Source organism: Vulpes lagopus, chromosome 12 (genome assembly GCF_018345385.1).
Source record: "Vulpes lagopus strain Blue_001 chromosome 12, ASM1834538v1, whole genome shotgun sequence".
Classification (NCBI taxonomy): domain Eukaryota; kingdom Metazoa; phylum Chordata; class Mammalia; order Carnivora; family Canidae; genus Vulpes; species Vulpes lagopus.
This window is the reverse complement of record NC_054835.1, coordinates 36108084-36179429: the sequence shown is the minus strand read 5'-3', so window position 1 is coordinate 36179429 and position 71346 is coordinate 36108084. Positions and strand designations below refer to the sequence as shown.

Here is a 71346-nt window from a genome sequence, read left to right as displayed (position 1 = left end):
CTGTGTCTCTGCCTCTCTCTCCCTCTGTGTCTCTCATGAATAAATAAATAAAATCTTAAAAAAAAAAAAAAGAAAGAAAAGAAAAGAAAACGGGTGAGGTCAAAATTCAAGCCTTGCCTTGGATGAAAAGTAGGCATCTCCCACTGAGGGAATGGGTGTAGGCTCCTCCTCTTAGGTGTTAGGTGCACCCCATGTCCAAGTGGCAACATCTTTTCTGGGTGTGGCAGGGATGGCTGAATGTCTTCCAACATTTATTCTTTCTTGCTTTTTTCATGATGGCCTCTCAATATCCTCAGGGTGTCAATAAGTTCAGTCAAAAGACCATGTTTCCCAGCCTACCTTCAAGGTTGGGGTGGTCATGGGACATAGTTCTGGTCAACGAGACGTCTATGGAAGTCACTTGTTAAGGAGGGGCAGATGCAACTGGAAGTCTCTGATTTTTATACTTGGTCCTTCCCCATCACCCCATAACCACCACCACCAATGTGGAGCTGATGGCTCCAACTTTAGCAGTCATTCTGTAAGAATGAGGATGAAGCCTCATCTGAGGAAGACCAGGAGCAAAGAGCTGGAGGAACCAGAGTCCTTGGTATTGTAAAGCTGCCAGCCTAGCTGGATTACCTTCCTCTCCATGTCTTGTTATACAAGCTAAACAGGATTGTTGAATTGCTCATGCCACACTTTTGAGAATTCCTGGTTCTTGAAGATTTCAATTCCTAACAATACTCAGTGTATCCCCTTCTTGTTATTGGGTATGTGAACAGTTTGGCTGGGGCTCCAGCACCTTTTTTGTAAGTGCTTGCATGCTGGAAGGGGCTTAGCCCTCCTTTGCTTAATTGATCATAGATAAAGGAGTGTGGTCAGAAGCTTCCAGGGCTTTACCTCTGTTTAAATCTGAGACCAAGACAGAGCTCTACTTAGGCTCACTTTCCCGGGTTGGTCCTTCTGCTGCTCCCAGGCCTGGGACCTTACAACACAGCCACTAAAAAGCCAACTAAACCCTATGGTATTAGGTACCCTGAGCTTTGCACAGTGCCACCTGGTTGAACGAAAGACCTTTATAAAGTGTTACAGTCTGAAGTACGCTTGCAGTGGACTGCAAATAAGCTCTACACACTGATCACCTGGCTACCTGGGTCTTTAGGGAGCCTCTGAATTAGCTACTGGACCAATGCAACTGGGTAGTATTCTCAGGGGAGTCAGATTACTGGCTGACAATGCCATTAGGGTGTCCTTTGTAGTGGGAGGTCACTCTGTTCCTTGTCATGGCAGCTCTAGAGAAGCTGGGAGCTGGTGGGGGTGCACTGGGTAATGGATGAATAGCTCTAAGTGAAGACAGAAGCCTCTTAGGTAGCTTTGGTGATTCTTGCACTGGTTCACAGAATACCACATTCCCTGTATTTGCTCTGGAAGGAGAATGTCTGGTCCAGGTGATAAAAGTCTACATCTAAACCATTCCTGTGGGGTGCACCTGGGCGGCTCAGTCGATTAGGCATCTGCCTTCAGCTCAGGTCATGATCTCAGGGTCCTGGGATTGTGTCCTGTGTTGTGCTCTCTGCTCAGCAGGGAGTCTGCTTGTCCTTCTCCTTCTGCCTCCTCTCCCTGCTTGTATTCTCTCCCTCTCCCTCTCTCTCTCTCTCTCTCTCTCTATCATAAATAGATAAAATCTTAAAAAAAAAAATCCCTGCCCTTGGTTTCTGTCTGGGCCTATGTCACTGGGCAGAAAAGAGTTACTTAAGTCAGTCTTGGCTCTGAGAAACCAGGAGATTTTTTTTAACTTGTTTGAGGGATATGAGTAGAACCTAGAGTAGGTGGTATATGGAAAGCTGAGGACATAAGAATTGATTGGGTAGTTTATAAATATTCCCCCAATCCAGACCATGGACCTGAAATTCATTGGCATGATGGCATAAAGACTGTGGTCCCATAATCCAAAACTGGAGGTGGGTGAGGGAGATGCAGGCACTGGTTGGGGTGTTAGGGTCCATTTCCATGGGTGATGATTAGAGCCATACGGTAGAGAGAACAAGGATAATCCCATTGAAAAATGTGTGTGGCATCTTACTGAAGAGAGGCTGGTGGGGCATAGTATTGAGCTGTGTGTCAGGAAGAAAACACTAGTGGTCTCTGACGCTGGAAGAATAACCCCAAGTGACATTTCGCCTCCTAATCCAGCCATGGCGGTCCCCTTTACTTTTTAATTTTTTAAAAAATATTTTATTTATTTATCTGACAGAGTGAGTGTACAAGCAGGGGTAGTGGCAGGCAGAGGGAGAGGGAGAGGCAGACTTCCCACTGAGCAGGGAACTTGATATGGGGCTCCATCCCAGTGCTCTGGGATCATGACCTGAGCTGAAGGCAGACACAACCGACTGAGCCACTCAGGCGCCCATCACTTACACGTTTTCGTGGATGGACCATACTGATTAGAGAAAGATTGCTAAGAAACTGTGTTAGCTTGGCAATATAGAGATGGAATCATTTACAAATGAAATTTTTATAGGTCACTTAGCTCTGAAATATGGCTAAAACTGCTGCTGTTGATGAAGCTCCAGGGCCAGTGCCAGGGAAATATATTCCACACAATAGGAATCGTAAAAGGGGTTTCAGAATTTAATAAAGAGCATTTTATTGTTTTCAGAAGTGTTCATATTTACAGTAAAATTCCCCTGGGAATTTATGATCATAACTACCAACCAAGAAAAAAAAGGATAACCATTGGTAGATAACTGAAATGAACTTTGGTTAATTTCCAGATAGTAGTTCCTGGACCAGCACTCTGTGATATTAATATTGAAGTCACCTCCCCTGAGGCCCAAACACACAGATTCCCAGATCCCAAATTCTGATGTGGAAATGTGGGATCCTCACAAAATTTCAAGAGCTGACATGTCTTATTCCTAGAATCTTCCCTTCTTCCATTGCTAAGATCTTGGAAGAGGAGAAATGAAAGAAGAGTCCTAATAGAGCCATTGATGAGTAGCTTTGATTTCTATACTAACCAGTTTTAAGGCTTATTGACTGTTTTGTGGGGAAGATACAGTATATCAGGCTATTATTGCTACAAATGTGCTGTTTAGCCCTAAACTCAGTGGCATAAAACTGTAAGCATTGGGGTGTCTCAAAGAATTGATTTGTGGGGTGCCTGGGTAGCTCAGTCAGTTAAGCATCTGCCTTTGGTTCAGATCGTGTTCTTGGGTTCCTGGGATTAACCCGTGTCAGGCTTCTCACTCAGCAGAGGGCCTTCTTTCCCTCTTTCCCTTTTTCCCTCCTTTCCCTCTCTCCCCCCATTCACCTCTCTCTCTCTCTCTCTCTCTCTCTCTCTCTCAAATCAATCAATCAATCAATCAATCATCTTTTTAAAACAACAGTAAGCATTAATTATCATGCTCATAGGTCAGTGGGGCACCTGGAGCAGCTCTGTTCATGGGTCTCTCATATTTCTGGAACCAGGGCATCTTTTTCTCATGACAATTGTAGCAGCCCAGCAATATGAGTAGACACATGCAATGCATCTGGAGTCCTGGGCTCATTCTGGAACACCGTCACTTCTGCCCCTACTCTACTGGACAACTCCAACACCAGCAGAGTGGAGAAGGATACTCCACCTCCAGCAGGAGGAACTTCAGAGTCACATCACCGAGGGGACCCATACAAGGAATGGTGAATAATTTAGACCAATGATGCAATCGACTATATGTAGTCTGTTTGTCAGCAGTTGAGGTTATAGAGGTACATATAACCCCACTCTCTCTCGACTTAGGACACTGCCAAGAGCATGAAAAAGTTGAAGGCTCTAAGTGTCCCTTTGATTTAGCAATGTGAAGATCACTGGAAATCTTAGCAGAAGCAATTTTTTGCGACACTATGGAGTGGAATCCATAACTGAGTTATTGAGGCAGGTGCGGCAGGTGAAGGGATGGGGGCAATGAGTGCAGACAACTCTTCAGAGAAATCTGGCTGCAAAGGGAGGAAGGAGAGAGTGGCTGAAGAAAAAACTGGGGAGAATTTTTCTTTTTTTAATGAGGCATGAACATGTTTAAATATTGCCTGTGAGGGTCCAGGAGAGAGGTAGGAGGTGAAGATACAGGGGATAGAGGAGGTGATCGATAGGGAAAGGCCCTGAGAAAGGGTGGGTAGGGAGGGCCCAAGGAACAAGTGAGATTAACCCCCTAGGTAGGAGGAACCCACCAGACCTACCCTGGACTCCTGATCAATGAGAGATGACACCAATCCCCCATCTTCTTCAGGGCTGGCGTGGCTAAGCCCTGAGTCCTGTTTCCTATAATGGAGCATCAGTGGTTTGGACCTGAGTGCCCTTCTAGGCATCTACCCCTGCAAATTTCATTGGAATGGACTCAGTCATTAGATAGAGCCAAGTTTCCTCTAGTCTTATTTCTAACACCTAGTACTTTAGCTCCACCTTTTACCTTTGAATCACCTGCAAAATGTCATTAATAGGTAAACCAATATTTCTTCTAATTATTCCTGATGCTGGTGTTGATGGGAGGAGAAGGCAGAGACTTTCAAGGTCTCTCCATGCTGTGGGAAAGGAATAGGGTTAGAGGAGAGAGTGGAAGCTGAGATCCAAGAGGTGAACGACCTTCTCAAGGACACACACAGAAGGCACAGCTGGAGCTTCACTCAGGGTCGGGTGTCTTGCATCTGGCTTAGAGCTCTGTCACCCCCACTCCACTGGTGTGGATAGCTCCCTAGCTGTGGAGTTTCACAAATGCCTCTTTGTCCTTTATTCCATGTTGAGCGTGTCACCTTAAGATAGAAACCTAAGAGTTGGGCAAACTCCACCATTCTTCAAGATTAAGATAGAAGATTTTTTTCAGCCGCAGTTGATATCTGGCCGAAACAGTTTAAGCAGCAAGGCTTAAGAGGGGTTTCCGCTTTAGCAGAAGCCAGGAGAGCCTGCTCCTTGGAGGTTTCAGGGACTCACCAGTGGCACTGAGGATCCAAGCTCATGCTGTTTTCCCCCTCATTACTGTTTGAAGGCAGCAGCTTCTCTGATGGGGAGAGTGGGGCAGTGCTCTTCCTCTTCCTCGTCTCACTGACCTCCCCGAACCCACTTCCTCTAAGCTCCTTCCCAGCCCCAGCCCCAGCCTCAGGCCAAGCCATGGAGAAGAGTCTGGCGCAGAGAGAAGCACTTGATGTCTCAAATCCCCTTCTGAAGAGTATGTTCCAAGCTAGGACTCTGTTAGTCAGGGCTCACCAGAAAAACAGAACCAGGGCAGCCCGGGTGACTCAGTGGTTTAGCGCCGTCTTCAGCCCAGGGCCTGATCCTGGACACTAGGGATCGAGTCCCGCCTCAGGCTCCCTGCATGGAGCCTGCTTCTCCCTCTGCCTGTGTCTCTGCCTCTCTCTCTCTGTGTCTCTCATGAATAAATAAATAAAATCTTTAAAAAAAAAAATAAAGAGACTTTAGAGTCTTTCAGATGCTAGTGTATATGTAAGTGGATAGTATTTACTCACATGTCAAGCACTATTCTGAGTGCTTTCCTTTTTTTTTTTTTAAGATTTTATTTATTTATTCATGAGAGACACACACACAGAGAGAGAGAGAGAGAGAGAGAGAGAGAGAGAGAGAGAGAGAGAGGAGACACAGGCAGAAGGAGTAGCCGGCTCCATGAGCCGAGCCTGATGTGGGAATCCATCCCAGGACTCCAGGATCATGCCCTGGGCCTAAGGCAGGTGCCGAACCACCGAGCCACCCAGGGATCCCCAATATGAGTGCTTTCCTTGTATTAACTCTTAATGTTCTTGACAGCTTTGGAATGAGGCCCTACTATAATGATCATTTTACAGATGAAACAACTAAGTCCAGAGAAGTTAAAGGACTTGCCCAAGGTCACACAACTGCAAGGGGAGAACAGGAATTTGGCTCCAAAGTCTATGCTTTTATCTCCCTGACTACCTTAATTACCGCTCCTTTTTTTTTGTTTAAGATTTTATTTATTTATTCATGAGAGACACAGAGAGGGAGAGAGAGGCAGAGAGAGAAGCAGGCTCCATGCAGGGAGCCCGATGTGGGACTCGATCCCTGGTCTCCAGGATCACTCCCAGAGCTGAAGGCGGTGCTAAACCAATGAGCCACCCAGGCTGCCCTTACTGCTCCTTTATTAAGGAAAGAAATGCAAATTCCATCAAGCACTGAGGAAATTAGATGAAATCTTTGTGGATGAAAGGCATAGTATAGGAAATGTAGTCCATAGTACTGTAATAGCATTGAATGGTGACAGGTGGTAGCTGTACTTATGGAGCACAGCATAAGGTATACACTTGTGGAATCACTGTATTGTGTACCTGAGACTAATGCAACATCGTGTGTCAGCTGTATCTCAAGAAAAACAAAAGAGGGACTCCTGGGTGGCTCAGTGGTTGAGTGTCTGCCTTTGGCTCAGGGCGTGATCCTGGAGTTTCGGGATCGAGTCCCGCATCTGGCTCCCTTCAAGAAGCCTGCTTCTTCCTCTCCCTATGTCTCTGCCTTCTCTCTGTGTCTATCATAAATAAATAAAATACTAAAAAAAAGAAAAGAAAAAAAATTAGGTGCAATCTTGGTGAGAATGAAGACTAGTGTACTCATTTTTTTCTAATTTTTCCTTTTTTTGTATTTTATTTTTAATTTTTTTTCAGTATACTCAAATTTAATGACAGGATTAGATAATGGTGTAGTGTGGACGTAGAGGAATAGGTCCTATGAGAGTTCCCTGATTATAGGATATGGATTTACAAGTCCCAGCTGGCTAATAATTTATTTAAATCAGGGAGCAATGGGGACACCTGGGTGGCTCAGTGGTTGAGCATCTACCTTTGGCTCAGGTCGTGATCCCGGGGTCCTGGGATTGAGTCCCGCATCAGGCTCCCCTCAGGGAGCCTGCTTCTTCCTTTGCCTATGTCTCTGCCTCTCTCTGTGTCTCTCATGAATAAATAAATAAAATCTTAAAAAAAAATCAGGGAGAAGTCTTGTATTCCAGTGAAAAATTTCCAGCTGATAAACAACTCAGCCTGCTGAGATAGTAACCCTAGTTGTTTCTGGGTAGAGTGAACTAGTTTCCTTAGTAATGAAATTTAACTCCTGGATAGTTCAAAGTTAAATACAGAGATGAGATAGTAAAAGAAATCAAACCCATTGTATTGACACGATATTTTTAAAAATATTTTATTTATTAATTTGAGAGAGAGAGTGCATGAGCACACAGAGGAGAGGGAGAGGTAGAAGCAGACTCCCCACTGACCGGGGAGCCCAATTGGAAGCTCAACGCAAGGACCCTGAAACCATGACCTGAGCTGAAGGCAGATGCTTAACTGACTGAGCCACCCAGGTGTCCCATTTTTTAAAAGATTTATTAATTTATTTGAGAGAGAGGGAGAGCAAGAGGAGAGGACGAGGGAGAGAGAATCTCAAGGACTCCCCACTGAGCATGGAGGCTTCCACAGGTATCCACTGAGCATGGAGGCTTCCACAGGTATCCATCCCAGGAGCCTGAGATCATGACATGAGCCAAAATCAAGAGTTGGGTACTTAATGGACTGAGCCACCCAGGTACCTCTCATACTGTATTTCTGAGGTCATATTCAGGAATAATTTGCATGTTAGTAAGCAATGGGGTAATTGATTCTAGACTTGTGATATTTAAGAGAAATGTATGAGACTGAATTAAGTTTATAAAGTAATAGGATGTTTTAAGAGAACTTGGGATTTACTATATATTACTAAATATACAGTAATATATTTACTATATTTTACTATATTTTATTTACTATATTTTACCAATGTTTAATTGGTTAGGTTTTCCTATGTACCTAAAGTACTTAGAGGAGTTTTGCTTGTCTAATCAGACCAGCAAAGTACTTAAAAGAAAGAAAAAAATGAATATATATATATATATATATACATATATATATTACCCTTAAGAATGCAACTACAGATGGTCCCTAACTTATGGTGATTTGACTAATAATTTTATAACTTTATGGTGGTGTGAAAGCAATATGCATTCAATAGAAACTATACTCTAAATTTTGAATTTTGATCTTTTCCTGGGCCAGCGATATGTGGTACGATGCTCTTGTGATACAAGGCAGCAGCAGCTCCCCATAAGCCACCTGATCGTGAAGGTAAACAACCAGGAACCTATAATCATTCTGTCCCCATACAATCATTCTGTTTTTTACTTTCAGTACAGTTTTCAACAAATTACAGGAGATATTCCACATTTTATTATAAAAGATGCTTTCTGTTAAATGATTTTGCCAAACTGTAAGCTAATGCAAGTGTACTGAGTATATTTAAAGTCAGCTAGGCTGAGGTATGATGTTCAGTAGGTTAGGTATATTACATGCATTTTTGACTTATGATATTTTCCATTTATGATGGGCTTACTGGATGTAACCCCATTGTATGTCGAGAAAGATCTGTAGAAATTTGTTAGGGAATTTAATTGAATAAGATTGTTGTGGAAAAGCAGACTGACCATCCAAAAAGCTGGGCTTCCCTCATACAGCAGGAAGTCCACTATAGCTTGTTGCTAAGGTAGTTGCCGGAAACTGGCTGCCCAGCCTGGGTCTACATTCCCCAAGCTCCTCTGATTCAGTGGGCCCAGTAGCCAGCTGTAACAGTGGAAGGGAGTAGAAGTTGCATGTCCCCTTCTGGACAAAGAGGCCAGATCTCTGGTTTGTCTTTCCCATGACTTTCTTTCTGTGGAGTGATGGCCTTACAGCCCTCATGTTGGGGATGAATGCTTTACAAGATGGAAAGAACCCAAGTCCCTGAATCACTTTGTCACTCAACAGAACAACCAACAACCCAACTGAATTCAGATGGCAGACTGGATTCCAGGAGCTGAAGTCAGATGCCTAACCGACTGAGCCACCCAGGCGCCCCCATGATTTGGGGGCTGTTTCTTAATAGCTAAGGTGGTACGATGATTGATCTGGTTGTAAATGAGACTGTGTGCTAGTTGTTATGTTCCTCCAGATCTATCTGCCATTCTTCTCCGCTTTGCCTGTGTTCCAGGAAGACATCTATAGTCTGTACGACTCTTGCTCCCTTGCCCTCCTGCTTCCAGTTGGGTTGAACCAATGAGAGAAACTAGCAAGTAGGTAGAGAGTAGAGTATTTTTTAAGGATTTTATTTATTGGGGATCCCTGGGTGGCGCAGCGGTTTGGCGCCTGCCTTTGGCCCAGGGCGCGATCCTGGAGACCCGGGATCGAATCCCACATCGGGCTCCAGGTGCATGGAGCCTGCTTCTCCCTCTGCCTGTGTCTCTGCCTCTCTCTCTCTCTCTCTCTCTCTCTCACTATCATAAAAATTTAAAAAAAAAAAGGATTTTATTTATTTATTCATGAGAGGCATAGAGAGGCAAAGACATAGGCAGAGGGAGAAGCAGGCTCCCCAAGGGGAGCCCAATGCGGGACTTGATCCCAGGACCGTGGGATATGACCTGAGCCAAAGGCAGATGCTCAACCGCTAAGACACCCAGGTGTCCTGAAAGTGGAGTATTTTTTCCTCCAGCTCCCTGCCTGTGGTTGGCAGTGGCTGTGGTTCCTCCACTTAAGGCCACAGGTCTGACGGGATTCAGATTGCTCTCTTCCCACCCTTTGCCCCTAAGCCTAAGGCAGTAGCAGCTTCCGGCTGTTGCTAGTTGCTGAGGGCTTCACCCCACCCGCAGCACTGTAAATCCTTCCTTATTTGAACTCCCTTTAGCCATTTGAGTGCGTCATATAGCTTCGCTTGCGAAATTGACGTTGACACATAGTATTGTCTACGGAAGTTTAAATATTAGTCAAAGTTTCCCTTGAAACTCAGGATTAAAATTTATTGAACTCATTGATAGAAATACATCTTTGTTGACTTTAGCCACACTAGTGCTGTACAACAAATCACTCCAACAAAGCTTACAAAGCATTTAGTCTCAGGCTCTTTGGCTCAAAGACCAACTATGGTTCAGCAGATCTAGGCTGGGCTCAGCTGAGGGACTCTGCTATCAGCTGCTGGTCCTGGGTTCCATTTGGATCTGCTTCCTGGGTTTTCTTCTGGAGCCACGGCTGAGGGACAATACTATTGGGCATGCTCTTCTAATGGCAGATCATTGGAACTCAGGAGATAAAGCTGATTCACACAAACATATTTCAGCCTTTGCTAACTAACGTCCATTTGGCCAAAGCAAATGTTATGGCCAAGCCTAAGGTGGCAGGGCAGGGCCCACCCTGAGGCAGTGGCAAGTGTGTGATGTCTAATTCTATTACAGGGGAGTGAAGTATCAAAAGCAATCATTCATTCCACAGCAAATAATAAGATCTGTAATAATAATAATAATAATAGAGCCTGTACTTAATTCAATATTAATTAATTTTAAAAGATTTTATTTATTTATTCATGAGAGACAGAGAGAGAGAGGCAGAGACACAGGCAAAGGGAGAAGTAGGCTCTCTGCAAGGAGCCCGATGTGGGACTTGATCCTGGATCCTGGGATCACGACCTGAGCCAAAGGCAGACACTCAACCGCTGAGCCAACCAGGCATCCCCAAAATCAATATTCATTTAAACTGTCAAATTAAATATTTAAAAAAATAAACTGTCATAATCACAAAGAGACTTCTCAAAGTACAAAAGTTTCCCTTCAAATAATCATTGCTAAAAAAACAAAACAAAACAAAAAAAAAACAAATAATCATTGCTAGCACTTACTATGGAAATATTACTTCCTGGGCACTATTTGAAGCACTTTACATAGTATCGACTCACTTAATTCTGTTTTTTAAATTTTTAAGATTTATTTATTTATTTATTTTAGAGAGAGATTGAGTGCGCCCATGAGCAGGCAAGGGGGTGGGCGAGACAGAGGCAGAGAGAGAGAAGGAGAGAAACAGACTCCCCACTGAGCACCGAGCCCAATCCTGGGACTCCATTCCACGACCCCAAAATCATGACCTGCGCCAAAATCAAGAGTCTGAGCTGCCCAGGTGCCCATCAACTCACTTGTTTCTTTCTTTCTTTTTTTTTTTTCCAAAGATTTTATTTGTTTATTCATGAGAGACGTAGAGAGAGGCAGAGACACAGAGGGATGAGCAGGCTCCCTACAGGGAGCCCGATGTGGGACTCGATCCTGGAACTCCAGGATCATGCCCTGGGCTGAAGGCAGATGCTTAACTGCTGAGCCATCACTTGATTCTTAAAACAACCTCACAAGATAGAGGTATCATCTACATTTTTATTTTATTTATTTTTTAAAGATTTTATTTATTTATTCATGAGTGACACAGAGAGAGAAGCAGAGACACAGGCAGAGGGAGAAGCAGGCTCCCCAAAGGGAGCCTGATGTAGGACTCAATCCCAGGACCCCAGGATCACAACCTGACCTGAACGAACCGATGGCAGATGCTCAACCACTAAACCACCCAGGTGCCTCATCATCTACATTTTTGCAACTGAACCTACTAAGGCACAGAATATTCAATAAGTTGTCCACAATCACACAGCAGGTAGGGGGCAGGAGCAGAGCCAGGCTCTAGAATTCATCTTTTTAAATTATTTTATTGTTTTCTAGAGTTTGTCTTTTTTTTAAGATTTCATTTATTTATTCATGAGAGACACACAGAGAAAGGCAGAGACATAGGCAGAGGGAGAAGCAGGCTCTCCGAGGGGAGCCTTACATGGGACTCAATCCCAGGACCCAGGATCACACCCTGAGCCAAAGGCAGATGCTCAACCACTGGAGCACCCAGACGTCCCTAGAGTTTGTTTTTTTAACCAGTACACTGTATTACCAATTGAAGTATCCAGACAATTCAGAAGATGACTGAGAAGCAATCTGCAGCCCCTCAAGTCTGTCCCTTTGCCTTGGTCCCCATGAGTCAAGGTCAAGGTCAAGCTGAAGCCAGTAGGGCAGCATCCTTTATCTGTCCTTGCTTCACTGTTCCAGACATAGCTTTGCTCCTTCCTGACTTTCTGTCTCTTGTGTGTCTCTTTCATGCTCACTAACCTGGACTCTCCCTGACACCAGGCAGCAGGACAGGTGGAGGGTTTCTCTGGATGTGGCACCAGCCCCTCTGGGTCCTCCCACAAGGCTCTAAAGTTCATCCTCATGTAAGAGTGAGACAGACCAAAACCAAAGGTCCACCACTGTCCTGAGCATTGAAGGGTATAATCAAATCCATTCACTCCTTCCTTCATCAGATAGGTTTGTGGGTTTTTTTTTTAATTTTTAAAAAAGATTTTATTTATTTTTTCCTGAGAGACACAGAGAGAAGCAGAGACCTGGACAGAGGGAGAAGCAGATTCCTCACAGGGAGCCCAGTGTGGGATTTGTTCCCTGGACCAGGATCACACCCTGAGCCAAAGGCAGATGCTCAACCCCAGAGCCACCCAGGCATCCCTTAAAATTTTTTTTAAATTATTTATTTATTTGGGAGAGTGAGAGCATGAATGGGGGTTGGGGGGCAGAGGGACAGAAGGAGAGGGAGAAGCAGACTCCCCACTGAGCAGGGAGCCCGATGTAGGACTCGATCCCAGGACCCCTAGATCACCACCCAAGCCGAAGCAAGCGCTCAGCTGACTGAGTCACACAGGCACCCTTCCATCAGACAATTTCTGAGTATTATTTATGATCCAGCCCTTGTGCTAGTGGTACAATGGTGAGCAAAACAGAAGTGGTACCGCTTTTCAGGGCACTTGGGAAACATATAGCAGACACATAGGCACACACACACATGCACATGTGAATATACAAGTATGAGAAAGTACTGGATTATATAGAAATACCAGAAGAGGAACCTGACCTGGTCTGGAGAAGGCATCTTTGAGAAAGTGACCTTTAATGACAGGCAGAAGGTAAAAGCCAGACAAAGGAAAAATGGGGGTGTGGAGGAGTCTTTGAGGGAGAAGGAATAGCATGTGTGTGCTTGAACAACCTTCACAGCTCCTCGAGATTGTTGCTCCATCTGTTTAGGACCTTCCCCTTTGAGGGTCTAACTTCGCTCACTCGGAGCTTAATTCTTATTCTCAATCAAATGATACTATTACCCTTTCCTGTGGGATTAGGGCAAGCCAGGTGTTGGATGAGGTAGGTAACCAAGAGGATGTGCCTTACAGTTGGCCCTCCAGCTGGACCTGTGCAGTTGGAGGCTCCCTGTCCCCTCCCCTGTCCCTGGGATGTATGCTCTGCCCACCATTCCCACAATGAGAGCTGTTCCAAAGACCATCTGGACAGTGTATGTGACTGAACCCACTTAAGGCCCCTGTGGTATAAATTTTAAGATCCTGGCAAGGAGATGCACAGATCTACTTGCCTTGCAGCCACCCATCTCATGCAAGTTCCCTCAGTTATTAGAACTGCAACCGGGGTGCCTGGGTAGCTCAGCCAGTTGGGCATCTGGGTCTGCTTTGGTCATGATCCCAGGGGCCTGGTATAGAGCCTGGTCTTGGGCTCCCTGCTCAGTGAGGGTCTACTTTTCCTTCTCCTTCTGCCCTCCACCGGCCCATGCTCTCTGGCTCTTTCTCTGTCAAATCAAGAAATAAAATCTTAAAAACACACACACACACACAAAAGTGCCACTCACCCATCTGGAATGATCTGCTTTTTCTTCTGTCTCTCCTCATCTACCATGTTTGGGGGCCAGTTTGCCAACCAACATCAGAGTGTTTTTTTTTTTTAAGATTTTATTTATTTATTCATGAGAGACACACAGAGAGAGGCAGAGACACAGGAGAGGGAGAAGCAGGCTCCCTACAGGGAGCCCGATGTGGGACTTGATCCCAGTCTCCAGGATCATGCCCTGAGCCAAAGGCAGGCGCTAAACTGCTGAGCCACCCAGGGATCCCAGCATCAGAGTATTTTGTCACTACCTCTTCAGTCCCCTAACACCTGAACTTCTTTTTCTTCCAACATCCATGTATTGAGCATGAGCAAGGGCTGAATTTGGGGAGGAGGGGGAGTAGTGCCTGTAGATCAGAAAACACTCCCACCACTCAAGGCAATCATCACTCAGCCAGTCAACGAATAGCACCTACTCTGAGCAGCCCTGTGTGAAGCTCGGAGCATAGCAGAATGAACAGGTAATGGCTGCATTCCTCTGGAGCTAAGAATTGGCCATCAGGCACCAGCACTTTGGTAGGGTGTCAGAAATCATCTGACTTCCTTCTTCGCTGAGCACCCCTCCTCTTAGCCAAGAGCAATGCTTTAATTGGTCCAGGATGCAAAGCTGGCTTAATCAGTCTTTCAAAGAATCCCTTTCAGAAGGCTCATGTATGGCACCAGGATCTACTGGATGCATCTGAGTTCCTTATGGGCCACTCAAAGCTTCTTCCACAAGGGCAAGTAGAAAAGAGCCTGATTATCAAAGAGAAAGAGTTTGGCCGGTGGCCAAGCGACACCAGGGCCAGAAGTGGTTGTACTGGGCAATGGGAATGGCTGGAAGGACCAAGATGGTTAAATTACTTAAGATCTTGATAATTTGTCAAAGTGGTAGCTGGCTCTGGGCCCACAGCCGGGGAGAAGTGGAGGTCTTGTCCTGATGGTAAAACAGTAACCAAGTATAGAGACAAAGCCTGAGGTCACCCATGGGGACTATTTCCTTTTTTTTTTTTTTTTTTTTTTTAAGGGATAAAAGTTTATTAAGTAAAGATACAGAATACAGAGAAAGCTCTCAGGAGGGAGAGGGGTCCCAACAGGGTTGCCTGACAGACAACTTTCCGATCAACCCCAGACAGCATGTGGAGAGAGATGTGCAGGCCTGGCCACCCATCCATGCTCCAGGTAGTCTTCAGGGGCCATTTCTTGTCTACCTCTTGGGGCAGCAGCGAACACTCTGCTTGGCTCTGAGTCTACACCCAGGGACCACGACCTGCCTCTGCCATGGAGAGCTGGTGTCAGAGCTCCTGGCTGGGTCAGGCTGAAAAACAGCAAACACGTCTTCGCTTAGCTAACTTTCCCTTCCTGCTAGTCACCCTTAGAGCAAACAGACACTGCTAATCCCAGAAGATTCATCCTGGACAGGATATCACAGGTCACAAGGTTTCCTTGAGGCAGAAGTTAGGGTTGAATGAACCCAGTCCCCACTTCTAAGTCACAAGAAAAGTCCTCCTTTTTGGGCAGAGCTGCTGAGGCAGGAGCTACAGTGGAGCCAGCCCTGACCCACCTTTATAGACCCAACTCCTGGGAGCCGGTCCTAGCTCCATCCCTGGCCACAGAAGTTTGAACAAGTCATGAAATCTTTCTGGGGCTGGGTTTTCACATCTGAGAGGCAGCTCACAGCATTATCACTGGGGTTGAATTAAGGAGGATAATGTAGGTGACAGCCTTTTGTAAACAATGAGGTCTTTGTACTACTTGCACATGGCCAGTGTGATGCTTTTACTAATTAATCTTTTCCAGGAAGGCATAATAACCTTCTTCCAACTGTTTCTAGAATGCAGTCATCATTAATTGCTGCCTCAGAACTCCCTTCCTGCAAGTTTTTCTTTCCTTTTTTAAAAAGATTTTATTTATTCATGAGAGACCCACACAGAGAGGCAGAGACATAGGCAGAGGGAGAAGCAGACTCCCTGCAGGGAGCCTGATGTGGGGCTTGATCCCAGGACCTTGGGATCGTGACCTCAGCGAAAGGCAGACACTCAATCACTGAGCCACCCAGGCCCCCAGTTTTTCTCTTTTCTGCTGGCTGCTGAGAAGCTTGGAGCTGAACTTGAGACTCACCTGTACCAAGATTGCAGATCCCTCTGGCATTTCTTTCTACTCTTTCTGGGCTTACCTGGTTTGATGAATTGGACTATCATTTTTATTTACACGGCCTTCTATTGTATGCATCTGTCTTAAATCCTCTTCGGGACACAGCAGAGTATAATTAAGTACACACTGTATCAAAACAGGAACACCGGTCATTTGCCAAGCATTTTGCCTGCTATTCTGTTTGCTTAAAAAAAGGTAGGGTTTGCAGTATAAGCTAGATCATGGTAAAACACAGTAGAGCCACATCGGAGCGGAACCCAGGACGCTGCCCTACACTGTGCAGGGGAGGGTGAAGCCGTGCCAAAGGCAAAACTCTGCAGCTGCGGCTGCGGCTGCGGCTGGGCTGCGGCTGGGCTGCGGCTGCGAGCGGTGGGTGGGTTAGGGGTAGCGGCGGGGCTCGGGTCCCCCGCATCCTGTTTCGCCCGAGGATAATGGAGGGCTGCAGTGGTCAGGGAGGCTAGAGGTGACCCCATGGTTTGTGTCGCTCTTTAAAGGGGAGACAGAAGTCCCTTTACCAGCCGAGGAGGAGGAGAAGAGGTCCCAGACTAAGGCTGGGACATGGCGAGAGAAGGGCGGGGACGGATCGCAGCCTGGGGCCGGGAGCCCTGGGATTCCCCGCGGAGCGAGGACCGGCGGGAGGAGGGAAGCGCGCGCCGCGGGGACCGCGCTCCTGTCCAGCGCCTCCCAGCCCCGGCCTTGCGGGGGCTTGGGTGATGCGCCGGACCGACGCGCCCTGTCACCTCGGGCCACCGACGCGGCGGAGACTGGCCCGCTCGGGACAGCAAACGCTCCACTCGCCGGCGGCTCCCCCTGCCCCGGCCGCGGTTCCCATCGCAGCCCCTCTACCTCCTGGCTGATCGCCCCACGTTGCCTCAGTTTCCCCGTCCCCAAAGTCGGGCTAATAATTGTACTCTCTCCTCTTAGGGCCGTTGTGACAAATAAACGGCACAACGCAAATAAAGCGTGTAGCGCCGAGCGGGTTCCTCGCAGGTATCCCCGGAGGGGCTGTGGCTTTCTCCGCACCTCCTCCAGGTCCCCAGGGCGTGCGCCCGTGGCGGGTCAGTCCGTGCGAGGCTCAGGGGTCCCCAGGCCGGGACGCAGGCGCACGGGCGGACTGGCCCCCTGGGCGCCCGGCGGGAGCCAGGGGTGGGCGGGCGTTGGGGCGGCGTGGGCGGGGACCCGCCTCCGGCTCCGGGCTGCCTGCACCTGCCCGGCTCCCGGGAATTTGCCGGGGGCGGTCGGCGGGGAGGCCGTCGCGCACTGCAGCGTGGCCGGCGGCGGGATTCGGGATGACCTGGTGCCGGTGAGTGTCCCGGGCGCAGACAGCACTGGGAAGCGGACCTTGGAGGGCGCTGCCGGCGGCCGGGGACGCCGCGGGCTCCAGACTCAGCCCGACCTGTCCCCCCGCGGCCCCCGCCCCGCAAGAGAGCGAGCCCCGCTCTTTCCCCAACGCCGCACCCCCAGGGGCCCTGGTTTTCCAGTTGGGAGAACTGGACCTGGAGGTCGCCTCAGGTAGCTGGGGGTGTCGCGTAGACATCCCGAGCGTGGGATTCGGCCGGGGAGGGTGGCGCGGCTTGGGCCCCGGGGGCTGTGACCTGGGGGACCGCGGGCTCCGGGCGGACGGGCAGCCGAGGCGGCTCCGAAACGGCCCGAGCAGTCGGGGGCTGTAGCAAGTCGGGTTTCGGGTGCCCCGGCGCGCGGCCTCGGGGCAGAGGCAGCGTCTGTCCTGTAGCCCGGGGCGCTGAAGAGCCCGAGGACCAGCGGAATAATCACGGGGAGAAGCAGATTTGATTTCGCTTTTATAGCCTACCGAAAAGGCTCACACTGCGTTCTGTGTCTTCGTCCTCCAACGTTTCTTTTCTTTTCTTTTCTTTTCTTTTTTTAATATGTATTTATTCATTAGAGACACACAGAGAGAGGCAGAGACACAGGCGAGGGAGAAGCAGGCTCCATGCAGGGAGCCCGACGCGGGACTCGAACCCAGATCTCCGGGATCACGCCCTGGGCCGAAGGCGGCGCTAAACCGCTGGGCCCCCGGGCTGCCCTTAATTTTCAATAATTTTTTCATTTAACACTGACAAGACTGTCATCTTGCTTAATCTTGCAAAAGAGCGTTCGCGAGATGACTGATGTTGGGGGGGGGGGGTTGCACTCATGTTTTATAGGCATTAAAATGAAGCACAAGGGGCACCTGGGTGGCTCAGTGGTTCAGTATCTGCCTTTGGCTCAGGTCGTGATCCCGGGGTCCTGGGACCCAGTTCCGCCTGGGGCTCCCAGCAAGGAACCTGTTTCTCTGCCTCTGTCTCTGCCCAATCTCTCTGTGTCTCTCATGAATAAATAAACAAAATCTTTAAAAAAATAATAATAAAATGAAGCACAAGTTATGCAGAGGAGGTGGCGGAGAGAGGGAAAGGGAGGCAACCCTTGTGACCACGAATGTACCAGAGCCGGCTCTCATTCTAGTGTCCTTTCTTGCCCAGCATTTCCCCACCCCACATTCCTTAATGCCAGACCGAGGAGTCCTGGCATCAGGCGTGGTGCCAACTAATTTAAAGCTGCAAGGTCTTGGCAGAGTTGACTCTCTCTTCACATATGGACAGTGGGAAGGCACCAAAAGTCTTGGTTTCAATTGATGTTATTTGCTAGCCCTATAGCTTTGTGATCTTAAGCCTGCTGGCCTCTGTGATTTGGGGGTATCTAACATTTCTTCCTCAGAGAAAATTCTTTTAAACTTTTCTTTGCCTTTTTACTTTTCTTTTCTTTTTTTAAGGTTATTTTTTAAGATTTTATTTATTTATTTATTTATTTATTTATTTATTTATTTATTTATTTATTTAAAAATTTCATTTATTTACTTGAGAGAGAGAGCACACAAGCAGGGAGAGCTGCAGAGGGAGAGGGAGAAGCAGGCTCCCCATGGGACAGGGAGACCAACTGAGGCTGGATCCCAGGACTCTAGGATCATGACCTGAACCTAAGGAAGACACTCAACCAGCTTAGTCACCCAGATGCCCCAAGCTTTTGTTTTTGTTTTTTAAGTAATCTCTACATGCTAGTGGGGCTGAACTCACCTCCGGGATAGCAAGAGTCCCAATGCTCCACTCACTGAGCCAGCTAGGTGCCCCTAGTTTTTTCTTTTTTAATTAAAGAATATCTGATTTGGGAGCACCTGAGTGGCTTAGTCAGTTAAGCATCCCACACTTGATCTTAGTTCAGGTGGTGATCTCAGAGTGAGTTGAGCCCCACTGGGTGTGGAGCCTACTTTTATTTTTTTATCTTTTTATTTTTTAACAATAAATTTATTTTTTATTGGTGTTCAATTTGCCAACATACAGAACAACACCCAGTGCTCATCCTGTCAAGTGCCCCCCTCAGTGCCGGTCACCCACTCACCCCCACCCCCCGCCCTCCTCCCCTTCCACCACCCCTAATTCATTTCCCAGAGTTAGGAGTCTTTATGTTCTGTCTCCCTTCTTTTAAAAAAAAAGGAGGGAACATCTGGGTGGCTCAGTGGTTAAGCGCCTGTGTTTGGCTCCCCTCATGATCCCGGGGTCCTAGGATCAAGTCCCGCATCAGGCTCCTCTGTGGGGAGGAGCCTCCTCTGTTTCTCCCTCTGCTTATGTCTTTGCCTCTCTCTGTGTCTCTCATGAATGAATAAAAAAAATCTTAAAAAAAAGTTTGACTTTGAAATGGGTATTTCTAATTTTGTCCCTCTAGGATGAGCCAGTTCACTTGACACACCCTACCAACTCTAGAAATGATCATCATGGTGCCAGGTGTAACTCAGTAAATTGGCAAATTCATTTCTTTTCCCACACTATGGAGCACTCTTGTATTAGGTGTAGACCCTGTTCTAGATTGATCCAGTACTGCCCCCTCCCTAGATTGACACTCAACCACTAAGCCACCCTGGTGCCCCAAAATTTTAAAATTTTTTATTAGAGTGAAAGAGAAAGAGGGGTAAGGCAGAGGGAGAGAGAGAATCCCAAACAGACTTCACGTCTAGCACAGAGCCCCATGTGGGACTCTTGATCTCACCACCCTGAGATCATGACCTGAGCCAAAATCAAGAGTTGGAGGCTTAACAGACTGAGCCCCCCAGGTTCCCCAGGAGCTTTTGTTTAATATGAGTTTTATCTATTCCTGTTACCACATGAAACATTAAAACAGAAAATTTAGAAAAATGTATTTGTTGTCATTAAAAATAGCAATCGTCAACCTACCAGATGTTAACATAATGCATTTTTATTTATTTTAAAATTTAATTTTATTTAAATTCAATAATTAACATAGTATATTATTAGTTTCAGAAGTAGAGTTCAGTGATTAATCAATTGTGTATAACACCCACTGCTCATTACATCACATGCCCTCTTTAATGCCTATCACCCAGTTACCCCATCTCCCATCCCCCTCCCTCCGGCAACCCTCAGTTTGTTTCTTATGGTTAAGAGTCTCCTATGGTTTGTCTCCCTCTCGGATATTGTCTTGTTTTATATTTCCCTCCCTTCCCCTATGATCCTGTTTTGTTTCTTAAATTCCACATATGAGTGAGATTGTGTAATTGTCTTTCTCTGATTGACTTATTTTGGTTAGCATAATACACTTTAGTTCCATCCACATCGTTGCAAATGGCAAGATTTCATTTTCTTGGTGGCTGAGTAATATTCCATTGTGTATACATACACCACATCTTCTTGTTTTTATTATTTTTTTTAAATTTTATTTATTTGATAGAGAGAAAGCAAGAGAGCACAACAGGGGTAGCAGCAGAGGGAGAGGGAAAAGCAGTCTCTCCACTGAGCAGAGAGCCTAATGTGGGGCTCGATTCCAGGACCCTGGGATCATGATCTGAGCTAAAAGCAGAGGCCTAACCGTCTGAGCAACCCAGGCAACCCTATACCAGATTTTCTTTATCCATTCATCTGTCAATGAACATCTGGGCTCCTTCCATAGTTTGGCTGTTGTGGACAACAGCTAACATAACACATTTTGTGTTAGCACATTATGTGCTAACATAACACATTTTAATGAAAAATTAACTTTGAAGGCTTGACCAGGACTGATTGATCCACTTCTAGTTCACTCCTGTGATTATTGGTGGGAGGCTTTGCTTTGTCTTTATATGGCACTCCATGGGCATCTCACAACATGGCAGCTGACTTCCCCAGAGCTAATTAACTGAGAGGGAATGTGCCACCAAGGTGAAAGCTACAGTGTCCTTTACTACCTACCTCAGAGGTGACCTATGCTGTTTGCATATTGGTCACCCTGGCCAGTGTGGGAAGGGGCTCCACTAAGGTGTGACTACTTAGAGGCAAAGATCATTGGGGGCCACTCTGGGGATTGGCTACCACAGGATTTTTTTTGCATCTATTTTTATAAATGAGATTGGTTGTGATTTTTCTTTTTCTTTTTTTTTTATTTTTTATTTTATTTTTTATTTTTATTTTTTAAAGGTTTTATTTTTAAGTCATCTCTATGCCCAATGCAGAGCTTGAACTCACAACCCTGAGTTCAGGAGTCCAGTGCCCCTGGCTGTGATTTTTCTTTCTGATCAGATCCTTCTCACGTTTTGGTAAAAGGTTTATGCTGTTTCACAAAATAAGTTGGGGAGTGTTCCCTTTCTTCCCATATTTCGGAAGAATAGAAAATGAAATAAAAAGGAAAATTTGACAGTATAGGATCATTCAAAATTTTTTCTTTTTGCCTGAGTCAGGTTTTGTAAGTTGTATTCTTCTATAAGAATTTTCTTACTTCCCCTGCTCTTTCAAATTTATTGGTACAAATTGTTAATTTATATTCTCTTAATACTTATTTAATGGCTGTAAGGTTCTAGCGATGCCCTCAATGTTCCTGCCATTGGCGATTTGTGCCTACTCTTGTTTTTTCTTGATCCTGCCAATGAGTTTATTTATTATTTTTATTTTTTTTTTATTTATTAGTTTTAAAAACAAAACTATTTTGGGCTTTGATCATTATATTGTATATTTCCTACTTTACTAATTTATGCCCTCCCATTTAACATTTCCTTCTTTCTAATTTATTTGAAACTAATCTGCCAATCTTTCCCTAAATTTTGAGGTAGGTGTTTGGCTTCCTGACTCAGATTTTCATCTTTTCTAATATAGGTATTCAAGGTCATAAATTTCTCTCCCTTTTTTCTTCCCATTCCCCAGAGATATCCAGTGCTAATAATTTGATATATTTACTTTTATTTTTACACAAATAGAATCCTACCATATACATGATTCTTCAACTTTCTCTTCTTTCTTTCTTTCTTTCTTTCTTTCTTTCTTTCTTTCTTTCTTTCTTTCTTTCTTTCTTTCTTCCTTCCTTCCTTCCTTCCTTCCTTCCTTCCTTCCTTCCTTCCTTCTTTCCTTCCTTCCTTCCTTCCTAGAATTCAAAGCATGGTCTCAAAGAGATATTAGCACTTTATTTGTTTGTTTGTAAGTAGGCTCCATGCCGAGCTTGAAGCTCAGACTCATGACCCTGAGATCAAGAGTTGTTCGCTCTACCAACTGAGCCAGCCATGCACCTCTACTTTGTTTTTCTTTGAGATGTATTTTAAATGTCCCATTGGAGGAAGCTGGATGATGGGCACATGGGATTTACTGTACTTATTTTGCTATGTTTGCAATTTCTCATGAATCCATAAATATTTTAGAATAAAATGTTTTTTAAAAAGCAATAAACTTTTCACTTTGAAAAGTCTATCTTAGTTACAGTGCCACTTTGGTTCGTTGAAAATTGGCATTATAGTATTATTCACACTTTTCTCAATTTTTTTTGACTGTATCTGTTTTTGTAAGTTGTGTTCTCTAAGAATTTTCTGAATTCCTTCGCACTTTCAAGTGTATTGGCACAAAATTGTCCATTTATATTCTACCCCATTCTGTTAAATTGATTACTGGGTTTGGGTTTTTTTTTTTTTTTTTTTTTTTTTTTTTTGGTATTATTTGAGAAAGAGAGAGAGCACGGGAGTGAGAGAACATGAGCAGGGGGAGGGAGAAACAGACTCCTGGCTGAGCTGGGAGCCCGAAGTGGGGCTCGATCCCAGGACCTGGCTGGGACCATGACCTGAGCCAAAGGCAGATGCCTAACTGATTGAGCCACCCAGGTGCCCTGGGTTACTAGTGTCTTATTGTTAGGATATATGATGTTTCTTTTAACTAGTCTCCTGTTGATTTGCACTTAGGTTGTTTTCTGTTTTTTTTTTTTTGTTTTTTTTTTTTAACAATGCAGTGATGCTTATACTTCATCTCTAGTTGTGGTGCAGTTTGACAGGCCAAGCACCTCAATCTGCTTGAACTGTTCTTCTTCTTCTTCTTCTTCTTTTTTTTTTTTTAAAGATTTTACTTATTCATGAGAGACACACACACACAGAGAGGCAGAGACACAGGCAGAGGGAGAAGCAGGCTCCATGGAGGGAGCTCGACATGGTTCTCTATCCCAGGACTCCAGGATCATGCCCTGGGCTGAAGGCAGGTGCTAAACCGCTGAGCCACCCAGGCATCCCCTGAACTGTTTTTCTGTATGAGTCTTGTGTTAAACTTGACAGCCCCGAGTAATTATGTCTAGGAAAATTCTGTGTTAGTAGATTTGCATTCTTGCAAGAAACATCTTGTCAGAGCAGGCATAAGCAAATACTCCCTTGAAGTCATCTCTGCTCTGCTCTTCAATCATGGTATATCTTGGAGAGGGGACATTTTCTCCAGATCCTTCTGTCATGTGTTCAGAGGAGTTTTTAGGAGGCCTGCATGACTGAGCAGCCTTCAACCTTGACACAAACAAACTAAAACATTTGCAAGTTCAATGAAGACAAAAAAAGGAAACACAAGCAAAGAAATAATTAACTTCTAAAAACAATTGTTTAAAACTGTGCAGTAGCCAGGCCTTCTAAATTTGGTACCTCTACCTATGTGACAGCCAATGACAGGCTTCATCAAGATTCAATACTTCATCCCTAGGATGAAGCCAGACTTGTTTTGAATGTTAGTATTTGCCATCATAACCCATAACCATGATGGTATCTTTTTAAAAGATTTTATTTATTTATTTGACACAAAGAGAGAGAGTGTGTGTGAGAGAGAGCATGAGCATGGGGGAAGAGGCAGAGGGAGACAGAGAGTAAGACTCCCCATTGAGCAGGGAGCCCAAAATGCGGCTTGATCCCAGGACCCTGGGATCATGACCTGAGTTGAAGGCAGATACTTAACTGACTGAGCCACCCAGGAGTCCCCCATGTTGATATTTTTTAAAGTAACAAGTTTAGGTGTCCCTTACTAGGTACAGGACATTGTGACACAGGTATTGGGAAATAAAGATAAATCAGTCACCCTCTTTACCCCCTAAACCCTTCTGTCTAGACTAGCGGTTTTTAGCCTGTCTTGCAGCCATGGATCCCCTTGAGAACCTGATGAAGCCCATGCAACTAGGAGCATGTACATGTGGGATACACCTGAACTTCACAAATGACTTTAGCCAGTACTCCAAGCTTGAGGGCCAACCATTATCCATAGACCTAGGCTCTCAGCTCATTTGCTCTACTGGAAGTGCAAGATGGGCAACTGGAAAAACTAGAGATCACTCAGCTGAAAGGTCCTGTAGTGAGGAATTATAGTCATCCCTACAGTACTTCTCATTTCTCCTGGAGGAGAAAGCATCCTCCCGGTGCTTTCAACACCTTTGTGTGGTGAGCAGACTCCATTTTTGACAGATAAAGTAATATGCTCAGAGAGATGGTATCACTAGTTCAAGGTAACCCAGCTGGAAACTAGAAGAGCTCTGACTCAAAATCAAGATTTATGACTTGTGCTATTTTGCCAAACGGAGTGGCTGAGTAGTATGAAATGCCATGAGCAAGGTTTAAAAGTGACCAGGATTACCTTTGCATATGGACATTTTCAAATTTTAGGAAGTCTTTCTCCCTTGTCTCTCTCTCTCTCTCTGCCCCCATCTCTCCCCCTCCTTCTATCCCCTATATTTCTCACCCTAGAGAGAATTTATTTATATGATTTGTCCCCCCTTATTTTTTAAAAATATTTTATTTATTTATTCATAGAACTGCAGATAGAGAGAGAGAGAGAGAGGCAGAGACACAGGCAGAGGGAGAAGCAGGCTCCATGCAGGGAACCCGATATGGGACTCGATCCCGGGTCTCCAGGATCACACCCCTGGCTGAAGGCGGTGCTAAACCACGGCGCCACCAGGGCTGCCCAATATGTAGTATTTTTTATTTTCATTTATGTCACACCACTAATTTCCACTGCAATTTCTTCTTTGACCTGTGATTACTTAGAGGTGTATTTCTGAATTTCTAAGAACAGAGATTTTTCTAGTTACTTTTTTTTTTCTAAAGATTTTATTTATTTATTCATGAGAGACACACACAGAGAGAGAAGCAGAGATACAGGCAGAGGGAGAGGCAGGCTCCGTGCAGGGAGCCTGACGTGGGACTGAGCCAGCGGGGCTGCCCTCTAGTTACATTTTTTATGTTTGCTGCTAGCTTAATTGCATGGGGGCCAGAAAATAGATTCTTGATTATTTAAATTCTTTGAAATTTTATTTATTTTTAAAGATTTATTTATTTATTTATTTATTTATTTATTTATTTATTTATGATAGACAAAGAGAGAGAGAGAGGGGGGCAGAGACACAGGCAGAGGAAGAAGCAGGCTTCATGCCGGGAGCCTGATGCAGGACTCCATCCCGGGACTCCAGGATTGCGCCCTGGCCAAAGGCAGGCGCCAAACCGCTGAGCTACCCAGGGATCCCCCAATTCTTTGAAAATTTATTTTATTTTTTTTCTAGTTTTTATTTTTTATTTATTTTTTAATAATACATTTATTTTTTATTGGTGTTCAATTTGCCAACATAGAATAACACCAATTCTTTGAAATTTTAGACACTTCATTCCTGATCCAACATTCATGAGGTTCTGTGTATGTATGAAAGGAATGTGTACTCTGCATGTAATATTCTGTATGTTTTTTGTATCAAGTTTGATGATTGGTTCATATAATCTGAATGGTTGCTAATTTCTTGTTTGTTTGCTCTAATGGCTAAGGAGGATAGTATGTTAAAATCTCTCACTGCGATTGTTGATTTGCTTATTTTTCCTTGTAATGCTTTCAGTATTTTGTTTTATATATTTTGGGACACTGATATTAGGAAAAGGAATTTCTTCTTGTGAACTGAATATTTTACAACTTTGAAGTATCTGTGGTTTGGTTTTTTGTCTTTAAAATCTACTTCAGGTGGGCAGCCCTGGTGGCTCAGCGGTTTAGCGCTGCCTTCAGCCCAGGGCCTGGTCCTGGAGACCCGGGATCAAGTCCCACGTCGGGCTCCCTGCATGGAGCCTGCTTCTCCCTCTGCCTGTGTCTCTGCCTCTCTCTCTCTCTCTCTCTCTCTCTCTCTCTCGTTCTCTGTGTCTCTCATGAATAAATAAAATCTTTAAAAAAATGAAATAAAATCTACTTCAGGGACGCCTGGGCAGGTCAGCAGTTAGGTGTCTGCCTTTGGCTCAGGTTGTGATCCTGGGGTCTGGGGATCAAGTCCCATACTGGACTCCCCACAGGGAGCCTGCTTCTCCCTCTGCCTTCTCTCTCTGCCTCTCTCTGTGTGTCTCTCATGAATAAATAAATAAAATCTTTAAATAAAATAAAATTACATGGTATTTTTAATCCTTTTCCTGGGTAATGCAAAGACTTCGAAATGCTTTTAATCTGTTTACTGCCTTTCCTGACTTATTTTACTTTCTTTTTCTTTCTTTCCTCTTTCTTTCTTTCTTTCTTTCTTTCTTTCTTTCTCTCTCTCTCTCTCTCTCTTTCTTTCTTTTTTTGGTTCTACGGTATACAAAACAGTATTATTACTTTATGTAGTCAGTAATTACCTGGATTTACCCACTTATTTGCCATTTTGATTTCTCTTCAACCTTTCCTTATGACCTCCCACCTAGGACAGAGTGTTTGCTATTGTTTCTTTGCTAGTGACAAGTTCCTTCAAATGCTGTTCGTCTGAAAATGTTGTCTCACCTTCATCCTTGAATTTTTTTTTCTGGTGCGGAAGGTATTTCAATGTCTCTGGCTTCCCATGTATCCTCTGGGAAAGTCAGCTAGCAACCTCTTTTGAACGTAATCTTTTCTTCTCTGGCTGCTTTTAAAAGATTGGTCTCCTTTAATTTTCGGCATTTTTGCTTTGATGTCGTTCGGTGTGTATTTATTTTAACATTTCCCTGCCTGTGGCTTGTAGAACTTCTGGAAAGCATGCAATGAGGTCTCTCATTAGTTTTGAACGTTTTTAACCATCTTTTCTTCAAATATTACTCTACTCCATCCTCTCCTCCTATACTTGCTGCATCCTCTATATCCTTATTTCTTTCCAGTAATATTTTTCAGGAAGATTTTGGTTTTTTAAGTAATCTCTACATCCAACGTAGGGCTTGAACCCACAACCCTAAGATCAAGAGTCACATGCTCGGGGGGATCCCTGGATGGCTCAGCGATTGAGCATCTGCCTTTGGCCCAGGGCATGATCCCGGGATCTGTGATCGAGTCCCACATCGGGCAGGGAGGCTGCTTCTCTCTCAGCCTATGTCTCTGCCTCTCTCTTTGTGCCTCTCATGAATAAATATATAAAAATATTTTTAAAAAGGGGGGGGGCAGCCCCAGTGGTACAGCGGTTTAGCACCGCCTGCAGCCCAGGGCGTGATCCTGGACACCCGGGATCGAGTCCCATGTCAGGCTCTCTGTATGGTGCCTGCTTCTCCCTCTGCCTGTGTCTCTGCCTCTCTCTCTCTCTGTTTCTATAAATAAATAAATAAAATCTTTAAAAAAAAAAGAAATACTCAAATCATTAATTTACAATTCTCCAGCTTTGCAATACTACTAAGTTTACAATATGTCTGAGAATTCCAAATCTGAAGGCTCGTGTCTGGTTTGGTTTGAGCTGGGTGTTGCCTCATTTAAAAAATGTGATCTCCAGGACACCTGGGTGGCTCAGCGGTTTGGTGCCACTTTCAGTCCAGGGCGTGATCCTGGAGACATGGGATCGAGTCCCATGTCAGGCTCCCTGCATGGAGCCTGCTTCTTCTTCTGCCTGTGTCTCTGCCTCTCTCTCTGTTTCTCTCATGAATAAATAAATAAAATCTTTTAAAAAATGTGATCTCCATATGTGCTAAATATTGTCTTTACAAAATAGCTTGTGGAAATAATCTGAGATGTAGGCTGCCTCCAGAAATGACAGTTTATGTTTGGTTCTGCTAGACTCCGGGAGCATTGGCAAAATGTGATTGCCTCAGTTCAATTCCCAAGAGATGTTGGGCAGCCTAGCGGCCAAGCCTGTTTCAGCTTCACCCCTTTTCCTGGAGTAGTCCATTGAAGCTCCAAAGCAAAGAGAAGGGATTCTCCTGGGAACCCCAAACCTACCTCCACGAGTAGTGGATCTTGGGCTCTAATATTTATTCCCCTAATCATAAAAGGCTGAGAAAAGCATGCTCAGCCTCTCAGCTGCCCCCTTAGGAATTGGTAAACACATCAGAGGAAAAGCAACCTCATTCCTTAGCCTCCATTACCCGTCGTCCAATCCTCCCCCTGTAATTCACTACCTTGGTAGCCATCTGAGTCCTTCAAGCAGACAGGTTTTTGGTTTTGCTTTTGGTTCAGCTTTTCCAGTTGTCAACAGTGGGAAAGTTGGCCTGAATTGCTCAGCCTGCTCGTACTGGAGGCAGAAGGCCTCTTGCCCGTAAGGCAAAGATGAGCCAGTAGAGGAGGTGGAAACTCCATGAGACTGGTTTTGGACTCTTGCAGCAAGGATAGGGTATAGCTAATTTTAATTGAGCTCAAGAAAATAGAGCTGATATTATTTGTACTCCTAATAATATTGTGAAACAATTAATCATTATTACTATAGAATTACAGTTGATCCTGAAACAAAACAGGGATTATGCACACTGACTCCCCTGCCTGTAACTCCTGCACCTTGAAAAATCCACGTATCTCTTTTGACTCCCCCAAAACTTAAGTACTAGTAGTCTTCTGTTGATGTGTCTATGTCTACAGTCTATGTATTATGTTATATATGTATTCTTAAAGGATACCTAACCTCTTCTTTTTTATCTCCTGGTATTTTTGTTGTTGTTAAGATTTTATTTATTTATCCATGAGAGACACACAGAGAGAGGCAGAGACACAGGCAGAGGGAGAAGCAGGCTCCATGCAGGAAACCTGATGTGGGACTCAATCCTGGTACTCCAGGATCACGCCCTGAGCCAAAGGCAGATGCTCAACCACTGAGCCAACCAGGCGTCCCACTTTTTTGGTATTTTTAAGCTACAGTTTGTCTGCAAGTTTTTCAAATTGTGGCGGATCTCCAAAATATTTTCTAATATATTTATTGAGAAAAATCTGCATGTAAGTGGACCCACACAGTTTAAATCTGTGTTGTTCTATTTTGTCAATTATATATAGTAATTCATAGTTATTATGTATATAACTTGAATGGGTTTCTGATACTTGCAACCCCCAATTCCCAACCATGGTATGCAAAAGCAGTGTGTATATACCACTTTTGCCTAAAATCTCACCAGAACTTATTTGGTTGTTAATAGGTATAAAATCCTATTTCAAAGTTATCTTTTAATTTTAATATTATTAACTTCCAGTGAGAACAAATATTTTCCTATGTGTTTGCCAGTAGATATATCTCTTCCTGGGTCAGTCAATTTTTCATATTCTGTGTCCACTTATTAATTGGTGTCTTAAAGTTTTTTGCATTAGTGAATTAAGATTAAATCTTTACTCTCCTATTTGTTAGGAACCATTTCAGTAGTCCAATATTACTATTTTTATTTCAGTGGTGTGTTTCACTGAGTAGATATTTTACTTATTTTTAAAAAGATTTTACTTACTTATTTATTTATTTATTTATTTATTTATTTATGTATTTATTTGACACAGAGAGAGAGATCCCAAGCAGAGGGAGCAGCAGGCAGGAGAGGGAGAGGAAGAAGCAGGCTCCCTACTTAGCAGGGAGGTAGACACAGGGCTCTAATCCAGGTCCCTGGGATCATGACCTGAGCCAAAAGCAGACAATTAACCAACTGAGCCCCCCAGGTACCTCCACTGTGTAGATATTTTGAGAGTTGTATGCGTACTTAAGCATTTTGGTCTTCCCCTTGTATATGTTTCTAGGCTATAAAGTGTCATGGTTCACAAAGGGATTAGGGTGATAAAGAAACAGAAATGATGAGATTGCTTTCTTAAGCAAGAGGAAAATCCTAACTGGCTTCTGTCATCTGCTGAGACATGGGGACATCTGGACCATCCCTGCTAGAAGGTACAAGAGCCCCTCAGGGAAATGAGTATCACCATCTTCTGATTCAGGACTCCGGCCACTCCTGCAGTTTCTGCATGGTCCCAAAGTTCTGCACCTGGCATAGGAGCACTGCTTGGCAGGGTTAAGTTATTTCACCTGACTTGAAAGGACAAGTTGCCACCAGCTGATCCAGATGACTGGCTCATTTCCTTATCTCTCACTGACTTCATAAATTGTATTTGGCAATTTCTTGAATGTTTTTCAAATTTGCTCCAACCAGAATAGCAGACTCGTAGGATTATAATTTTAAGCAGTCCCCACTTAGGGACACGAACAGTGTAGTTGCATCATTATAGAACACTTGTAGTTACTGGATAAAAATTCAGCTGCTTAGTATTTTATTGGTAATCTCCTACCAAACAGTTCCTATTCATGACTGCATCACAAATGCTGTCCCTAGCTGGAACCAGGTTCTGTAAATCAGAACTCCAAAGTTGAGAGAGGTCTGATCACATGGCCCAACCTGAGTAAGAGAAGTAAAGACTAATTTTCTGCATGTGTGTCTACCCAGGTGTCCCCACAAAATTAATTCTTGATCACTGCAAAAAGTAAGAGAGAGTATAGGAATATGTTGATATAAGAACATCTTGATTAGCGGTACCTGGGTATCTCAGTCGATTAAGCGTCTGCCTTCGGCTCAAGTCATGATCCCAGGGTCCTGGGATTGAGCCCTACATCACTATCTTTCTCAAATAAATAAAATCTTAAAAAAGAAAAAAGAACGTGTTGATTGAAAAATTCCTCACTGTAATCTGATTATTCACATTGACTATAATTAACAACTTGGTGTATATCATTTCAGATATTTTTTCTGTGACTCTGTGACTACACACTTTAAATAGATATGTTGGTGGGCAGCCCGGGTGGTTCAGTGGTTTAGTGCCACCTTCAGCCCAGGGCATGATCCTGGAGACCTGGGATTGAGTCCCACATCGGGCTCCCTGTGGAGCCTGCTTCTCCCACTGCCTGTGTCTCTGCCTCTCTCTCTCTCTGTCTCTCTCTGTGTCTCATAAATAAATAATAAAATCCTTAAAAAAAAAAAAAAAGACATGTTGGGCAGTCTGGGTGTATCCAATCCAATAAGGTCTTAGTTTTTTTGGTTTTTTTTTTTTTTAAAGATCTTATTTATCCATGAGAGACACAGAGAGAGAAATTATCTATCATAAATTATCATTATCATTATCTATCATAAATAAAAATAAATAAATAAATAAATCTTAAAAAAAGAACTGTAACATACATTCCCAGACAACAGAAATATATAATTGAACTAATATTAACGTATATACTTTTTTAATAAACGGATTATCAAGTAATAAAACAAAACTTACCATAATAAAACAAATTATCAAGTATCTAAAAATTAGGTTACACAGCTCAGAAGGCATACGCAGGCCATCTCCTGCTTTTTGCAAGTTCATGTTATGCTACCTGGCTTTGATGAAAGACCTACATTAGTACTTACTCTTTTGTTAACGAAAAGAAATCCAAAGAGAATTTTTGCTTTTGTGAAAAAAGATGAAAAGCGAAAAAAAGGGTGAAAAGCAAAAAAAGTGCTCTCCATGTGGTTTGCAAGCCCTCTGTAGAGAGGCGGCGCGCACCCTGAGCTGCCACGTGGCGCCACCAAGCATCTTTCCTGGGAACTACACTCAGCATCTCAACATCAAGCCAACGGAGCTTTGCACTGTCTGCGAGCACCTGTATTATCTCAATTTCTTTTGTGCATCCGTTAGCAAGATGTTCCTAAGGTATCAAAAAAGCCTAAGTGTAGTTTGGAGATCTGAGAACACTGAAAATTTTTCCGTATAAATTCATGGTAATTGCCTCTTTGCTTTGTACCATTTCAAAGCCTTATAAAAGGTCTCATAGGATCACTCTAGTTTCAAAGAGTGGGGGAAACCTGTTATATATTAGACTTCTGCTCAATTCATTGGTAGAAACTCACTTCCTTTTTTTTAAAGGAGAGATTGGGAAGAAAAGAAAAAAATCACACTTCAAAAAAAGTGGTGAACAACTGATAGGTATATAAAAATTATGAGTTGTTCAGAAATTTTATAATTTAAAATTTGTTTTAGTTTCAATAACAAAGTATCACTGCCTTTTAAAAAATAGTTACTGGGATCCCTGGGTGGCGCAGCAGTTTGGCGCCTGCCTTTGGCCCAGGGCGCGATCCTGGAGACCCGGGATCGAATCCCACGTCGGGCTCCCGGTGCATGGAGCCTGCTTCTCCCTCTGCCTGTGTCTCTGCCTCTCTCTATCTCTCTGTGACTATCATAAATAAATAAAAATTAAAAAAAATATTAAAAAAAATAAAAAATAGTTACTAAGTTAAAGGATATATTCTACATGTTCTGCACAAGACAAAAACAACCTTTTATTAAAAATATGAAGAGCCCTCTCATTTGTTTTCAGGCTTTTGCAGTTAAATTGCACACCATATGCAAACAATCAATGAACTGTACAACTTTTTTCCGAAGACTTTACAGTTGTGCTTCTTTACAAGGCAGAGTTTCCAAATGGAGGTTTTCTTTTTTTAAAAAAAGATTTTTATTTATTTATTTGAGAGAGAGCACAAGCAGGGGGAAGGGCAGAGGGAGAGGGAGAAGTAGACTCCCCGCTGAGAAGGGAGCCAGACCTGGGGCTTGATCCCAGGACCCAGAGATCATGACCTGAGCCCAAGGCAGACACTTTACCAACTGAGCCACCCAGTGCCCCAAATGGAGGTTTTCTATTATAGCACAAAATGAGATTTATAGAAAGGCAAAAAAAAAAAAAAAAAATCACTGTAAGACTTGGTTAAAATCCAACAAAAATCAGCGGTTGCATAAAGCTGACGGATGAGAGTGTTCATATCAGATGAGAGTGTTCATGGTTCCTAAGATTTTAATCTATAAGACACTAAAAATATATAAGTATTGTGCTGGGTATTTTGGTACTTAACCTCTATATTTTTTGGATGTTGGGCTGCCTAGCTGGTCAGTCGGTAGAGCATATGACTGTTGATCTGGGCATTTATGGGTTTCAGCCCCATGTTGGGTGTAGAGATGACTTAAAAATAAAAATCTTAAAACATTTTTTTTTTTTTTGTCTTGGTTGTTGATAAGATTCTGGCATGGGAATAGATTTAAAGAAGATTCACAACTCAAGATTGCATGATTTCAGGATTTTCCCAAGTATCCAGATAGGACCAGGAGACCAGGATCGCATGGGCCACCTTCAGAGTCTTTGCCATATCTGGTCTCACATGTCTTTGCCTGGGTATTCTATACTTTCATGTTGTTAATTGGAACCAGATCTCTTCTTTCATTATGTTTGACCCATTGTCACTGGCATTTAGAAAACTGCTTAGTGTAGCTTTTAGAAGTGTGGTCTGGGGATCCCTGGGTGGTGCAGCGGTTTGGCGCCTGCCTTTGGCCCAGGGCGCGATCCTGGAGACCCAGGATCGAATCCCACATTGGGCTCCCGGTGCATGGAGCCTGCTTCTTCCTCCGCCTGTGTCTCTGCCTCTCTCTCTCTCTGTGACTATCATAAATAAATAAATAAATAAAAATTAGAAGTGTGGTCTGGTTTCCTGCATCCATCACTGATTACACAAGTTACTTTTCCTGGGACGCCTGGGTGGCTCAGCGGTTGGGCATCTCCCTTTGGCCTGGGATCGAGTCCCACATCGGGCTCCCCACGTGGAGCCTGCTTCTCCCTCTACCTGTGTCTTTGTGTCTCTCATGAATAAATAAATAAAATCTTTTTTTAAAAAAGTTACTTTTCCTCTTGCAGCCTCAGCTAGGCACTGGGTGGAGTAATGCAACCTCTCTCATTATGTTGTTCCGCGAATTAAGTGCGATAATGCACACAAAGCTCTCAGCAGAGGTTTAGAACATAGTGAGTGGTCGGTCATTAGATGATAACTACAATAATTATTTTTATTTTTTATTAACTTTTAAAAAAGATTTTTATTTATTTATTCATGAGAGACACAGAGAGAGAGAGAGGCAGAGACATAGGCAGAGAGAGAATCAGGCTCCATGTGAGGAGCCCGATGTGGGACTCCATCCCAGATCCCGGATCATGCCCTGAGCTGAAGGCAGATGCTCAACTGCTGAGCCACCCCGGTATCCCTTTATTAATTTTTTTCTTTAAAAGATTTTATTTTTAAGTAATCTCTACACCTATTGTGGGGATTGAATTTACAATCCCCAAATCAAGAGTTGCACACTCTACCAGCTGAGCCAGCCAGGTGCCCCTCTAATTATTATTTTTGAGAAATATTTATTTTGCACCTAGCTACCTGCAACCTACTACAATATCACTATTTCCAATAGTTTTTCATTTAATACATTATAGTTTTTCAAGTATGCAATTATTTCATCTGTAAATAATGATACTTTTATTTCTCTTTCTGTCACACGTCTTTTTTAACCCATAAGCTAATCTTACTGTGCTGATTAGGACTTTCATAACAATGTTAAATAATAGCAGTGGATATTCTTTTTTTAAAAAAGATTTTATTTATTTGAGAGAGAGAGAGTGAGCAGAGAGGCAGAGGGAGGGAGAAGCAGACTTCCTGCTGAGCAGGGAGCCCAACGTGGGGCTGGATCCCAAGATCCCAGGATCATGAACTGAGCCAAAGGCAGATGCTCAACTGGCTGAGCCACCCAGGTGCCCCAGCAGTAGGTACTCTTATCTTGTTCCTAGCTATAGTAGAATTTTCCAGTGTTTCACCATTAAACATTTACTGATTTTTTGTTTGAAATGTAAATCTTGGAACACCTGGGTGTGTCAGTTGGATAAACATCCTACTCTTGATCTCAGCTTAGGTCCTGATCTTAAGGTCATGAGTTCAAATCCCAAGTTGGGCTCCATGCTGGGCATGGAGCCTGAGCCTAGTTAAAATAAAATTAAAAAAATAAAATAAAATAAAATAAAATAAAAATAAAAAAAAAGAAATGTAAATCTGTACCATGTTAAGAAAGGATACATCTGGGATCCCTGGGTGGCGCAGCGGTTTGGCGCCTGCCTTTGGCCCAGGGCGCGATCCTGGAGACCCGGGATCGAGTCCCACGTCGGGCTCCCGGTGCATGGAGCCTGCTTCTCCCTCTGCCTGTGTCTCTGCCTCTCTCTCTCTCTCTGTGTGTGACTATCATGAATAAATTTTAAAGAAAAAAAAAATTATAAAAAAATAAAAAAAAAAAAAAAAAAGAAAGGATACATCTGTTCTTAAAGGAGCCACTTATTTTTACCTGAGGAATTTTTTTAAATATTTTTTAAAAGACTTTATTTAGGCTGGGGAATTCATGTGGAGGTCGGAGTGGAAGCAGGTATGAGTGGGTCCAGCAGAAGGAGATATGGCTGTCAAAGTGTTTGGGTCCATTGGCAAGTGCAGCCCGGCCTTAGCTGTTGCAGGAGGAGTCGTGAACTCTGCCTTGTATAATGTGGATGCTGGCCACAGAGCTGTCATCTTTGACCGGTTCTGTGGAGTACAGGACATTGTAGTAGGAGAAGGGACTCACTTTCTCATCCCTTGGGTATAGAAACCTATTATCTTTGATTGCTGCTCTCGACCACGAAATGTACCAATAATCACTGGTAGCAAAGATTTACAGAATGTCAACATCACCCTGTGCATCCTTTTCCGACCAGTCGCCAGCCAGCTTCCTCGCATCTTCACCAGCACTGGGGAGGACTATGATGAGCCGGTGCTACCGTCTATCACTACAGAGATCCTCAAGTCGGTGGTGGTGAGTGACAGGGCCTCAGCCTGGAGCCTAGAGCCCAGACCCTAAGAGATAGGTGGCAGGAAGAGTGTGGCAGTGGGTAGGTTGGCATGTGGCATGCAGTACTTTTCCTGGCCTTTCTGCTTCGTCATCCTGACTGGCTCCTCTGCCCTTCTTTGGAACCAGGCTCGCTTTGATGCTGGAGAACTGATCACCCAGAGAGAGCTGGTCTCCAGACAGGTGAGCGATGAGCTTACAGAGCGAGCAGCAACCTTTGGGCTCATCCTGGATGACGTGTCTTTGATGCATCTGACCTTTGGGAAGGAGTTCACAGAAGCAGTAGAAGCCAAACAGGTGGCTCAGCAGGAAGCAGAGAGAGCCAGATTTGTGGTGGAAAAGGCTGAGCAGCAGAAGAAGGCGGCCGTCATCTCCGCCGAGGGCGACTCCAAGGCAGCTGAGCTGATTGCCAACTCGCTTGCCACAGCAGGCGATGGCCTCATCGAGCTGCGCAAGCTGGAGGCTGCAGAGGACATCGCGTACCAGCTGTCACGCTCTCGGAACATCACCTACCTGCCGGCTGGGCAGTCTGTGCTCCTGCAGCTGCCTCAGTGAGCCCTGCCTGGCCTGCCCGTCCTCGGCCCCCACAGCCCTGACGACTCTTTATACCACCATCCTTCTGCCCCCACCCCAGAAATCACTGTGAGATTTCATGATTGGCTTAAAGTGAAGGAAATAAAAGTGAAATCACTTCAGATCTCTAAAAAAAAAAAAAAAAAAAAACTAATTTTTTTTTTTTAAAGATTTTATTTATTCATGAGAGACACACACAGAGAGAGAGAGAGAGAGAGAGAGGCAGAGACACAGGCAGAGGGAGAAGCAGGCTCCACGCAGGGAGTCCGATGTGGAACTCGATCCCAGGTCTTCTCCAGGATCAGGACCTGGGCTGAAGGCGGCGCTAAACTGCTGAGCCACCCGGGCTGCCCAGATTTTATTTTATTTTGAGGGAGAGCATGTGTGCATGTGGAAGGTGGGGAGGAGCAGAGGGAGCAGAAGTGAGAGAACCTCTAGCAGATTCCATGCTGAACACAGAGCCCAACTTGGGCTCAATCCCAGGACCCTGAGATGATGACCTGAGCTGAAACCAAGAATCAGACACTTAACCAACTGAGCCATCCAGGTACTCCTTACCTGAGGAGTTTTCGTTTATAAATCCCAAACTCTTATTTTTAAAATTTTCAACCGAAGAAAACTTGAAAGAAAGTTACCATGAGGGAATGCCTGAGTGGCTCAATGGTTGAGTGTCTGCCTTCAGCTCAGGGTGTGATCCTGGAGCCTCGGGATCAAGTCCCACATTGGGTTCCCTGCTTCTCCCTCTGCCTGTGTCTCTGCCTCTCCCCCTCTCTCTCTCTCTCTCTCTCTCTCTCTCTCTCTGTCTCTCATGAATAAATAAATAAAATCTTAAAAAAAAAAAAAAAGAAAGAAAGAAAGTTACCATGAGTACTCATACACCTTCTACCCGGAGCCAACAATTATTAAAAATAGAAAATTTTAATTAAAAAATTAGAACTTTGTACTTCATTCCGTTTCAATGAGCTTGACAGCTTCTCAACATGTAGAGACTTCTCCAATGAGGTTGGTGTTGATATTAATGAATGTGGATTCTTGACATTGCATAATGAAATGCATTAACATTTGGAAGACCCAGAATAACTCAGAGCACCAATATTTTCCATATGACTAATGCACAATGCTATAAAATCATACATGAGTAAAAGATCGATTCAAAGTGCAAGTTAGATCAATGGATTTTAATGTAACAGAGCACAAAACAATCACTGATACGGTTTCAAGTTCCACATCATGATTATTAACCTTTTAAGAAACATCTGGATTTTTGGTCTTGATTTTTGGTGTGTATCAAGATGAATAGCCACAATTATCTGAAAAAGTAAAATATTTCTCTCTTTTCCAACTACATATCTGAGGCTGTATTTCCTTCATATACTCCAATCAACAATGTATAACATTGCATAAACAAATATGAGAATTCATTTTTCTTCTATTAAGCTAGACATTACAAAGATACGCAAAAATCTTAAAATGTTATACTTATCACTTCTTTTTGTTTTGAAAAATGTAGTTTTTTGCAAAAATATGTTAACCTGTATTTGGTTCATTATTCTGTTAAGTGAGTAAATACTTAAAAATTTTTCTAATTTAATTTCCAAAGTGGTAAGTATTGATAGATGAAACCACAGAAACAAAACTCTTGGGGTCCTTAGGAATTTTTAAAATTGTGAAGTGGGGGCACCCGGGTGGATCATTCAGTTGAGCGTCTGACTCTTGATTTTGGCTTAGCTGGTGATCTCAGAGTGTGAGATCGAGCTCCATGTTGGACTCTGCACTCAGCACAGCATCTACTTGGGATTCTCTCTCTCCCTCTGCCCTTCCCCCCACTGGTGCACTCTCTCTCTCTCTCTCTCAAATAAATACAGTGGAGGGGTACCTGAGTGGCTCAGGGGTTGAGCATCTGCCTTTGGCTCAGGTCGTGATCCTGGGATCCTGGGATTGAGTCCCACGTCGGGCTCCCTGCAGGGAGCCTGTTTCTCCCTCTGCCTGCGTCTCTGCCTCTCTCTCTGTCATGAATAAATAAAATCGGGATCCCTGGGTGGCGCAGCGGTTTGGCGCCTGCCTTTGGCCCAGGGCGCGATCCTGGAGACCCGGGATCGAATCCCACGTCGGGCTCCCGGTGCATGGAGCCTGCTTCTCCCTCTGCCTGTGTCTCTGCCTCTCTCTCTCTCTCTGTGACTATCATAAATAAATAAAAATTAAAAAAAATTCTTTGAATAAATAAAATCTTATAAATAAATAAATAAATAAATAAATAAAATGGTAAAGTAGTCCTAAGAGCAAAAAGATCAAGAACCACTAAGTCAGGCAATCATCATTGAATGGCTGCTAATATCCCCCCAAAAAGAGATGATGAGATATTCTGTGCCCTGCCTCTTTGATGGAGGGGCACACACCATCACCTTCACCTACCTATGAAGTAATTTTCTCAGAAAGGCAAGCTGGAATCTGACAAGCCTCTTGATCTAACTACAAATTTATAGAAAATAGAAGAGACAAAGGAACATGACTCCAGGGGCCTGATAAATTCAGTTATGGAAAACCTAGATTGCATAGGATAAACAACATGGATTCTTCAACAAGTTAAGTTGCAAGAAAAATAAAAGGCAGGGAAACCTATGTATTAAAAGGTCTCCTAGGGGATCCCTGGGTGGCGCAGCGGTTTGGCGCCTGCCTTTGGCCCGGGGCGCCATCCTGGAGACCCGGGATCGAATCCCACATCAGGCTCCCAGTGCATGGAGCCTGCTTCTCCCTCTGCCTGTGTCTCTGCCTCTCTCTCTCTCTCTGTATGACTATCATAAATAAATAATAAATAAACAAAAAAAATTAAAAAAAAAAAATAAAAAAAATAAAAGGTCTCCTAAGCAGGAGACATGTCAGTCAATGTATGGACCTTCTTTGGATCTTGATTTTATCCTTAAAAAAAAAAAAAAAGGCAATGGGGAGATTTAAACCCTATGGACAGGAACACCTGGGTGGCTCAGCAGTTGAGTATCTGCCTTCTGCTCAGGGCATGATCCAGGAGTCCCAGGATAGAGTCCCACATCAGGCTCCCTGCATGGAGCCTGCTTCTCCTCCCTCTTCCTATGTCTCTGCCTCTTTGTGTGTGTCTCTCATGAATAAATAAATAAAATCTAAACAAACAAACAAACCCCGTGGACATTTGATAGTATTAAAGAATGTTTGTTCAATGTTTAGTTGTGATAACAGTATTGTGTGCATGCGTGGCAGGGGTGATGTTTGGAAGAAATTCTGTATCCGCCAAGCCTCAGTCAAGGAAACAGAACTACTATGAATATTAGAGAATGAGAAATTTATTATTGGAATTGGCACACCTGGGGGACAAGCCAGAGAAGTAAAGGCTCAAAAAAGGACCAGAGAAAGTCACAAACCAGCCTTGGCACAAGTGAATGAATTGGAACTTACAAGAATCCAGAGCATCCATTTTCTGGAGGACAACCACAAAGAGAGTTGGTAGACATGTGTATGAAAGATTGTTATTCTTGGCTGCTGCTTTTGTGAGCTCACAAAAGAAGCTTTTTTTTTTTTTTAGATTTTTGTTGTTGTTGTTGTTGTTCATAAGAGACATAGAGAGAAAAGCAGAGATGCAGAGGGAGAGGCGGGCTCCCCATGAGGAGCCCAGTGCAGGACTCGATCCCTGGATCCCAGGATCAGGCCCTCCAGCCAAAGACAGATGCTCAACTGCTGAGCCACCCAGGTGTCCCATAAATAAAATCTTTTTTAAAAATCCATTTTGTCCATGAGTGGAAGATGGGTGATGTGTACCTGGAGCTTCATTTCACTATTTTCTTTATTTTCTGTATCTGCCTGGAATTTTTCTATAATTAAAAATGCACTTCTTGGGGCTCCTGGGTGGCTCAATTAATTAAGTGTCAGACTCTTGGTTTCAGCTCAGGTCATGATCTCAGGATCATGAGATTGAGCCCTGCATCAGGCTCCACACTCAGTGGGGAGTCTGCTTGAGATTCTCTCCTTCTGCCTCTACTCTCTCTCTCTCTCTCAATTAAATACATAAAAATCTTTTTTAAAAATGTACCTCTTAAATTTTTCCTTTGAAGTATCATTAGATTCATGGATTTAATTTGATTTGATTTTGAAAGAAAGAGAGAGAACAAGTGGGAGGGGCAGAGGGAGAGGGAGAGAGAATCCCAAGCAGACTCCATGCTGAGTGGAATATGTGGAACATGATGTGGGGCTCAATGTCATGAACATGAGATGATGACTTGAGCTACGACCAAAAGTTGGTCGTTTGACTGTGTCACCCAGGTGCCCCAGATTTTATTTTATTCAATGTGCTATAGTTAATTACAGCCATTATTCTTGTGGATGCCTCAGTTGTCCCAAAAATGGCTGGTAGAAGACTTCAAACTGGCTCGTATTCCTCTGAACATGACTGTGGTCCTTAGCTCCTGTTCTTTCTGGCACTATGGGATGTCCTAAACTCACTTTACATTTTCCTTACCAAAACCCTAGAATTGGAGAAACCCAAAACATTTCTCCAAGGCACTCTGGTTTCTTTTATAGGGGAAGAATGTTTAGAGATCAAGATTCAAGTGTTAAGTGTTAAATGTAGGGGTAGGGCAGCCCGGGTGGCTCAGCGGTTTAGTGCTGCCTTCCACCCAGGGCCTGATCCTGGAGACCCGGGATCGAGTCCCACATCGGGCTCCCTGCATGGAGCCTGCTTCTCCCTCTGCCTATGACTCTGCCTCTCTCTCTCTCTCTCTCTCTCTCTCATGAATAAATAAATAAAATCTTTTAAAATAATGTAGGGGTAGTTAGTGGTGGTGTCATTCTTCTGGGTCCTTTCTTAAATGAGGGATGTTTAACAAATTGAGAATAGATATTAGAAAAAAAAAGAAAAAAAAGAATAGATATTAGATTTTATGAAATGCTTTTAAGATCATCTGTCAACATAATCATATCCTGAATTTTCACCCGATGAGATGTATTAATAAATTGCATAATATTGAATCATCCTTGTACTCCTAGAAAGAACTCCATTTGTTAATGATGAATTGTTTCTGTAACATACCATTGTATTCTGGTTGCTAATATTTATTTAGTGTATTTACATTGCTATTCATAAGTAACTTATGTTTACACTACTGTAAAGCTTTTTTGATAAACCAGATTGGAATTGTGTACTTGTGAAACATAGATTTGAGACTTTGTTGAAAGGGAGAGTAGATAGGCCTTTGACAATTTCCTTGAAGGCTTTCACAGGTCTGTTTAGGTCATTTGTGTTTTTTTAGATAATCATCCTTTTATTGGGGTGTTCAAGATCCAAGCTTTGCTCTGTCTCTCACTTTCTATTTCTCCTTCTCTTCTTTGTTCAGGGGTCCAGGATAACCTGATCTGATTTCAGATTCCTGGGGAAGAAATTGTGGTTGATTGGCCCAGCTCAGACAAGGTGTTCAGACTTGGTCCAATCTACCATAACAAGGCCAGGGGAGTACTGTGCAAAGAAGCTAGGATCCTAGGTGACACCTTCGTGGGTCAGGAGAAAAGTCTTACAGAAGAAAGGTTATAGGGGCGCCTGGGTGGTTCAGTCAGTTAAGCATCTGCGTTCAGCTCAGGTCATGATTCTAGGGTCATGGGATGGAGCCCCATGTTGGGCTCCCTGCTTGTTGGGGAGCCCGCCTCTCCCCCTCCCTCTGCTCTTCCCTCTGCTTATGCTCTCTGGTTCTCTCTCAAATAAATAAATAAATAAATAGATAAATAGATAAATAGATAAATAGATAAATAAATAAATAAATCTTAAAAGGGGGGGCTAGGGATCCCTGGGTGGCGCAGCGGTTTGGCGCCTGCCTTTGGCCCAGGGCGCGATCCTGGAGACCCGGGATCGAATCCCACATCAGGCTCCTGGTGCATGGAGCCTGCTTCTCCCTCCGCCTGTGTCTCTGCCTCTCTCTCTCTCTCTGTGACTATCATAAATAAATAAAAAATTAAAAAATAAATAAATAAATAAATAAATAAATAAATAAAAAATAAATAAATAAATAAATAAATAAATAAAAGGGGGGGGCTAGAAACTAGGCAGGTATCACAAAAGTTGTCCACTCACTGCTTAGATTTAGTAATTATTCCATTTTAGGTTTCTCAAATTCACCACTTTCTCCTTGAATTGTTATTAGGTTCTTGTTTCTGCTTTCTTTAGATTTGTTTCTTTGTCCTTTCTTCAAGTTTCTTCGATTGCTTAATTTATTAACTTTATGCCTTGTGATTATAAATTGGTATTTAAAACTTCAAATTCTCCTTTCAGGACAGTTTTAGTGTGTTACATAGTTCTGGAATGAAATGTCTTTATTATCTTTATATTCTTGTTCTGATGCTCTTGAGCTGCTTTGGAAAGTTTTTCTAAAATTTCCATGTTGTTGGGGAAGGGAGCTTTTCATTAGGTTACTTTTTTTTTTAAGATTTATTTATTTAGGGATCCCTGGGTGGCGCAGCGGTTTAGCGCCTGCCTTTGGCCCAGGGCGCGATCCTGGAGACCCGGGATTGAATCCCACATCGGGCTCCCGGTGCATGGAGCCTGCTTCTCCCTCTGCCTGTGTCTCTGCCTCTCTGTCTCTCTCGGTGTGACTATCATGAATAAATAAATAAAATCTTAAAAAAAAAAAGATTTATTTATTTATTTATGATGGACAGAGAGAGAGAGAGAGAGAGAGAGGCAGAGACACAGGAGGAGGGAGAAGCAGGCTCCATGCAGGGAGCCCAACGTGGGACTCGATCCCGGGACTCCAGGATCGCACCCTGGGCCAAAGGCAGGTGCTAAACCGCTGCGCCACCCAGGGATCCCCCATTAGGTTACATTTTGATTGCACAATCAGAGTACACGATCTGAACTATTTCTACTTGATTACAGTTTTCTTTGCATGTCCACTTTTTGTAAGTTTCCTAAGAGCTCTTTAACAGAATATGAATTATATCATTTAGTTGCTCTACTGCTTTATATATTTTTGAAACTGATTTGTGAAGCACTGAGATGTGAGAATGTTAGGTGTTAGATGTGAGAATGTTGGAATCTATGACTATCTTTGTATTTGTAATCCTTCTGTCCTTTTTTTTTCTTTCTGTACTTTTTTTTTTTTTTTTTTTGAAGTAGGCTCCACTCCCAGCGTGGCGCCCAATATGGGGCTTGAAATCACTGAGATCAAGACCTGAGCAGAGATCGAGAGTCAGATGTTTAACCGACTCAGCCACCCAGGGGCCCAGCTTTCTGTACTTTAATGCTATTATTTAGTGGATAAAGTTCATGACCACTACATCTGTTTTGTGGGTCATGTATTTGCTCATTGTAAGTGATCTTTTTTGTCCTATTTAATACATTTTTCTGGCCTTGAATTCAACTATGCTGACATAAATATTGCAAAACTTACTTTCTTTTTTCTCCCCCTTGGGATGTTTTTGCACATTCTTTGCCTTGCGATTTTTTTTAAGATTTTATTTATTTATTTGAGAGAGAGAGAGAGAGCATGAGTTGGGAGCAAAGATAGAAGGAGAGGGAGAAGCAGACTACCCCCTGAGCAGGGAGCCCAATGCTGGGCTCCATCCCAGGACCCTGAGATCAGGATCTCAGCTGAAGGCAGACCCTTAACCAACTGAGCCACCTAGGTGCCCCTCTTTACTCTTTTATATTTTTTTAATTTAAAAAAATATATTTTATTTATTTATTCATGAGAGACACAGAAAGAGAGAGACAGAGACACAGGCAGAGGGAGAGCAGATTCCTCACAGGGAGCCGGATATGGGTCTTGATTCTGGGACTCCAGGATCATGCCCTGGGCCGAAAGCAGGCTCTAAACCCCTGAACAACCCAGGCATACCTTTACTCTTTTTTAAAATCAGAAATCAATTTTAGTAAGTAGTATAAGATATAAGGTTTCACATTTTTCCTCAAGTTGTTATTTCCACATATATTATACAATTACATCACTTATTATGTGATCAAGAAAAAAGATTTTAGTGGAATTTGTTCTTTTATGTTCCAACAGGTCTGAGATTCTGTGGCTCCTCAAGATATCAGTTTTAGTCTTAGGACTTGGCACTGTTGTATTTTTGTTCAGAAGTGTGGAATTCAATAGCATCATGCCAGAGCTCCCGCATTCTGCTCTGAATGACCAGACACTGAAGCTTCTACCTGAGGAACATCTCAAGAACCTCTTTACCTATGATGGAATCTGGTGAGATTCAGGTTATTCCATGTTGGTCCCATGTCTCCCTCGCTCCTTCTGTGGTTTACTGTGCCCTCCTGTGCCCATTTTACAGCCAGTTGCCTTGCCTTCCTCAGTCCATGCTTGTTGTTAAAGTGATCCAAACTGTCAGACCCAGGACAGGTTTGGTCTGCAAGATGCAGTCTGTTCCCTACAGCACCCAGCAAAGTCCCTTAAAACTATAGATGGTAGGGCAGCCCCGGTGGCGCAGCGGTTTAGCGCTGCCTGCAGCCCAGGGTGTGATCCTGGAGACCCTGGATCGAGTCCCCTGTCAGGCTCTCTGCATGGAGCCTGCTTCTCCCTCTGCCTGTGTCTCTGCCTCTCTCTCTGTCTCTCTCTCTCTGTGTGTGTGTCTCTATGAATAAATAAATAAAATCTTTAAAAAAAAAACTATAGATGGCATGTTGGCTAAAACTCTAAGAAAGATGCTGCCTTCCTGTCCCCACTGGAGGGGCCCAGACACCACTGGTATTCACATGACTCCAACTTAAAGACATTTGGTGCAGGGAGTAATTCCAGAGAAGGGGCCTTCTTCCCCTTGTCCATCCCCCTCCCCTCCTTGTATTTCTGGGATTCCAGAATCTCCTCCCAGGTAGGACAGGTGTGTATATGGAAAGGAGATTCTCAAGGTGAATCATGCACTGGTTAGACCACGGGTTCTCTCTCACCCACCAACCAGCCCACCCACCAGCTCCATGTTCACAGGCCTTTTCTGTTTTTTTTTTTTAGGCTGTTCCCGAAAAACCAGTGCAAATGCGAAGCTACCAAACAGAAGAGAAGCTATAATTTTCAGGATGCCTATGGCCACAGTGAGCTCCCTGCAGTAAAAGCAAGGAGACAGGCTGAATTTGAACACTTTCAGAGGAGGTAATGGAGGCCATGAGGGCTCTTGGGTCCTGGGGTAGAGCAAAAGCTTTCTTTACCATGTCCTGAGGGTATGAGTCCTAAGAAAACAGGAAAGAATTCCTCTCTTGCAGGGATCCCTGGTGGGAACTGTTAGGAATAAAGCAAGGAGAGAGAACCGAGGAAAATGGTCCATAGGTAAACATTTATCAAACTTTGCATGTCTGGAACCTGTAAGAAGAAAGCAAAGGAATGAAAATAGTCTGGGATGTCAGTGGGGTGTTGGTGGCACAGCCTCAATGCACCCAGGCCTTCACAGCAAATGATTTTGTAGTGTCACCAAGGGTGTACCACTAATTCATTGTTAAGAACATACTTTCCCCGTCTGCTATGTGCAGAGCCCAGAATCACACACTTGGGGGGTATCGGCCAGTATTGTTGGTTGAAAAGATCAGCGATTGATTCTGATGGGCTTGTATCAAAAGGGTGTTTGTAGGAAAGGTATTGAAACCTCATCAAAACCTTAGATGAGGGGGTCCCCTGGGTGGCTCAGTGGTTTAGCGCCTGCCTTTGGCCCAGGGCGTGATCCTGGAGCCCCAGGATCAAGTCTCACATCCGGCTCCCTGCATGGAGCCTGCTTCTCCCTCTGCCTGTGTCTCTGCCTCTCTCTCTCTGTCTCTTATGAATAAATAAATAAAATCTTTAAAAAAAATTTTATTTATTTATGTATTTAGGGTGTATGCGCGTGCACACTAATGAAGAGGGGGGCAGAGGGAAAAGGAGAGAGAGAATGTCAAGGAGACTCCCCACTGAGCTTGGAGCCCGACGCAGGGCCCATCTCACAATCCCAAGACCATGACCTGAGCCAAAATCAAGAGTTGGATGCCCAGACAACTGAGCCACCCAGGTGCCCCAAGAATTGAATGGCTTTTAAAAATGGCAAGTGCTTATCTGAGATACTTTTGTAAAATATCACTCTAGCTTTTCAGTGAAGAATACATAGGAAAGTATAGAGGAGGCAGGGAGATTGCAGGGAGATTGTAGGTGGCAACACAGGTACAAGAACAAACAAATCCCAGTCATAATCACTGATGTGAACCGGGTCTCTTGTCATCCTGGCAGTGGCCAGGGAAGAAGATGCTCAGCTCCTACCAGTGCCTCAAATCTTTCTCAGCCCGAGAAACACATGGAATGCCTACTCTGGGCAAGGTGCCAAGTTAGGTACAAAGATAGAGCCTATCTAGATCCTGCTCCCAGGGACCTCCCAGAGGAACAGAGCGGGTAGAGGCAGTGCGCCCTCCCTGCGTCCCTTCCACCCACCTCCTCCCCGTCCCTGCTGCTGCCATGATTACACAGAGAGCCCCCAGCCCAAAGTGGCGGGACTGCAGGTGCTCGGTGGCCCACAGAAGGTGTCCAGCACACTGTGTGGCATGCAGGTGTTCAGCCCAAAGCTCAGTGTTACAATACTAGCCAGGGGGGAATGCTGCACTAGGTCTCAGTGGGGAGAGCAGCTTCCAATTCTGAGAATTACAAAAGGAATGTTCAAGAAGGTGGCATTCAGTGCTGGCCTCATTTCTGTTACTGAACAGATGACCTAGTATTCTAGTTATTGGTGTCTCAATCTGGGTTCTCCCCCTCCAGGAATGGGATTTTCTTGGTCTCTTTGTCCCCACTTCAGCCCATTGCGTAGAATAAATAACCCAGAATCTTCAGCCCCTGGCGAATGTCACCTAAGCTGTACAACTCTCCAAAGGTATAAAATGGAGATGATTTCTAACTTACATGTCCTCCGCTATGTGAGGCAATCCAGCAAAACCCCATTTGGAGATCATGCCTATTATCCTCTGCCAGAGAGTGCCTGTCTAATGTGGGAAGGCATAACAGGGGATCCACCTGGATTGCTCTGTGTGTCCTGCCTGAGCCACAAAATTGTCTATATCCTTGAAATCATTAGTGGAGCTTGATATTGGGTGAGAGCTCTGATTCATTTGAGTCTGATTATCTTCATAATCTTCACTTAAAAAGTAGTACCTGGGGACACCTGGGTGGCTCAGTGTTTGGGCATCTGCCTCTGGCCCAGGGCGTGATCCTGGGGTCCCGGGATCTAGTCCCACATCAGGCTCCCTACAGGGAGCCTGCTTCTCCCTCTGCCTACATCTCTGCTCTCTCTTTGTGTCTCTCATGAATAAATAAATAAAAATCTTTGAAAAATAAAAAAAAGTCATACATGGAGAATGCTCTTTACAAAAAATCCACTTGGGGGTGCCTGGGTGGCTCAGACAGTTAAACATCTGCCTTCTGCTTACGTCATGATCCCAGGGTCCTAGGATTGAGCCTGCTTCTCCCTCTCGCTCTGCCTGCCACTCCCCCTGCTTGTGCACTCTTTCTGTCAAATAAATAAATAATAAATAAAATCTTTAAAAACAATCCACTTGAACCAACTCCCTCAATTCTTCTTGCTTCCCTTCTTTATATGATATGATCCCTCACCAACACAATCTGCCCTTAGGAGTTTGGTATATATAATTCCAGACTATCCTCTATATTGCTATACACACAGATGAACTCACATAATCACATGCATATTCATATATATGTATATCCACATAAACATATACTATTGGGGTTTTGTGTGTATTTTTATATTTTATTTTTGTTTTTTTAAGATTTTATTATTTATTTATTCATGAGAGATGTAGAGAGAGAGAGAGGCAGAGACACAGGCAGAGGGAGAAGCAGGCTCCACACGGGGAGCCCGACGTGGGACTTGATCCCCGGTCTCCAGGATCACACGCTGGGCTGAAGGCGGCGCTAAACTGCTGAGCCACCGGGACTGCCCTGTGTGTATTTTTAAATTTTATTTTAATTCTGCCTAATTAACATACACTGTTCTACTAGTTGCAGGTGTAGTGATTCAACAATTCTATACATGATTAGGTGCTCCTCGTGATAAGTGTACTCTTTATCCCCTTCACCGGTTTCACCCATCTGTGTGTATATTTTTAATGTAATTGGTACCATAAGAACAAATCACTCCAGAATTCAGTATGTTTTTTTAAGGTTTTTGTTTTATTTTTATTTTAGATTTTATTTATTTATTTGAGAGAGAGAGAAAGCATGAGTAGGGGGAGAGGCAGATGGAGAGGGAGAAGCAGGCTCCCCACTGAGCAGGGAGCTGGTCCTGGGGCTAGATCCCAGAACTGTGAGATCATGACCTGAGCTGAAGGCAGACACTTAACTGACTGAGCCACCATGGGGCCCCTTGTTTTTGTTTTAGAGAGTGTGCGTGAGTGAGGGAGGGAGGGCAAAAGAGGAGAGGGGCAGAAGAGGAGGGAGAGAGACAATCCTAAGCAGGCTCCATGCTTAGCCCAGAGCTTGACATGGGGCTCAACCTCACAACCCTGAGATCATGACCTGAGCCAAAATGGAGAGTCAGAGGCTTAACTGAGCCACCCAGGTGCCCCTCATCAAAAACATTTTTTTAAAGATTTTATTTATTTATTCATGAGAGACACAGAGAGAGAGAGGCAGAGACACAGGCAGAGGGAGAAGCAGGCTCTATGCAGGGAGCCCAACACAGGACTGGATCCCAGGTCTCCAGGATGACGCTGCGGGCCAAAGGCGAGGCTAAACCACTGAGCCACCAGGGCTGCCCTCATTCTCCTATTGAATGATATTCAGATTTGGGGGAAATTTTCATTATTCCACTTACATAATTTATAATAATAATATTACATTATATTTACATTCTTATTTCATTAGGATGTGTATAAGGATGTTCATTTCAAACAGTGCTGAAATGAGCCTCCTTATGCATGTGGTTGTTTACTTAGGCAGGTGTTTCTCCCCTTAACTAGCATTTGAATTGCTCACTTAGGATATGCTTGTATCTACTTTTATCTTTTTTATTTTTTAAAGATAGTATTTGTTTGGCAGAGAGAGAGAGCGCGCATGAGAGCGGGAGCGCACAAGCAGGGGGAGCATCAGGCAGAGGAAGAGGGATAAGTAGGCTCCCCAGCCAAGCAGGGAACCTGACTCAGGGCTCAATCCCAGGACCCTGGGACCACGACTTGAGCTGAAGGCAGACACTTAACCGACTGAGCCACCCAAGCGCCCTTTATTTCTACTTTTAGTAAATACTGGCAAATTGCATTCAAGAGGACCTATATTCACATTTTCATGACGAGTGGGTAAGGGTAATACCTTAGATACCCCTTACTTAACCAACACTCCCTATCATTACATTTTAAAACATTCATGAAAAACGCATTTTGTTGTTTTTGTTTTTAAAGATTTTATTTTAAATAATCTGTCCTCCCGACGTGGGCTCAAACTTTTGATCCCAAGATCAAGTCACAGGTTCTACTGACTGAGCCAGCCCAGCACCTCTAGTTCATTGTTCTTAAAGTTGCATTTCCCTGATGAATTTTGAAGCTGAGCACGTTTCATAAATGTATTAGCCATTTGTACTTCTGTTAATTGCCTGTTTACATAATTTTCCATTTTAAAAATTTGTCTCTTTTGCATTCTCATAAATATTCACTACAGTAGTCTAATCTGTCTTCCAGGTGATCTAAATGATACCCTTGGCTACGCTGGATTCCCGAAGGCTGCATTGCAACCACATTATCTTAGTCTTGCAAAGAATCAATCTCACTGACTTGTTATGTGCTGCCCTTGACTGAGGTTATTATAACAACAAAACCATATGAAAATCGTCACTGTGTTTGCTCTGAAAATATCAAGGCAACAAATCACGTTCTTGGGATATATTTTCTTTCTTTCTTTCTTTCTTTCTTTCTTTCTTTCTTTCTTTCTTCTTTCTTTCTTTCTCTTTCTTTCTTTCTTCCTTTCCTTTCCTTTCTTCCTTTCTTTCCTTTCCTTCTTTCTTGAGTTCAGTGCTAGGAAAAGGTTTATTTGCCTCCCAAGTTGTTTGCTTTGTCCTATTGATAATAAGACCAGGGTACTGATTGTCCAACACTTTATACCCTGACTACCGGGAAGTTCACGTGTGACCCTGGCATTGGGCTACTGCACTGGGTTGGCCCTGTAATCTGATTGTTTTGTTTCTTCTTTTTCACTGGTTGCATTTTTAATTTTGTAGGTGCTTTGTTGTCAACTGCCTCAATTCCTCTGTGGAATTCAAAGCTGCAGAGAGGGGCAGGAATAAAGGGGGGAGGGAATGGAGGGGTGAACTGGACAATGTACTTTCGATTTCTTCCCGTTGGCAGCACAGAGCTCTGGGCACAGGTACCGCTTTCAGGACTAATCGGGGAGGCACCAGACAGCAGCTGCTAACAGTTCTGGTTCTGTTCCCTGCAGAGAAGGGTTGCCCCGTCCACCGCCGTTGCTGGCTCAGCCCAACCTCCCCTTTGGGTACCCGATCCATGGGGTGGAGGTGATGCCCCTGCACACGGTTCCCATCCCGGGTAGGTACATCTCCATCCAGAGAGGAGCAGGGCAACTTTCTTAACTCTTCTTAAGCAAAACTGGGGAGTGGAAGGGAACAGTCGTTGAGTACCTGCTGTGTGCACAATGCAGGAAGCTTGACGTGATTTCATTTACTATTAGTTTCAATGTTTCCACCATTGGGAACCCCCAGTTAGCCCTTTCCACCACTGTGACGTCCCCAGGGATCCCAGATAACAAAGAAGAGGACAAAAATCTGTGAGTCTCAGGAATCTTAGGACATGATTGGCTTTTTGGTGTCCTCCAGCATCATGAGAAACAGGCAAAGATGAGCCCAACTCCTAGGACAGAATATTGAAAAGAGTATTTATGTTGGTTAAAACTCCCCTCTGGATCCCTGGGTGGCTCAGTGGTTTGGTGCCTGCCTTCGTCTCAGGGCGTGATCCTGGAGTCCCGGGATCGAGTCCCACATCAGGCTCCCTGCATGGAGCCTGCTTCTCCCTCTGCCTGTGTCTCTGCCTCTCTCTCTCTCTCTCTGTCTCATAATAAATAAATAAAATCTTTAATAGAAAAAAAACCTCCCCTCTACAAGAGATTTCTACACACTTCTCTAGTTTAGCACCACATCCCTATGAGGTAAATGTTATTGCCAATTTCACGGATGACATAAGTTATCTAAGGCCACCTAGGGAGGCTATATTTGAATTAGAACTTGAATTAGTCACATTATGAAAACAGAGCTGGAAGAAAAAAAAAAAAAAAGAAAGAAAACAGAGCTGGATTCTAAAGTAAATACATGGGAATCCCTGGGTGGCTCAGCAGTTTAGCGCCTGCCTTTGGCCCAGGGCGTGATCCTGGAGTCCCAGGGTCCAGTCCCGCATCGGGCTCCCTGCATGGAGCCTGCTTCTTCCTCTGCCTGTGTCTCTGCCTCTCTATCTCTGTGTCTTTAATGAATAAATAAATAAGTAAAATCTTTAAAAATAATAATATACTTGGATAAATTGCTAGTGGTTTTGAATAGTCATTTAAAAAGTGATTTGCAAAAAAAAAAAGTGATTTGCCATGTTGGATGATTCCTTTTCTTACTGTAAAATATACATAACAAAATGACTTTTAAGCACACAGTTTTGTGGCATTAAATATATTTTCATTGTTCTGCAACTGTCACCATCATCCATCTCCAGAACTTTATCTGCCCCAATTAAAAATCTACCCATTTAACATTGACTCTTTTCCCCCCTCCTGCCTGTGGCAACCACCATTCAGTAAAATGTCTTTTCTCGTCTCCATGAATTTGACTCTTCTAGGAACCTCATATAAGGATGTTTTGTTACTTATCCATTGCTGTCTTCCCTTCAGTAACAGAGACACCTGGAAGAGGATGGATTAATTCACAGTACCCATCCAATGCTGAGGGTGGGCATCAAAGGCTTTAGCTCCACTGGAATTTGAGAAGGACCATGGGACACCACCTAACAGGACCCTGGGGAGAGGGGAGTGGTCAACAAACACCCTGGATAGGAGGTGACACCTGAAAAGATTCTGGAAGGATACGTAGGAGTCACCAGGAAGGTAGTGAGCATCAGGAGCTGTTGCTCTCAAATGGTGTTTTTTTAATCCTTTTTCCTGTGTCCTCCAGGTCTCCAGTTTGAAGGACCAGATGCCCCCATCTATGAGGTTAGTCCCCTTCCCAGCCCCTTTCTGCACTTGGCATCCTGTCTTTGGCTCACTGCTCACACCCCCGTCCCCAGTGGTGGCTGGTCTCAGATTTTGACAGAGTGCTTATCCAGATTAGAAATCCAACACGAGTCCAAGGTGGAGAGGGGAGAAGGATGCCTCCGGAAGGCATTATTTTTCCAGCCATGCGAGTGGCTGGAGTTCGAAGGAGGACTTCCAAAGACCTGGGTCAGCACAGATGCTACTGCTTTTGCTCCAAGAGGAAGCTGTCACCACAGCCTGGCTTCTGTGCATGTTGCCAGTCAAGGTTAGCGCCAGCTAGACTGTTGCTCTGTGCCCTGTCTTTTGTCTCCCACTTAAATATAGCTCCAAATCCAACTCTTACGCACAGAGAGCTGATGAGTGTGGTGTGATGCAAACTGCATCCAGAACCCTAATCGAAAAAGGAGTCTGGAAGAAAAAAAAAGAAAAAGAAAAAGGAGTCTGGGAAATGTAGTTTTTTTCTCATTCTGCCTGCCAGAGGTTGGAATGGGTGATGAGTGAGCAAATCTGCCAAACTATTGTATCCTCTGATGGCCTTCTCTTGCCCTCCCCTAGTCTCAGCAAAGCACCCCCAAAACACACCTTTGCCACTTATCCAGTACTCTGTGTTATCTTCATGGTGCTTTTCTGTACCTGAATTATTTTATATGTATTGTGATATACTTATCGCCATCCTTCCCCACTAGAATATAAGCCTTCCAGGGAGTTGGTTCTATTTACTCCTCTTTTCCCAGTACCTGTAATTTGGATCTCAGAAAACACCTGTTGGCTAATTGGAGCGTTTTCAGCAAGTGTGACATAATCCAGTGTACTTTTCATAAAAATACCTGGCTACACAGAGGACAAGAAGGCAGGAGAAGAGAGTAGCTCTAGGGGGTAGCAATGAGATGGAGAGATGGGGACCAGTTCTAGGTACATGTTGAAGGTAGACCCAATAGGACTCATTTCAAATAGGAATGACCTCCATTAGGGACTTCAACAGTCAAAGAGACAAAGATGCCATTCACAGGGTGGGGAGAAGCAGGCAGAGAGGGACAAACAGGTTTATAGAGAAAACTCAATAGCTCAATTTTGTTTCAACTGCCTGTGGAACTTCCTAGCAAAGCAACCAGCCAGGCAGTTGGGTCTCAGAAAGATGTGAACTGGAGACATATATTTTTAAGTCACTAGCATATGAATAGTTTTTAAAAGGTGAGAAGGTGTTGAATAAGAAGAGAAAAGGAGAAAAGGGCACGGAACCAAACCCTGGAAAACTCCATTTGGAGGTCAGGCAGCGGAGGAGGAGGAGGCAGTCAGAAATCAAAAAGACTGGGCAGCCTGGGTGGCTCAGCGGTTTAGCACTGTCTTCGGCCCAGAGCATGATCCTGGAGACCTGGGATCGAGTCCTGCGTCGGGCTCCCTGCATGGAGCCTGCTTCTCCCTCTGCCTGTGTCTCTGCCTCTCTCTCTCCTCTCTGTATATTCTCATGAATAAATAAATAAAATCTTTAAAAAAAGAAGAAAGAAAAAACTAAGAAATCTATAAGGATAGGATCCTGTAGGCCAAGAGACAGAGCAATGACCCTGAACACACCAATCCCCGAGACTTGATTCTACTTCGCTGGGGACAGCAGTAACCGGCTGGAGAGCCAGACCCGAGCTTCCAGGGCACCACAGAGCGCCTCCTCTCATCCTCATGGGCTCTGCCCCCTGCTGGCCATCCTGGGTATGTGCCTTTCCTTGCATTTAGCGTCTTTCTACCTCACCCACCTTAGGTCACCCTGACAGCTTCTCTGGGGACACTGAACACCCTCGCTGACATCCCAGACAGTGTGGTGCAGGGCAGAGGCCAGAAGCGGCTGACCATTTCCACCAGTAACCAGAAGCTTTTGAATTTCATCCTCCAGCACATGACATACACCAGCACAGTGTACCAGCACCACAGAGTGGATGTGGGTGAGAGCCTGTCCTTGGATGGCGAAATGCTTAGGGAGTGGGATAACACCACCTGTCCCTCCTAAAGTCTTCCTCCTCCTGGAAGCCTGCCTGCATTTAGGATTCTTCTCTTGCTCTTGTTTCCAACCCTAGACCTCTAACTTCCCAAATACTGTCTCCAACACTGCCCCCATGTTGCCACCCATCCTTCAAAGGAAAGAATGTGCATTCTCTGTGAGGGTAGATCATTCATGCACCTGGAAACCACCAGGGGCTCTATGCCCTATTATCCGTAGCTCTCAGAGCTGAAGACTTCAGCTACGGGACTGAAGGGACTCAGTCTGTGTATCGTTATCTTGTCCTGGACATTAACAGGAAAAGAGGTATGTGGAGGAGCTCTCAGCCCCAAGGACAGTGGCTTTGTTTTCCTCTCCTATCCCTATCTCCCACTCCCATCCAAGAAATTCTTGGGAGAACAGTTCTGGCCAGCCCCTGGCAGCCCCAGTTTCTTTCTGGATGAATTAAAGTCACTCTTTTTCTTTTCACTCCACACCCAGGATGAATTCCCAGGACACCAACAGAAAAATGAAACACAGGATAGATTATGCATGACCACAGACTAAAGAGAGAGCTCTCTCTCAGATTCCCAGACATTTCTTTTCAACAAATGACCCTGTGAGATAAAACAGGGCAGGTAGTATTATCCTGGTTTTGTAGCTAGAGAAGTGCTTTACCCAAGGTATTTCAAATTTGCATATAGAGGGGGCACCTGGGTGGCTCAGCTGGTTAAGCAGCTCCCTTCAGCTCAGGTCATGATGTTAGGATCCTGGGTTTGAGCCCCACATCAGGCTCTCTGCTCAGTGGGGAGCCTGTTTCTCCCTCTCCCTTTACCTGCCACTCTACTTGTGCCCTCTCTGTCAAATAAATAAATAAAATCTTAAAAAAAATAAATAAAATTTTATGGGGGCACCTGGGTGGCTCAGCGGTTGAGCGTCTGCCTTCAGTTCAGGGCGTGATCCTGGCACCCCAGGATCAAGTCCCACATCAGGCTCCCCGCATGGAGCCTGTTTCTCCTCCCTCTGTCTATGTCTCTGCCTCTCTCTTGGTGTCTCTTGCGAATAAATAAGTAAAATCTTAAAAAAAAAAATTGTGTATAGTCCTTGCACAGGGGCCATGCTGATCTCTGAATCCTTCCAATTTGAGTAAATGTGCTGCTGAAGTGAGCACTGATTTACCCAAAGTATTTCAGATAATAAATGGCAAAGTCAAATGTAATCTGGACCCTCTGATTCCAAGCCCACTCCACCCCACCAGACTCTCACAGTGGAAGACATGTGAGCTAAGGGGCATTCAACAAGGGGCACCTGGCTGGCTCAGTCAGCAGAACACATGGCTCTTGATCTCAGAGTTGTGAGTTCAAGTCCCATGTTGGGCACAGAGATTACTTAATTAAAAAAAAAAAAAAGGCGTTCAGCAAGGTCCCCAAGGACACATAGCAAGTCAGGAACCAGAATGCTGTCAACTCTGTGGGTCTCATCCCACGCAGGATGTTCTCTACTGAACCTTCACCCCTGCAGCTTCCTTGAGGCAGTGTGGAGAGTGGCCCAGACACCGTGCTGCCCACCTTGACCTTATTTCTCCTTCCAGTGAGTCTAGAGTCCAAGTCCTCAGTGGCCAAGTTTCCAGTGACCATCCACCATCCTGTCATCCCCAAGTTATATGACCCTGGACCAGGTAAGGCTCTTGCCTCTGGGGTTCCAGGGTGGGATCTTGTAGAGCTATTGATGAAATTCAGAAGGGATCCGCTCTGAGGTGGAGGAGAATTCATGAAAATAACTGCCCTGATAGAATTCCTGACAAACAAGATTTGTTTGGAGAAAAAAAAGAATTCTAGGACATACTCTCCTAATATTGCTTAATTGTATTTAACTGATTATGTGTTTCTGCTTATTTTGAAAACAAAAAAACAATTAATTATATCATCTTAAGTAATGATAATAAAAACAGAGTGGTATTGGACTATGGCTAAAAATATCAGTGGAATCACATTGGAAATCCAGGGACAAACATGTTGGAGTTTTACCATATGATAAAGGTAGCTTTTCAGATTAAAGGGTGAAAAGATGGATTATCCAAGAAATCACATGGGACACCTGTGTAGATAAAGGAAGATAAGAGTCGAACCTATCTTACAGTTCATACCAAGATAAATTCCAAATTGATCAACTATCTCATATTTTTAAAAGCTAAAAATCAAACAAACAGGGGCACCTGGGTGGCTCAGCGATTGAGCATCTGCCTTCAGCTCAGGGCATGATCCTGGAGTCCTGGATCGTGTCCCACATCAGGCTCCCTGGGAGGAGCCTGCTTCTCCCTCTGCCTGTGTCTGTGCCTCTCTCTCTCTCTCTCTCTCTCTCTGTCTCTCATGAATAAATAAATAAAATCTTTTTTAAAAAAAGTGCAGATGAGGGGCACCTGGGTGGCTCAGTTGGTTAAGCAGCTGCTTTCAGCTCAAGTCATAATCCCAGGGTCCTGGGATTGAGCCACGTGTCATCCTCTCCCTCTCCCACTGCAGCTCCCCTGCTTGTGCTCTCTCAGTCTCTATGTCAAATAAATAAATAAAATATATTTTTTTAATGTTATAAAAATTTGGGATGCCTGGGTGTCTCAGTGGTTGAGCATCTGCCTTTGGCCCAGGGCATAATCCCAGGATCCGCGATTGAGTTCCACATTGGGCTACTTGCAGGGAGCCTGCTTCTCCCTCGGCCTGTGTCTCTGCCTCTCTCTCTCTCTCTCTCTCTCTCTGCGTGTCTCTAATAAATAAGCTTTTTAAAAAATTATAAAATTTATTTTTATTTTTATTTTTAAATTTTTATTTATTTATTCATGAGAGAGACACGCAGAGAGAGAGAGAGAGGCAGAGACACAGGCCGAGGGAGAAGCAGGCTCTATTTAGGGAGCCCCATGCGGGACTCAATTCCAGAACCCCAGGATCACACCCTGGGTGGAAGACAGGCTGTAAACCGCTAAACCCAGGTATCCCCCCAAATTTTTTTAATGCAAATGAAAAGCACATTCATATCAGAAAGTATTGGACAAGAAGTGAGGGGCAGGCAGTCTTATAAACTCCCGGTGGGAAATGTAAATTGGCACAGCCTTTCCAGAGGCGATTTGGCAATACCTCTCAACATTTGGGATATGTATTCCCTTTGGGCCAGCAATTGCACTTCTAGAAATTATCACGTAGATACTAGTATCTGTGTGAAGTGATGTTTGTTTGAGGTTCTTTACTGCAGCATTTTTTGCAAAGACAAAGTGGGATGCACGGGTTAGATCAAGTGTGGTCCATCTATATAATGAAATTCCATGCAGTGGCGCTCAGAAGGAGGGAGGAGGAGCACAGGAGGAGGGGTTCTTTTTAGACTGATACAAAATGCTTTCTAGGTTATAAGCAAGTACAGAAGAGAAGGGAGAATAAGCTATTATTTCTGTAAAAAGAAGAGGGAAGGGCAGCCCCGGTGGTGCAGTGGTTTAGCGCCGCCTGCAGCCTAGGGCGTGGTCCTAGAGTCCCGGGATCCAGTCCCACATCAGGCTCTCTGCATGGAGCCTGCTTCTCCCTCTGCCTGTGTCTCTGCCTCTCTCTCTCTCTCTCTCTCTCTCTCTCTCTGTCTCTCATGAATAAATAAATAAAATCTTAAAAAAGAAGAGGGGAAAAAATATATATAATTGCTTGGTTATGGAAAAATAAAGAAGTTGGTAATATTGGTTGCTTCCTGGCTTCCCAATTGGAGAACAGAAATGGGAACAAGTATTTTCAAGGCATAAATTTCAATATATTTAGAATTTTGAACCACTTGGCACTTTTTGGATATATTGCCTATATATTCAAAATGTATTGTATCCAAAGAGTCTTTTTTTTTTTTTAAGATTTTATTTATTTATTCATGAGAGTCACAGAGAGAGAGAGGCAGAGACACAGGCCGAGGGAGAAGCAGGCTCCATGCAGGGAGCCTGATGTGGGACTCCCAATCCTGGAATCAGGCCCTGAGCTGAAGGCAGAGGCTCAACGCTGAGCCTCCCACGCGTCCCAACACTGAGCCTCCCACGCGTCCCAATAGAGTCTATGCAAAACACATGTTGAATTATTATTTAAAAGTAGTACCATGAAATATCCAGAGAGAAGGATTTAAAATACTTGCCCAACACGATAACTATCTCAAAAATAAGAGAAATAAGCACAAGAAATTCACACGCAATTTTTTTCTTTTTTGGCTTCAGATTTGCTTTAAATAAAAAGTGTTACAGATAACAATGGAAACCTCCCCAACTTATTCCCCTCCTTTCTGCTAACAACCACCATCACTTAGGTCGTTTCCCGCCACTTTTGTACTTTTCATATGTAGATTTCTCACAGGAGCGTGTGCATAGAGCATATGGTGTGGTTTTATGCATTTTTGAACTGTTCATAAAATATGGTATGAAGTTCTAGATTCTGACCTTTTGTCAGTCTGTGGCTTGTATTTTGATTTTGTTTCTAGGGTCTTTTGTCCTAATACTGATTCTTTGTTTTCTTTCTAGCTTTTGCTTAAGAAAGTCTTCCCTACCTTGAAGCCATAAAAATATTCTCCTGTATTTTCTTCCAAGGTTTCACATTTGGCTTTTCACATTTAGATCTTTAATCCCCACAGAAGCTATTGTTATGTGTGGCATATAACAGGGATCTGATTTTTTATATATGGATAGTATATTGTCCCCACACCATATATTGAATGAGTCCATCCTCCTCCTCCATGGCTTGCGTGGCCAATCTGTCACATACCAAGTTTCATATATGTAAAGGTCTGAATTTTAATTTAAATTCAATAAATTAACATCTAATGTATTATTAGTTTCAGATGTCGCAGTCAGTGATTCAGCAGTCTTATTAACACCTAGTGCTCATTACATCATGTGCCCTCCTTAATGCCCATCACCCAGTTACCCTATCCCCCACCCCTTGCCCCTCCAGTGACCCTCAGTTTGTTTCCTATGGTTAAGTCTCTTATGGTTTGTCTCCTCTGATTTTGTCTTTATTTTTTCCTCTCTTCCCCTATGATCCTCTGTTTTGTTTCTTAAATTCCACACGAATGAGATCATATAATTGTCTTTCTCTGATTGATTTATTTCACCTAGTACTCTCTAGTTCCAACCATGTTGTTACATATAGCAAAATTTCATTTTTTGATGGCTGAGTAATATTCTAGTGTGTGTGTGTGTGTGTGTGTGTGTGTGTATACATACATGACATCTTCTTTACCCATTCATCTGTCAATGGACACCTGGGCTCTTTCTATAGTTTGGTTATTGTGGACATTGCTGCTATAAACATTGGGGTGCAATTGCCCCCTTTTTTATTTTTATTTTTATTTGTTTGTTTATTTATTTGCAAGTGCCCCTTTGGATCATTACTTTTATATCTTTGGGGTAAATACCTAGTAGTGCCATTGCTGGGTCATAGGGTAGCTCTTTTTAACTTTTTGAGGAACCTCCATACTGTTTTCCAGGGTGGCTGCACCAGCTTGCATTCCCACCAACAGAGTAAGAGAGTTGCCCTTTCTCCACATCTCCACTAACATCTGTTATTTCCTGACTTGTTCATTTTAGCCATTCTGGCTGGTGTGAGGTGGTGTTGTCTTCCTTTTTACAATGTTTTAAAGATTTATTTATTTATTTGAAAGAGAGAGGGTGGGGAGGAGAGCTGGAGGAGGGGCAAAGGGAGAGGGAGGGAGAGAATTTTGAGCAGATTCCTCACTGAGCAGAGCCTGACATAGGGCTCGAACTTATGACCCTGAGATCATGTCCTAAGCCAAAATCAAGAGCCAGATGTTTAGCTGACTGAACCACCCAGGCATTCCTCTTCCTTTTCTTTTAAATCTTATAATTTATTTATTTTTCTTGTTTTACTGCATTTGGTTAAAATCCCCAGTACAGTGTTTTTTGTTTGTTTTAATTTATGAGAGACACAGAGAGAGGCAGAGGCATATGCAGAGGGAGAAGCAGGTTCCTTGCAGGGAGCCCAGTGCAAGACTCAATCCCAGGACCCTGGGATCATGTCCGGACCAGAAGGCAGACACTTAACTGATTGAGCCACCCAGGTGCCCCTTATTTATTCATTTTAGAGGGAGAGAGCCCATGAGAGGGGTAGGAGCAGAGAGAGCAGGGCAAGCAGACTCCAGGCTAAGCATGGCATTGGACGTGAGGCTCTATCCTACCACCCCAAGAGCTGAAATCCCACCACCTGGGCTGAAATCAAGAGTCAGATGCTCAACTAATTGAGCCATCTAGGTGCCCGACTAAAGATTTTTGTTTCTACTTTCTATTTTCTGTTTTCTTACGAAGAGTTTTTATTATGAATGAGTATTGAATTTTAATCAGATAATTTGCACCAATTGAAATATTTTTCTCCTTTAATTGGGTTCATGTAATGACTCACACTAATTTGATTTTGTGATGTTGAAGTATCCTCACATTTCAGGAATAAATGCATTTTGATTACAGTGCATTTTTTGACCAAATGCTGAATTATTTTATTATTTTATATACTTATTTTATTTAGGATTCCTGCATCTGTGTTAAAAAATAAGACTATCTTGGGATCCCTGGGTGGCGCATCGGTTTGGCACCTGCCTTTGGCCTGGGGCGCGATCCCGGAGACCTGGGATCGAATCCCACGTCGGGCTCCCAGTGCATGGAGCCTGCTTCTCCCTCTGCCTGTGTCTCTGCCTCTCTCTCTCTGTGACTATCATAAATAAATAAAAATTAAAAAAAAAATAAGACTATCTTTCCCTGTAATGTCCTTGCCCAGGTTTGTTATAAAAAGTATATAGTCCCATGAGTTGAGTAGCTTTCCTGTTTTCTTTTTTTTTTTTCTGTTTGTTTTCTTAACTATTTTCTTTCTTTTTTTTTTTAAAGACTTTATTTATTCATGAGACACAGAGAGAGAGAGAGAGAGAGAGAGAGAGAGAGAGAGAGAGGCAGAGACAAAGGCAGAGGGAGAAGCAGGCTCCATGCAGGGAGCTTGATGTGGGACTCAATCCTGGGACTTGATCCTGGGACTTGATCCTGGAACTCCAGGATCACGCCCTGGGCCCAAGGCAGGCACTAAACCACTGAGCCACCCAGGGATCCCTGTTTTCTTAACTATTTTCTTAAGTGAATTATAACAAAGCAGGAATTATATGTCCCTTGATGTTTTGTTAAAACTTGTCTGGTCCCTGTGTCTTTTTTTTCTTCTTTCTTTTTTTTGTCTAGATTTGCAAGGGAGGTGGTTAGAGGCTAGGGGAAAAAATGTGAATGAAAGGAGTGGGAAAGAGGAAAAAAATTTAATAACATTTCTGTGTCTTTAGTGGTTATTAATATAACCATTGAGTCCATTTTTAAGTATTTCTTTTTTTTTTTAATTTTTTTTTAATTTTATTTATTTATGATAGTCATACAGAGAGAAAGAGAGAGAGGCAGAGACACAGGCAGAGGGAGAAGCAGGCTCCATGCACCGGGAGCCTGATGTGGGATTCGATCCCGGGTCTCCAGGATCGCGCCCTGGACCAAAGGCAGGCGCCAAACCGCTGCGCCACCCAGGGATCCCCCATTTTTAAGTATTTCTATAAAATTATCCATTTGATGTAAAATCAACCAAATTTTGGTCATAAGGTTGTTCATAACATTCTCTTATGTTTTTAAGAGCATTCTAATACATCTGACGTCAGGTAACCCTTTTGGCTCTTAACATTTATTTTTCAATAATTTTAAGTTTTTTTGTTCTTTAAGATTTTTAATTTATTTATTAATGAGAGACACAGAGACACAGGCAGAGGGAGAAGCAGGCTCCATGCAGGGAGCTCGACGTGGGACTCAATCCCGGGACTCTAGGATCACGCCCTCCACCAAAGGCAGGAGCTAAACCGCTGAGCCACCCAGGGATCCCCTTCTTATTTATTTTTTCATACGCATGATTCTGTAATTTATTTAAGAATTTTAAACATTCTCATTTTTAATAATTTTTGGACTTCTCTATTATTTTTGGTCTATCTGGAATGCATTCATTTGTACACGGTAGACTCATTGGCTGTCGTTCATACTAATTTTCTTTAAGCGTTTCGTAATTTTTGTTGGTGAGCTCATGTTCAGTAGGAGGTTTCACTTGCTTATTTTGTTTTTTCCTCTCTTCTTTCTCTCTCCTGATTCCTTCCCATCTCAGAGCTTTACAGTTGGATTGATTCCCTGTTTCCCCAGATTTCTGATCTACTTTTCTATACTGGAGTCTCAGGGTTCCTGTCTCCAATAATTTTGGAGTTATTAAAGAGTTGGTTGCTGGGCCTGAGGATGGCTGTGAGGTAGTGTCACTTGTTGTTGTTGTTTTTAAGATTTTATTTATTTATTTATTCATGAGAGACACAGAGAGGCAGAGACATAGGCAGAGGGAGAAGCAAGTTCCCTGCAGGAGCCCAACGTGGAACTGGATCCCAAGACTCCGGGACCTCGGCCCAAGGCAGATGTTCAACCACTGAGCCACCCAGGTGTCCCAGAAATAATGTGTATTATTTAAAACAAAAATGTATTTTTGAGCATGGTTATATCTTTGTATTTTTCTTTATCATTGCTCTATATTTAGAAAAATAAGGAATCTCAAACAGAAAGCTATACCACCAACTTCCAGGAGTCCTCTATCTTGACCACACCCTACAGTACTTCATGCCTCTGATTCTCTACTATCATAAAAGAACCTAACTTGGCAGGTGGCTCAAGAAAAGGAAAGACACAATTTATTTGGCATGTCCTTAAACACAAGTTACTTGACTCTTCCCACTGATCATTTTTCCCTCACTCCCTCAGACCCAGGGGGAACAGGTATTTAAAAAGGGCATTCTGGAATGACTTCTGACTTCCATCATTCTGAGAAGGAGCTCTGCAGTGGGGTTCTGGAGCACTCACCCACAAGCCCCAGGTAGTGTTGTGGCTGTCAGCATGCATGGAGTCCAACAGAGCCCACCCACCCAGACATCCAACGGGCTCAGTCAGCTGGCATGGCTCCACATTTGGTGACTAAATCCCAGAAAACACATGAGCAGCTCCAGCTGATTCATCATGAGGCTGTTCCTTTTCCAAGTTCACCCCTCAAGCTGGATGATCTGGCCCAGGCCCTCCACTGTCCAAGTAGACCTACTTCCACTCATGTCTTCCTGAGGAGAGAGACCAAGTGTGTTTCTCTCTAGGACTGCGGCTGATGACAGGGGCAGGTCCCAAGTCCTTTAGATGCTTTCTTCCTTCCCTGGGCCCCATGCCCCTCCATCTGGAGCCCCATGATGGGCAGAGCTCAGTGCATTGCAATTCCTAGTGTTAACATGAGGGCAGGATGCAAGCAAAATGCTGACAGGCAAGCATAAGATGAGGCATTCACACAGACAATAGGGAGTGGCATAGTGGAGCCAACAGGGGAAAGAAATTCTAGAAGACAGACAAAATTTCAACAAGCTAGTTATATTTTAAATATATTTATTTTCTGTCCCAACTAACAAACTCTTACTAAGTGCTAATGGTGTACGAGAGGCACAAGGCCCACACTGTGGGGTCGTGGCATAAGGCAATCATGAAGAGTATAAGTCAAGTCACTAAGGCTTCCCAAAAGGCAGAGCTGTGACATTTACCCTTTTCTTGCTCAGAGAGAAAGCTCAGAGACCTGGTGACCATTGCCACCAAAACTTTCCTCCGTCCCCACAAACTCATGACTCTGCTCCGGAGCATTCGTATGTACTACCCAGACTTGACAGTGATCATAGCTGATGACAGCAAGGAGCCCCTGAAGATTACTGACAACCACGTGGAGTATTACACCATGCCTTTTGGGAAGGTACGTCCCTCCCAGATGGGGAGACATCTGGGTCTTGGGACAAGAGGGCCCCAAGAGTCAGGTTCTACCCTGGATGGGGATGCCTGAGTGGCTTTCCCAAGGAAGCATAATCCCGGAGTGGAGGGGATTGCCAACTCCAAATTCACAGAAAAATTGGATCATGCTCCCATTTCTTCATTAATGAGGTAGTTGTTCTGCTTTCCCTCGCACTTGGGACATTCACTGAGGTCCTTCTAAGTGACTTGAGATGCCTGACATTCTAAGGATTCCTGACACGCAGAGGAACTTGTGATCCTTATGTCACCCAAGCTAGAGGTGCTCTCTCTCTCTCTTTCTCTCTCTCTTTTCCACACGCACACCCTCCTTCCCACAAGGACACACAGAAGGAAATGGGTATTATATATACCATAGCGTCCCACCTTCTCACACCTTCCAGGCATCATAAGGGGCAATAGAAGGAGAGTCACAGACACTCAGCTGAAAAAGGACTTCAATCCATCCACATTGACTCTAGGACCAAGAAAGGACTTTCTAGCCTTTCTTCGCCTCAGTCTTTGATTCAGGGAGTCACTGTTTTTCCTCCAGTGCCTCTGAGACATGGACTCACTTTAACCCAGTGGTTCTCAACCTGTTTCGGGCGCAGCCTGGCTGCTGGGAATTTAGAAAGCTCCTGGGTGATTCTAATATGTGGCCAAAAATGGCAACTACTGATCTAACCTCATTTCACCTGCAGGGTTGGTTTGCTGGTAGGAACCTGGCCATATCTCAGGTCACCACCAAATACATTCTCTGGGTGGACGATGATTTTCTCTTCAACAACAAGACCAAGATTGAAGTGCTGGTGGATGTCCTAGAGAAAACAGAACTGGATGTGGTAAGGGAGGGTTGCCAGTTTTACCTCAATGGTGATCTTTAGAGACATCCCGGAGAGGGAAGGGGAGGAGGGAGGAGAGGATGGGGCTGGAGGGGGAGGGTACCCAGGAAGGGGAGGGGCTGTTGTAGGAGATGCATAAACCAGCACTGCTCGGGTTGAGAGCATCACACCAGGAATCAGGAGGTCTGTGGCTTCTTTTTCTGCCTCCCATTGTTACTTTTTTTCCAAGCAATTTGGATCCCCACATACATACACACATTAACCCTTGTTCTATCTTTAAAGAGGTGTGTTTATGTATCTCTAGAAGTGGTGTGGTGTACTGCTCACTACAGCAGTACTCTCTGGTTCTGTCACACACCATTTTAAAAAATGTGAATGTGGGATCCATGGGTGGCTCAGCAGTTTAGCTTTGGCCCAGGGCATGATCCTGGGAGTCCTGGGATCGAGTCCCATGTTGGACTCCCTGCATGGAACCTGCTTCTCCCTCTGCCTGTGTATCTGCCTCTCTCTCTCTATGTCTCTCATGAATAAATAAATAAATACATCTTTTTAAAAGAAAATAAAAATAAATAAAAGCACAGGTAGCCCTAATGACATTAAAAGAAAAAAAAAAGAAGAGGGGCACCTAAAAAAAAAAAAAAAAAGAGGGGCACCTGGATGGCTCAGTGGTTGAGCCTGCTTCTCCCTCTGACTCTCTCTGTCTTTCATGAATAAATAAAATCTTTTAAAAAAAAAGATGAGAACATCAAAAATCATTTCACATATAGAAAAGAAAAAGACAACTACAGTTAATAATACTGTATTGTATTCTTGAAATTGGTGAAGAGAATAGATCTTCGATCTTCTGGCCATGTCCTCACTGGTAACTAAGTAGGTGTTGGGTATGCTAATTAGCTTGATCGTGGTGATCTTTTCACAGTGTGTACACACATATGTTGAAACATCAAGCTGTACACCTTAAATATATAATTAAAAATATATGTACAATTTTATTTATTTTTTTAAAGATTTTTTATTTACTTATTCATAGAGACACAGAGAGAGAGAGACAGGCAGAGACACAGGCAGAGGGAGAAGCAGGCCCCATGCTGGGAGCCTGAGGTGGGATCTCCAGGATCAGGCCCTGGGCTGCAGGCGGCGCTAAACCACTGCGCCACCGGGGCTGCTTCCAAAAATATATGTACAATTTTAATGTGTAGCTCAATAAATTAAAAGGTAGCTCAATAAAAGCTGTAGTTTAAAAACACAATTTAAAGAAAGAAAAACCAGGAAATGGATAAGATCAGTGTCATTGTGATCACAGTTACCTCTTCCAGGACAGTCCCCAAGGCATCTGTATTAAGACCTCTCCTGGCTACTCTTCCAGAGAGCAAATCACAGTAGCATCAGTGAGGTAGAAAGCATAGTCATGTAAAAATCCAAGCTGGCACCTGACTCTACTTCCCGCGTCAGCCTGGACTAGCCTCCTTGCCTTGATGCCACACTGTCCTCATGGTCCTCGGCTGCGTGGCCGGAAGGGGAGAGAAAGTGGAAGACAAGCATCTGTCTTCAAAGAATGTGCTAGAAGCTGCAGACATCCCTTCTAACTTCCATCTTTTCAGCCAGGACTTAGACACATGGTCAAACCTCACAAGGAAAGTGTGGAGAGGGAGTCTTTAGTGATGTAGCTGGCTGTATCTTAACTTAGGCCAGTTAGACATCTGGGTAGCTCAGTAGCGGAGCATCTGCCTTCAGCTCAGGGCATGATCCTGGGGTCCTGGGATCCAGTCCTGCATCGGGCTCCCCACAGGGAGCCTGCTTCTCCCTCTGCCTGTGTCTCTACCTCTATGTCTCTCGTGGATGAACAAGTAAAATATTTTTTTAAAAAAATTGGGCCAGTCAAAACCCAGAGGGTCTGTTTGCTAAAGGCAAGAGGAAAGCACTGATGATGCAGGACAGGGACAATAAGCCACCCTGGATGATCCCACTGGTTCAGGAATGGATGTCCTTGCTCATCCTGTCTTGCTGGGGCTCACACATGTAAATGCACACATCTTCCGTGAGCGCGTGGACGGCCCAGGAGGAGAGCCAGGAGTGGGAGGAGGGCAGCCTGAGATGCGCCGCACGTGGCTCGTTGCAGGAAGCCTGGCAGCAGGGACTCCAGAAAGGGACCCGTGTGCACGCAGGCTGCCGCTCGCCTGCACCGCAACACTGCTCCTCCTCATGGAGGGGAGGTACTTGCCTTCTGCAAAGAGTGAGCCTGCTGTAGGGTAAGTGGAGCAGAGTGGTCTGCCCCTTGTACTTGGTGCTCTCTGCTCCATGGACATTTCTGGAGTGAGCAGTGATAGAGATTTTTGAATGTAGGTGAGGGTTGGTGGACTCCAGAACCAATGGCCAAGAAAGCATTCTTGAGACGTTTTTGGTGCAAAATGGTGGTTTTATTCAAGAACAGGAACAGGACCCATGGGCTGAAAGAGAAGCTGCCCCAGGACTGTGAGGAGCAGCGGATTATATATACTCTGGGGTTGGGGGAGGTAGAGATACGGGAAGTTTCAAAAGGATTTTCACATGCGAAAAAGAAGACTCAGGAACCCTGAGGCGTGGCTATTGTCAAGCCAAGGTTGTTTTTCCCTCTGGCAAGGCATTAACATTAAGGCAGTTGGGGGCTTCCTGGAGGAACTTTATACTCAGCCTCAAGTATTTGTCAATGGGCTGCAGGTTAGATGGACGCTGAATTTTATCTACATTTCCTTCTGCCTTTGTTTCTCACATCAAGCAGGATGAAAAGATCAAAGGACCTATAGCCAAGTGCCCAGAGGGCTGTGGCTACCACAGCAAAAAGAGTACCCTAGAAGGGACAACTGGGTGCCTCCGCGGTTGAGCACCTGCCTTTGGCTGGGGGCGTGATCCCAGAGTCCCGGGATCCAGTCCCACATCAGGCTTCTTGTGTGGAACCTGCTTCTCCCTCTGCCTGAATCTCTGCCTCTCCCTCTCTTTTTCTCTCTCCTCTCTCATGAATAAATAAATAAAATCTTAAAAAAAAAAAAAAGTATCCAAGGAATAGTATGAAGGGTAGAGAACAGGTGTGTTTTCTTGTAACTGAGGTTCAGTCCAGGAAGGCTTCCTGGCAGAGGCAACATGGATCTATCAAGTCTGGGTTTTCTAACATGCATTTCTCTGCCCACCGATTAGGTAGGTGGCAGTGTGCTTGGAAACGTGTTCCAGTTTAAGCTGTTGCTGGAGAAGAGTCAGAATGGGGACTGCCTTCACAGGAGGCCAGGCTTTTTCAGGCCCTTGGACGACTTCCCCAACTGCGTGGTGACGAGTGGCGTTGTCAACTTCTTCCTGGCCCACACAGAGCGACTCCAGAGAGTGGGCTTCGACCCCCGCCTGCAGCGAGTGGCTCACTCAGGTGGGGACAGGCTGAGTGAGGAAGGTGCTGGCTTGCACACTGGCCTTGGGATTTATGCTTTCCAGGGACCTTGAGCCACTGATCATGGCCCTTGCCTTCAGCAGTGGGCTTCTCTCCCTCCCCAACCTCCAACCCGGGAGTTCAAGGTCTCTCTTGCCTCCCTCCTCCCCTCACTGTGACTTCCTATCTCCCATCTGCTGCTCCCACTTGAGACACCCTACCCCTCCAGCTGTGTCCCCTCCCTCCTCCCCCCCCCTTTTTTTTTTAAAGGTTTTATTTATTCATAAGAGACAGAGAGAGAGGTGCAGAGACACAGGCAGAGGGAGAAGCAGGCTCCATGCAGGGAGCCCGATGTGGAATTCGATCCCAGGTCTCCAGGATCAGGCCCTGGGCTGAAGGCGGCACTAAACCGCTGAGCCACCGGGCTGCCCCCCTCTTTTTTAAAAAATATTTTATTTATTTATTCATGAGAGACAGAGAGAGAAGCAGAAACATAGGCAGAGGGAGAAGCAGGCTCCATGTGGGGAGCCCAATGTGGGACTTGATCCCAGGATCAAAAGGATCATGGCCTGAACCAAAGGCAGATGCCCAACCACTGAACCACCCAGGTGTACCCCTCATTCCTCTTATTCCCTCAGCTCTGGAGTTCATAGTTCTGTCCAGCTGGTAAGCTCATCTGTGTCTCTCTGTCCATACTTCTGAGAAATGTATTTATTTCCTTCCAACTCATCAGCTTGGACAGGTGGTTTTGCAGGGTGCTCAACCTCCCCATGGGTATAAACTATACCCCTGCTTCCCTCCCCCCCCCCCAGACCTGGAATATGGCCCTGGGTCTCTGGGTGAAGGTCATGTTCTTCCTCTCTTGGCAGAGTTCTTTATTGATGGGCTCGGGAGCTTGCTCGTGGGATCATGTCCAGAAGTGGTGATAGGTCACCAGGTCCGATCTCCCATGGCTGATCCGGAGCTGGCCATCCTGGAGAAGACCTACAGTGCATTCCGGACCAACACGAACGACCAGGTCCAGTTCAAGCTGGCTCTCCACTACTTCAAGAACCATCTCCAGTGCTCCACATGAGGGTGCCCAGGCATCAGAAATGTTCTACACTTATTGGTTGTGGGTGTCTAGGACAGCGGAACTGGTGGTTGGGCTACCAAAATAGGGACTCCCGATGAGATGAATGTTGTAAAGAACAAGCCAGAGTGGGTAGGACAGATGAGTCAGGCTCAGTGACTAACAATTTCCATCAGAGACTTAGGGTCATTAGAAATGGACCAATCCCTGAGAAGGGCAACAGAGGCCTATCAATAATAATCATTATTTGTATGTTGTGGTACTATTTGTGGAGCATCCGTGCACAGGGCATCTCACATCATCTCATTTGATCTCATGCAAAAGAATATATTATGGGTTGGTATCCTTGGTCAAAAGAATGGCTGTGGGGTTTTGAGGATTATTTGGTAGAAATTATATCATAGTCAGAAGCATCATCTCCAACATCCACAAATGTTTATTTGTTGCTACCTTGGGGACTCAAATAATGGGACTAATGCAGGGTCCTGGTCTTGAGGATGATGCAGCCTGGTCCAGTTCAGTCGGCTAGCAGAATTGTGAGCCAGGATCAGGGGACCAGGGGAGAGACGAGTGATCGGGGCCCAGGCAGCTGAGGAAGTCTCTGTGGGGAGAGGTCAGCTGGAGCCGGGAGGATGGATGGGATTCAGGCAGCAGAGGGAGGAAGGGAAGTGAGCACTGTAGCCTCCTGTCTGCCACAACAAAGGTTTCCCGGGCATCAGACTTGCTACTGTAAGGACACATTCCAGAACACCAGGGATTGAACTCTGAACCTGTGCTAAGGTGCCATGATAAATAGTGTAAGTGCAGTGGTGCTGCCAGGAATTTGAGATCAATTGTTGATCACTCAAGACCAATGTCATGTGCAGAAAGGAGCCAACACATGTTGTGGAGGAAGGCTCTCTCTGTTATCTCGGGAGTCGGCAGATTCTACAACTACTGTACCTGCCTTTAGGGCTTCCACTCTTTGCTGCTGAAGGTGCTCTGGGGTAGTTTAGGATCCCTGAAAATGTGGCTCTGAGATATGAATAAAACTCCATGAAAATGTTTTGGTGGTCCAACAATTTTGAAAAATACCGAAAGTTGTATCTCCCTCTTGGAAAGTTGCAATTCACATTAGAATATTAAAGTCTCTGAAAGGGCAGCCCGGGTGGCCCAGGGGTTTAGCGCGGCCTTCAGCCCAGGGCGTGATCCTGGAGACCCTGGATCGAGTCCCACGTCAGCCTACTTCTCCCTCTGCCTGTGTCTCTGCCTCTCTCTCTCTCTCTCTCTCTCTCTCTGTGTCTATGAATAAATAAATAAAATCTTTAAAAAAATAAAGTCTCTAAGAAGTCCTGCAGTGAAGAAATTGGGTTAATTTTGTTTAATTCAGCATTTCCCAGCTATGGATATAGACTGGCAATCATTTTTTTTTTTTTTTAATACTCCCAAACCCAGAGTTGAACACCTATCTCATTCCATTTTGGACATCATCAAGATTCTATTACAGGGACCCCTGGGTGGCTCAGCGGTTGAGCATCTGCCTTCCGCTCAGGGCATGATTCCAGGATCCGA

General features: G+C 44.3%; 1 protein-coding gene, 1 non-coding gene and 1 pseudogene across 6 annotated transcripts; 2 read left to right on the top strand and 1 right to left on the bottom strand.

Moving 5' to 3' along the window:
* Window positions 1-16915: 16915 nt before the first annotated feature.
* B4GALNT2 (beta-1,4-N-acetyl-galactosaminyltransferase 2) lies at window positions 16916-71020 on the top strand. Of its 5 annotated transcripts, none has more exons than XM_041723911.1 (11): window positions 16916-17040; window positions 44470-44658; window positions 45418-45555; window positions 50854-50960; window positions 52580-52617; window positions 54413-54593; window positions 56220-56306; window positions 64271-64458; window positions 65192-65332; window positions 68504-68723; window positions 69593-71020. In XM_041723911.1, exons 1-11 carry the CDS (start codon window positions 17027-17029, stop codon window positions 69796-69798), a joined length of 1509 nt encoding a protein of 502 aa, XP_041579845.1. In that variant the 5' UTR covers window positions 16916-17026; the 3' UTR covers window positions 69799-71020. The 5 variants fall into 5 exon arrangements, with proteins under 5 accessions (XP_041579845.1, XP_041579847.1, XP_041579844.1 ...); XM_041723913.1 differs by lacking the exon at window positions 16916-17040 and adding an exon at window positions 17150-17249; XM_041723910.1 differs by lacking the exon at window positions 16916-17040 and adding an exon at window positions 37352-37456.
* Window positions 35456-36588, top strand: LOC121472647 (annotated as a pseudogene).
* LOC121474315 lies at window positions 55691-55799 on the bottom strand. The gene has a single exon (XR_005983333.1). It is a non-coding gene; the product is annotated as a U6 spliceosomal RNA (small nuclear RNA).
* Window positions 71021-71346: the final 326 nt, after the last annotated feature.

Bases quoted from the DNA above. Each gene is read 5' to 3' on its own strand.
- B4GALNT2 (XM_041723910.1), top strand. From the start codon at position 37,413: ATGAGCTTGACAGCTTCTCAACATGTAGAGACTTCTCCAATGAG. The intron at 44,659-45,417 runs GTGAGATTCAGG...TTTTTTTTTTAG, and splicing joins TTTACCTATGATGGAATCTG to GCTGTTCCCGAAAAACCAGT. The intron at 52,618-54,412 runs GTTAGTCCCCTT...CACCCACCTTAG, and splicing joins CAGATGCCCCCATCTATGAG to GTCACCCTGACAGCTTCTCT.